Source organism: Protopterus annectens, chromosome 3.part1 (genome assembly GCF_019279795.1).
Source record: "Protopterus annectens isolate FY-2018-M chromosome 3.part1, PAN1.0, whole genome shotgun sequence".
Lineage (NCBI taxonomy): Eukaryota > Metazoa > Chordata > Ceratodontiformes > Protopteridae > Protopterus > Protopterus annectens.
The window spans coordinates 617,454,768-617,526,856 of record NC_056732.1 but is presented as its reverse complement, the minus strand read 5'-3'; positions in this window follow the sequence as shown (position 1 = coordinate 617,526,856).

Sequence of the window (72,089 nt, the reverse complement as noted above, 5' to 3'; positions counted from 1 at the left end):
ATTTTTCCCTAAGAAAAAATTCACTGTTCTGTATATTCGATGTTTTAAATTTTTGATTCATAGGGTTCGATATTAGAACACTCAAAGTTTTAAAAGTTTGGTGTTCTAATATAGACCCGGTCTAATATAGTGGTAGGACAAGTGATTGTATCCTGCTGATATTCACAAATGACATATGATTATTTACAAACTTCCAGCTAGCTAAGCTGGCAATATTTCCATCCACAAACTTGATCAGCCACAGCCCCTTAGTTTTGTCCTGAACTTCTGAGAAGTATATACCAAACAGCAAGGGACCCAACACTGACCCTTGTGAAACCCTTCTGGTGACAGGTCTGCCAATTGATGTGAAGTCACCTATTTTGATAGTGTGTGACTGGTCAATAGTGTGTGACCCTTAGTAGTCTGTAGGAGATATAATACAATGATAGGGCTTTCAATCTGTCCATATGGGACTTGTTTATACCATGTATCTTTTTGTGCAATAACTCTGGGGTTCCTCCAGCTGTTGCAGATGTGTGGTGATGTACATACAAAAGGGTGCATTGTACTCAATTATTTGTGTGATGAGGGCTGAGAACAATTGAATTATAATGTCCTTTGATGTGGATGGCCTCCCCATACTTAGGAAGTTTGATACATGCAATGGATTTGTCACCACTGTGGACATATGCTGGTGGAATTCTGATTGTTATCTACCCAAGTACCCAGATCACTTACCACTGGGTCTACTCATGAGCGTGTGCTGTCTATATAGTAATTAGCTTGGGTATTTGCTTTTAAAAATGGAATAATAATTATTTTTTTTTGTTCATTCAGTATGCCTCCATGTCTCTGGCAACAATCATTGTTGTGTGTTAATACTTTCTGCAGTATATCAATAGCCTTTTTGAATTCAATGACTGTCCACAATTTGCAGCCATCCACAAAGCTGGTCAGACAAAGGCTGTCTAAGTTTGTCTTGATTTTTGAGAACTAAATACCGAACAGGAAAGGACCTTGTACAGAACCCTGAGGTACAACCCTGGTCACTGGCCTCTTGCTAGAGGTGAATTCACATACTTCATCAGTACTTGTCCTGTCTGCAATCCATTTTTGTACCTACTTGGTGATGTAGGTGTTTATACCCACTTGAGACAGTTTCTCTACAATAACCGAGTGTGGATTTGTGTCAAATGGCTTGGCCAGGACATGGTAGGCAGGATGCAAAGTCTTTTCCTCATCCATGCCTTTGGTGACCTTCTTGAAGTGAACCAGACTTAACAGACATGATGTAGCTTTAGCAAATCAAAAATGGGTTGGCTACATAGTCTAGAGGTTACCTGTGCCCTTTTTGATTAGGATTATGATGATTATTTGGTCTGCCTCAAGGATGCAACAAGTCAGGCTTATGGGTCTTTAATTCCCTGCATCAGGTGATGGTCTTCCTTGTTCAGACAGATGATTGTTGCTGTACACCCTTCTGTCAGAACATAGGTTGTCTGTAGACTGTGTTTAAGTACGGATCCAACTGTGTCTGCTAGGTCAGGTTTTACATTATTGAAAATGTTGTTAAGGCCAATTGATGTAGTGTTTACAGCCTTAGAAAGTGCACAGATGATCTGCTTTTCTGAGACAATAAGCTGGGAATTGTTTCCATGTATACTTTGGCTGATGACCATTGGGGACAAAGGGGTGACAATTGATCCAAACTGTCAGCTAGCAGATTATCTATTTCCTCTGGTTGAGTATGGCTGTCAGTATCCACAAACAGCTCTACACTTAGCTGTGTATTCCCCTTAACATTTCAAAAATATTTCAAAAGATTTGTGACAACACCTCCAAATGCAACCTTGGGTATGCATTGCATGTCACACAGTAGTACTGTTCACATAGTCATACAATGCTACCTATGTCACATAATTACATCAGTTGCACATCATATGCCTATACTTTTTATGATTTTCATTGGAAAGCTGTGTGTGAGTCCCTTGATACCATATATGGACACATTACAAATGAGCTGGATGTGGATGTGGCTGTTGCAGAACAGTTACTGACATAAATGCTGACAGTCACAAAATCCTCCTGGGGATCACCTCAGTAATTCTTGGGAATAGCAACACAAGTGTGCATTCAATGAATTCCTTAAGGTTGCAGTTGAATCACAACTTGTTATATGTTTGTGTATATAACAGCAGTACAGCATGTGGATGAAACAAGATGTATATGTCCGTGTAAGCAGTATGATGTTATACTGATGTATGTTACAGAGTATTTAATGATGGTAGGTATACACATGCACACCTGTGCTATACTGCAAGTGTCACTGACATGGTTGAATGACAACTGCATAAACTGATGGTATACTCCACTACAAAAAACACATGCCTTACTAAGCCAACAATATACAAAGTATCATCTCATGTCAGCAGTTCTCAGGAGACATATTACTACACCTGTTATGGAAGGTATATGTAAACAAATGGCAGACAGCACAGTTGGTAATACCTATTTGTAGGGCTACCATATATCCACACCTCAACATAACACATGTGAATCACAGCAACATTGACATGTGCACTCTTCATAGAGTCATAGAACATTAGTAGGCTAACAGCCAACATCACATAAAATCCTAGCCATTATTATACCATTTAAACCAAAATCACTATATCTATATAATGGAAGAGAGTAAGAATATGTTCCTATGTGTATTTGTTTGCATTACATCCTGCCTCTGTCCACATGTGACATGTGCACCACTCCCATGACAGAATTGACAATCATACATCCAGTGATCTGGAGATGGCTTGCCAAGGCTCATGGAAGGACTATGTTTCACCATTTTATGTATGCATCTTTGAGATGATGATATCCTCCAGTTCTCTGCAGAAAGGGTGTTATGTGGCCAGAGGGAAAAGGGGGATGTTGCATTCCTGGGCTATGTTAAAAGTTCTCCTGAGTGTTAGTTGAAAAAAAACTGTTTCAAAACATCATACAATGACTATGGGGTGCCAATAACAACACACACACACACACACACACACACACACACACACACACACACACACACACACACACATGCACAGCAGTTGACTGAAGTCAGATTTGAACATTAAACCTGTGTAGGTATAGAAACTGTATTCCATATAGTGTACAGTACCACCATATATGTCTGACTTTAACAGTGTCACTGTACATTTTATAGAGGATGATAGCATCGTTGTATGCTGAGAAGATGTTAGGAGGAGTGCCTGACAAAGATGTGGAGTCACATATTGTAAAATTGTTTCAAAAATATTATTTGAATGAACACACAGTCAAGTTGACTGCTGTAAGATTAGAACTCATAACTATCTAGTTATAGAAGCTGGAGAGCACAGTACTTAATGCTAGCACTGCAGCACAAGTTTGACTTCAGTGTCAGAGTGCACTTTATAGAGGATGACATTATCAGTGTATGTTACTGATAATTGGAGGACTGTCTGACACAGCTGTGGACCCATGTGCCATTTTAAAATTGTCACCAGACTGATTGTTGAATGAACATACACACACAAACACCAGTTAACTGTTACTGAGATTAGAACTCCTTCTACAGAACACAGTACTTAACACAAGCACCATGGCACAAGTCCAACTTTCATAGTATCAAACGCCATTTTAAAGCAGATTACTTTTGCAGTGCGTGCTGAGAAGAAGATGTTAGTAGGAGTGTCTCTTATGTTATCGCCAGACAGATTGCTGAATAAGCATACACACACAAAGACCAGTTAACTGGTAGTGAGATTAGAACTCCTTCTACAGAACACTACTTAACACAAGCACCACAGTACAAGTCCAACTTTCATAGTATCAAACAACACTTTAAATAAGATTACATCTATAGTGTATGTTGAGAAGATGTTAGTAAGCATGTCTCACACGCTGCTCCAAAATAGTCTCCACAATGAGAGCTAACTGAACGCAAACACACTAGCTGACAGCAGTGAGATTAGAACTTTTACCTGACTAGTTAAACAAGCTGGACAACACAGTATGTAACACAAGCACCACAGCACAAGTCTGACTTTGTTAGCATCAAACAACACTTTAAAGCAGATTACATAGGCAGTGTGTGTTGAAATGAATATGTTAGTATGAGTGTCTTACAGGCTGCTCTAAAATGGTTTCCACTATGACAGTTAACTGAACACAGACGAACCAATTGACTGAAGTGATATTAGAGCTCCTACCTAACTAGTTACACAAGAGAACATAGTACTTAATGCAAGCACCACAGCACACATCTGACTTTCATTGTATCATGCTGGGTGGGGAGATTGGTGTGATGAGGAAGATGGTTTTTCAGAGCTATGATACAGAATCAGAATTGTCTAGACATGGTAAAGCCTTGCTGTGTCTAATTATGTCACCTGACAAGAAAGCAATTACTAGAAAATGGAAATCAAAATTTAAACCAACTAGCTAGAAGTAGTGAATATAGCAACAAAGATAAAACAACTGTAATTGTGATCTTTAGAAAGGGGTAGGAGCAAACTACATAGGAAAAATGGGAGCTGTGGGAACAATACATATAGGTGAGGAATGAAGTTTAAAAGAAGGCAGTATTTAAATGAGCTATGCAATGTTTGAAAATGATTGATATATAATGTTTTCAACTGGAAGTGTGTCAGCATGGTTTATGATGTAAAATGCTTGAAACTAGGATTGTGTCAGTGTGGACTGTTTTCATTTATATAAATGTATGATTGTCTATATCATACATGATGCTTTAATAAAGATGTTACTTGTTTAAAAAAGTCACAAATTGAATAATGTATGTAATGTTGCTTAGCTTATATGATCTATAGCAACATATGTGAAGTATAATGTTTGTAAATGTGAAGTTGCTAATACAGTTTGATTGTTTTTATATAAATGTAAAATTGCCAATGTCACAAGTGATAATTCAATAAAAGTGTCTAAAAATAGTTTAAAGCAGATTACACCTTCAGTGTGTGTTGAGAAGATGTTAGTGGAAATGTCTTACAGTCTGCTCTAAAATGGTCTCTACAATGACAGCTAACTGAATGAAAATACACTGTGAGATTAGAATTCCACCTAACTAGTTTCACAAGCAAGGGAGCACAATACTTAATGCAAGTGCCATGGGACAACTCTGTCTTTTCATGGTATCAAACAGCACTTTAAAGCAGATTACATCAGCAGTATGTGTTGAGAAGATGTTAGTAGGAGTGTCTCACACACTGCTCTAAAATGGTCCACGTAATGACAGCTAACTGAACAGAAGCACATACACCAGTTGACTGCAGTGAGGTTAAAATTCCTACCTAACTAATTACATAAGCTAAAGAACACAGTACTTTATGCAAGCACCACAGCACAAGGCTGACTTTAATATTACTGCATCATCAGTGTATGTTTGGATGAAGATGTTAGGAGGCCTGTGGGAAATAGCTGTGCACTCATGTGCAACTGTAAAATTGTTTGTTCTCCTTGAGACTTGGGTGATGACAGTAGGATATAGACTCATGCTCTTCTGACTATGCACACATATACCTGCACCCACACTTTGACTGCAGTAAGGTTAGAACCAATATCTAGCTAGTTACACAAGCTAGAGAACACAGTACTTAACACAAGTTCCATGGAACAAGTTTGACTTTTATACTGTTGCAGAACACTTTTTAACAGATGACACCATCAGTGAATCTTTGGATAAAGATGCTAGGAAGCCTGTAGGAAATGGCTGTGCACTCATGTACAACTGTAAAACTTTTTGTTCTTCATGAGACTTGGGTGATGACAGTAGGACACAGACTCATGCTCGTCTGACTATGCACACACATAGTTACACATACAGAGACACACACAATTTGGCTGTTGTGTTAATTGAACTCCTATCTATTTTTCCCATCTTCAGAACACAGTAGTTAATATTTATGCCATCACCAAAGTCTGTTTTCCCTTGTCATAGTAGTCCTTATAGAGGATGACATAATTATTATATATTGCAAGTAACATGCTGTTATGAAAGCATTATGCAAAATATGGATTTTGGATTTTCTGATTTGTTTACAATGTGCAGATATACTTTAAATGACAGATTCATAAACCAGATGCAATAAGCTGTCTTGACTGTATGTTGCAGAAGTGTGACATATATGCACTTGTTTCTCAATATGTTGTGTACATTACACACTTTCAGTGACAAACACACATATTTTGTGAACAGCATGGATGCAAGTGTTGATGTATGTTTGCTCATATTGTGATGCACTGATGCCCACAGTAACACATGTACAAGACAATCTCAATTGTCTATTGTCAGTATAAAGCTGTAACTAATGTGCCAATGCAGTTGTACTATTCATATATGTAGTGCAGTTGACATTAAGACCTATTACTGACATATCCCATTTTCAAGTGCATTATGGTAGGACACACATGAATTATCATTAAATATGTGTTCAGTCAATATAGTCCCTCCTGCAGCAGCCTGGTGGTGCTTTACAAGAAGTGTAATTTAATTATTGACTCCTCTACACCTCATGTTTGAGCCATGAATTAGGAGCCTTCCTTCTTCCTAGCTCCTGCCATGTCTGCACAGGTCATCCAGCAACAGTTAGTTTTTTCCCACCAATTCATGATATCACATTTTATAGCCAGTGCATAAACATGCACAACCATGTTTGCATGACATTAAGTGGAGAGCAACATTCCCAAACAGAGAGGAAGGCAGTTTATGAAATAGGAAGGGTAATGCAAGTATTGGCATTAATTTATGGCTTGCCTGCTGCTATACCTGTTAAATAACTTGACTTGTAAGACATGAATTGGGGGTATACATTTTATGATGACACATATTTTGTAGAGTTTTACACACTGATAAAAATAATTTGTACAATGTGGGATTCAACCCTATGTAAAACAAGGAATGCATATTCTTCCACATAGGTGTGTTTCCTCATTGTACGTGTGTGACATGACAAGGTCCTGGTTTATGCATTCTCATGTGTGATGCAGGAGTACTGTGAGACAGTATACTGGAAATGCATATACTTGTATTACTTTCAGAGTAGATTTCTGAGTTCTGGGTCAGACCACATACTACATTCTGTTTATAGCTATACTTGCATTATTTGAGTTGTGTAGATGACTATCAGTAAAGTATGAAGTCCATCCCATGGCACAAAAAAATTAATTTACAGAAATATAATTGTCAGGACACCCCCAGTTACACATAAAATTCATATAGTATCAACTGCTATACATAGTTCTTGTCATGTATAATTATCTTTATATTGTTAATTTTTATATAAATTACAGTAGAGCAGATTAATACAATTCAGAATGTGCTGCATTAGAACCTTGGCTCACCTGTGTTCTGGACATGAACTTACATCTGGTGCTACAAGGAGAGCTTGGCAGCAGGTGTATTTTTTACACTCACTACTGTCCAGAGTGCTAGTTGTCATGCAACATTGCTTAGCATGTTTGCATAGAGGAAAGCAGAACAAGTAACTATGTATCTTTTTTGTTTGCAGGTGTTGTGTATCTGCAGGTGTTGTTTATGAGCACTGAATGCTGCACAATGCCGCTTAGTGTGTTCGCACAATGGAAGGCAAAGAAGTAATAATGTATCTTTTTGTAAGTAACAATGTATCTTTTTGTCTGCCATAGTCAGCAGTGTTTGCACACAGATGAGTAAAGTCAAACAAGACCAGCAAAGCCAAAATACATTATTATTGTAAAAAATGGTTATTAATGTTTATCATTAAAAAAAAATGGGGACTTGAACAGTAGTCTGCCTATCCTATGTACTGTCTGCCTCAACATCGTTACAGGGTATGCTACACACACAGTAGATTCACAGGTGTAAATTTTGGTGTCCTTATCATACAAGCTGCTAACCACCGTGCAATAGTGCTAAGCAAGATTGTACTTCTTAAGGTAACTACCATTAAATTTTTAATATTTATACATTTCACTGTGTTTGTGCTAAGCCACATACTGTGCAAATATTAATATTAAAAAAAGAAAAAAACATTTAACATATGCTAAAGATTTGTACACAGATCTGGATTTGAACTATCATACTAATGGAACTACAAAACTCAGTGGGAGTGTGTTATCTCTCCTTGCCACAGAAAACACTTTGCAGCAGAAAAGCAAATAATGTGCATACAACCAATTCCCATTTCCTCTACAGTATTAACAGGATATATACACTTGTACATTCTCATTTGTTTGTACATGTGTAGCTTACATATTTAGTGCAATGACTGATCACACAACCAGCTATGAACATGTTTGCACCAGTGCAGCTCTGTCTTCTCTTTGTATTGTGTTCTTCTTCTCTTATCTGTGCTGCAGTTTCAGAAATGCTCTGTATAGTGCATTTTGTATTCTTCTTCTGTAACTATATGATACAAAGTACTTAGTGTAAAATGCTTATCAGCACAGGCAGAAGAGCTTGTCTGTTATAGCACAAACATGATAAAAGTGTGCTGTTTAGTTCCATTTTAAAGCTTGCTAAAGTTATTTCTACACTTCGTGAGTGCATCCTGAGTGACACACAAAATGTAGGTAAGGTAGTCTGAATTGTTGTTGTGTCTTCCTTCTCCCACCAACTAATCATTCACTGTTGCAAGCCATTAGCAGCTAACAGTGTTGTAGAGCCTACACTATGTTTGCATCTGCTACACAAAGGCAAAAGTTTATAGGTTCATAGGTTCATAGGTAGGTACTAAGCTATCGGCCCGAGGGCCTATGTAAGCCTAGCCAACAAGGTTCCCTGGCTTACACCACCCAAGAAAGTTATTTTCCTGTGCCACTGTTGAGCAGAGACACAGAAGTAATCCCCAGGGTGTAGGACAGACTACTGTCCACCTGGGACCCAAGGACTCTTATCATACATTCGGTGTTAAGTAGACTGCTGTCTATGTAGTAGTTCATGGGTACAGAGTTTTTACCAAAGGGGATGACAATGCACTTTTTGGCATTGAGCTTGAGGCCATGTCTCTGACACCAGGCATCTGTCTCAGCGAGGCCCTTCTGTAGGATTTCCACATCATTTGGGGACTTGACTAGTTGTCATCTGCAAACTTCGTTAGCCAGAGGCCTTCTGTGTTAGTCTGTACTTCAGAGAAGTAGATAATAAACAGGAGAGGTCCCAGGACTACACTCTGTCATACTCCACTTGTCACTGGTTTGAGTTCAGATTTGGAGTGTGCAACTTTTACAGTGTAGGTTCTGTCACTGAGCCAGTTGGCAACCCATCTTGTGATGTAGGGATTTATACCTAGTTTAGTGAGTTTAGCTATAATTCCAGAATGAGGGATGGTGTTGAAAGCCTTGGCGAGGTCAAGATAGGCTGTGTGAACCACCTTACCATTATCTACAGCTTTGGTGACTGCCTCAAAGAAGTCAATCAGGTTCAGGAGGCATGATCTGCCTTTCACAAACCCAAACTGGGAAGGATCCAGAGTTTGGAGGTTACCAATGTCTTTGTTTATGAGTTCCATGATGATACGTTCCATGGCCTTGCAGACCAGGCTCATCAGGCTAATAGGGCGATAGTTCCCAGGATCGGTGGTAGCTCCCCCTTTGTGGTGTGGGATAACTGTTGCTGTACGCCATTCAGTGGGCACAAAGCCTGATGCGAGTCTATGATTGAACATGGTGCTTAGATGGGGAGCCAGTTCATTCTGAAGTTCGTGTAAAATGCAGTCTGGGATGTTGTCCAGTCCCATGGATGCTGTGTTTTTGGCTTTAGAGAGTTCAGCTTTTACCTGTGTAGTTGTGATTACAGGGACTCTGCATTCTTCCTGTATAGATATGGGCCCTTTAGGGGGTGGGGGGGTAAAGTTAGCACTGAACCTATCTGCCAGGATGTTGGCAATATCAGTTGGTTCTGTAATTTTTGTGTCAGTATGATGTAACTCAGAGCAGATCTGGGTGTTGCCATTGAGATTCTTGACATAGCTATAGAATGCTTTGTGGTTGTCCTTAGAATCAGTGGTGATTTTGTTTATGGAGCTAGCTTTGGAGGATATTATAAGGGATCTCAGCTTCTTACTGAGGCTGACCAGGGAGCTCTTCCACTCATGGAATTTTACTCTATTTTGCAACAATTTCTTCCTTCTGGTGTACAGTTTGTTTATGGCAAGGGACCACCAGATTGGCTTCCTTTTTTGGAGGATAGCATCTTGGTTCTGTTTGTAATAGTACGATCCATGCACTCATGTAAATGCTTATAGAGTGCATTTGTGGAGGATTCAGCAGTCATAACTGTATTGTCCATCTGCATGGGTGTCATGAAGTTCACCACTTCTGCCTTAAGAAGCATGAAATTGGCTTTGAAGAAAATTTTTACCGTGGTTTCCTTAATGGGGGTGGGGCGGGATGTGGATATCAAGGGTGATTAGCTTATGGTCAGATCGGATCAACGAGGAGTTGACTTCAGGTGTAGAACACCGGTCACTCATGTTGGTAATGACTAGGTCTAGGATATTGTTGCCCCTGGTGGGGGTCTGGATAAATTGATCTAGGGCACTGGAGTTTATGAATTCCAGAAAGCGTTGTGTGAAGGAGTTGGTACACGAGTAGCTTTCCCAGTTAATGATGAGGTAGTTGAAATCGCCCATTATTAGGGTGTTTGGTTGAACCCTAATATTTTCCAGTACATCAAGAAAAGAGGAGTGGGAATCCTGGGGCATGGTGGGGGATCTGTAGCAAGCTACAATTTGGATTGCAGTTTTGCCCAGAGTTAGTTGCACTTGGATAACCTTGGATGCATTATGCTGAACAACCAGCCTGGAGGTGTGGATATCCTTAATGAACATGGACACACCTCCACCTTTGGTGTTCCAGTCCAGGTTACATGGCCAAAAAGTGTGGTATGAGTTATAGCCTGGTAGTACAGGGGTGCTCTCTGGAGCCTTGAACCAGGTCTCAGTCACTGCACAGATATCAATGTTCTTCATTTTAAGGAGTGCCTTGAGTGAGTGCATTTTGAGATTTAGACTTCTAGCATTGAGTAGCATTACCCTCAGTTTTTGCTTGCCTGTTCCTGTTATGGTGGTGAATTTATCATTTGAACCTTGCCTAAAAACGGCACTATAGAGGCGGCAAGAGCCTTAGCCAGTATCCGGAATACCAGGGGCAACAGTTGCAGGCCATCTCTGGCAAAGCATCGTGGTCTGTCGACCATGTCATCACAAGCAGTCAGATGCTGGATCCCCTTAGAATGACACCAGAAGCTTAGCCGGTTGTTGAAGTCAATCATTTTGTCCTTGTACTGCGGTATCATTCTGGGTGATGGCAGAATGCTACTTAGGACTAGGATCATACCTGCCTGGGCTACAAGATCGGAGAACTCTTCCATGTCTCTTTCATGTAGTCCAGGGAGGTACATCTCAGGTCATTCACACCAACATGGACAATGACAGAGTCATATTTGTACTTGTTATGGAGTGAGCTGAGTGCATGGGTTATGTGGCAGACAGGCAGCTGACAGTAACCTTCTCCTTGTTTAGCCTGGTGAGTGGGGCATCAGTGTGCCTGACTATAGAGTCACCTATGACTAGCGTGTTGGATACATTGTTTTGCCTTATTGGCTGTGGTTGAGTGGCACACTGAGTCTGTGGGCTATGTGTCATTTGGGTTGTGTTGGGGGGGTGGAAGTTGCTTGCTTTTCTGCTTTGGAGGTCTCTGTTGCTTGGGCAGATTATTATTGAGAGCCTCCGTGAATGTTTTTGTGTTTCTATGTGTGGCTTTTGGTGCTGTAGATTTAGTGAGACTATGTAACAAGTGTGTGTGGTGCAGGTGTTTACCTTCTCCTCTTGAATGTTGGTTTGGTTGGAGAGAGCTTTACCTCCAGTTTGGCTAGATAAGTGCATCTCTCACAGGTTGTAGTGTTGGGTGGTAGGAGGAGAAGGTTGTCTGTGTACATGAGGCAATTTCTACATTGCCCCAAGATGCCCAGATTCATCAGATAGACAGGAGAGAACACTGGGAGCTGACCCTTGGACATGCCTGAATAAAAAACTATTTTCCTCTAGATAAGTGAGGAAAGTGAGTACAAGAGCTGTTTTTCTCTAAGCAAGTGAGGAAAGTAAGTGCAAAAACCATTTTCCTCTAGGTAATGAGGAAGGTTGAGTGCTATAGTAATTAGTAGCTTATTTAGTGCTTACAACAAATTCTGAACAAGTGCTAAGCACGAATAAGCAAATTCAAGTGCTAAAACTAAAAATCTGTATCTGCACTAGACTAGTTACAGGAAAGAAACAACTGCAAATGTGGGCTTTTAAATCAGAAAGTTGAGAGAGATGAAAAAATTTGCCCAGATGGCCAATAACTACAATTTCTGGGCCAGAACCACTCCTTATGTGGTAGACAGATTACCTAATGCTTACCACTCCCACTGACAAGCTAGAAGGCTTCCCTCCAACACAGAAAGGCTTGGGGGGCTCAGAAGCTTACATATAGTCCTGGATACAGAATCTGTATCTGGACTACACTAGTTACAGAAAAGGTAGGAAACAGGCTTACAGTTTTTTTGTTTTGTTTTTTTTACAGAAAAGTAGCTAAAACAGCAGTAAAAACAATTCAAATGCAGTGCAAGCTAGCACACTTGAGTATGTCGCAATATTAGACCAAGCACAGTTTAAAAAATGCAATTAAATTAAAAATGACTAAAAACAAGTGCAGAAGAAGTGTATTAGGTAGAATGTGGGAAAGAGATGGGACTTGGGGGAGTGTCCCAGATCAAACCTACAGTGGGGCGAGTAACTGCAAAAGCCAAAGTTTATTTATCAGTTCTAATGAGTTTACCCCTCATTTGCTTCTTCATCATACTCAGAGGTTTGAATCTACACTATAAAAAGGTAAACATGTAACTTGAAGGTGAGGAGACTTGTATATTTGGACAAAATAGAACATTGTTATTCCTTTGAAGGTGATTTATCTGCAGCGAGGGCTTCTAATTTCATTAAGGTATGTTTGATTTAATTTCACTAAGGTATGTTTGAATTATTCAAGTATATAATATATATTTGTAACATGTTAAAAGCAATTTATATATCCAGGAGAAAATGGAACCTTTATCTGTATTCACTTCTTATACTTCACTGTTGCCATAGGCATTTTATGGCATTTACATTTCTCAGATAGGTTAGTAAATTTCATCACAAGTATTATTGTTAAAAACTGGATTTTACAATCTTCTATGTTACTGCAGAAGATGGTAATGTACATGTCACTGACACAGGTGTTATACTTCTGAGATGCCTCAAGGCCACCTCCACGGGTGTGGGGGCACAGTGAGAGGTGAATGACCATCATAAATTGATTTTCTGTAGTAAATGTGTACACATTTTGATAATTGTGTGGAAAGCATATATACCAATTTAAATGTGATATATTCCTTGGTTTGTACGAACCTTCATTTGTTTGTTGTTTTGGGGTTGGGGGAGCCTCCTACCATCTTTGCGCTACAAGAGCAAAAGTTGTGTTTCTAGTGCTTTTTTTTATAGAAATGTGTGGCCATTCTGATATTTCAGTGAGAAACATCTTACAAATTACTTAAGTGGTATTCCTTGCTTTGGACAAACCTTGGTTTTTGTGTGAGGGGAAGGTGGGACAACCACATTACATTCAGTTTTAATAACTGAAAAGTCTGTTTTCAGTGCTTAATGTTGACAAATGTGTACCTTATGTGATTATTTATGTGTTGTATCCTTCACTGTTTTATGTCACATTGAATTATGTCAGCCAAGCTTACAAATCCATGTAAAACTCCTTTCAATCACTCTGAGAATAAAGTCATAATGCAGGCATTCAGGCACCGTGGCAGATTTCTGCCTGAGAAAGGACAGGGGGTTATGGCTGCCAGAATGCAGATGTGGAACCAGTTAGTTTATGTCAGTGCAGTAGGGGGTTGCACATGAAATTATGATCAGGTGAGTTTTCGGGTCACAATATGATTTCATCAGCCCTGAGGAGAGACGCTGCAGTTGCATGAGAACAGCTGGCAACAGGGAGTGGTCCTGCTACCGGGACACCACTGACACCAAATGAAGAGTTCCTGTCCACTGTTAGAGATCCAGACAGCTCAGTGAAAACTGCACATCAAAATGTGATTGATGTTAGTGCTGATGTGTCCGGAAAGACAACTGTATTCCAGGAACAGCTTCCAGGTGAGCTTAAATATGGCAAGTCTCATATTTGCTTGTATGGTAAAATATATAATTTCAGTAAGACTTCCTGGGGAAATTATTTTCTGTAACTATTGTTATTATACAATGTAGTTGTTCACTACATATGGGCTGTGGGTGAACATGTCAGCCAAGTTTCAGTCAAAACTACTTCTTACAGGCCATATAGGCAATTGTGTATTCACTGTCCCACTGTGTTATTCCCATTGTGATGGTTAATTGCCATATTTCCCTTGCTTCATTTCCTCCATCCTTTCTACAAAGTGTAGATTCATCTTCACATGATAAGCAAATGCTTTTTTTTTGTTTCTTGATGGCCATTCTTTAGATAATATATACATGTATCTGTATGTGTATGGCTGTATTGCTGTACCATCTGTGATAGTGTGACCAGTGTTACTTTGTTATCATGCAAATTGGTTTAATCTTTACTGCAGTAGTACTTTAGTTCCTGTGTTTGTTGCTTATAATCACAGGTGATCATGACAGTAGAAGCGTAGGACTCCTACCACTTGATGTCAGAGTATCAATAGGCTCTGATGACGATGGTGGCAAAACAGAGGAACAGTTGGGGAGGCTGAGGTTGAATCCTACACTGAGATTGAGATTCAGTCATCCCATGTATTTCCATCAGAAACTGTCATATGCCTATGCATTCCCATTCCACTGAGCCCTCAGATATTGGACAGGTGGATGGTACCACACTTGATCAGGGTAGTGTGGTTACTGCAGCTTCAGTGCAGTTTGACTCTGTCCATAGCCAAAGTGTGGGTAAGGTGCCAAACAGGAGGGTTGGTAGGGCTGCTTGAAGGAGGCCTGCTGTCTACCCCCACCTGATCCTGGTGTGTCATTACATGCCACTCAACCTATGTTTAGGGCTATCATGGAGGCACAGGTACATTCCACTAGGGCCTCCGAGGACATGCTTAGGGTTGTAGATGTGGGGCAGGCTGACATGCATGACTACCTCTGCAATGTGGCCGATTCAATGGATCAGATGAATAACACAGTGGAATGGGCAGTGTCTGTGATGAAATGTCTGCTGGGAGGGGGAGGCATACATGTGGCCACAGGTCAGCAGCATCATTTGTTGTTAGACAACATGGCCATGCCCAATGCCACTCCTGTAGTGGTACTACTTCTGCTGCTCCATCAGTGGTTGAGGTGTTCATACCCAGACTTGGTAGGCCATGGGGTTGTGGTCCTGGATGTAGCTGTGAGGAGAGCTTCTCCAGCAGACATCAGTCACATTCAGATAGCACCATCACATCTGACCATGGGCATGAATGTACCAGTGCAACTCCTGGCAGAGGCAGTTCTCACAGTTAGGAGGGATGACAATGAACTGTTACCTCTACCATGCATGGCTCACACTTGCCTGACATGCCAAGATGAAGAGCTAGCACAGAACTTGGCTGTGTTTTGTAGACACTCACCCACATGTTTAACCTCAAGTGCCCTTACGAGGCACACACATAACAGGTACATTAGTCATTCATGAGGCTTGTAGCTCATTCTGTCTCATTGGCCATTTGATAATTAGCTAAATTTCCACCTGTCTGTCTTTCTTACTCATATGCACTCACTACTTTTGTGTCAGCCTTAGCCTCCTGCCCCCAACACCCCCCAAACTACACCCTGTGCAAATGATAACTGTGCCATACCCCTGTTTCTATCTTTTGGTTTCAGGGATACATATGTATTTGTTCTGATGTACAGGGAGTATAGCTGACTGAGTGCTTAGTGTATACGTGTTGATGATGCTATTTTGAAAATTGTACTGCTTTCTTACAGGTATTTGTATTGTGTATATATTTGGTGCATGATGCCTGTTAGTTGATAAAGAGTCTATTATTTGTTATTTATTATTTACATAAGTCAGTCCTGCCACATATTAATGTCATTGCTGTAAAACTCACATACTTTCTTCTAGAGTACATTTACAAGTAACAGTAACACTATGCCAGGGTCTGCCATTCATTTGTATTCTTTCACATTTATTTTCCTTTTCCAAGTTCAACACTTACTTTGATAGTCCTGCAGTTACAACTGTTTTAATTTGGGGCTGACTCTGTGTGATGCTATCTGTACACATCCACGACATGGGTAAATAAAAGTTGTGAGCATTGGCTGACATCCGTTTTGCTGTATGTATGTGCATAGGATGAAAGTTGCACCCGTTAGGTGGTCAGCATGTGTGCTATCCATTGTCTCTTAGCCAGAGTGAGGGAATATTGTGCACGCCTATGTTTACCTATACCCATAGCAGCTGGTGGTTCCTCCTCTGAGACCTCACCTGTGTGTAGCTGTGATGATCTTACCAATGGTGGTGGAATGTGTGTCCCTTCCCCTTGTTGTACTGTTGAAGCTATTTTCTCAGGATAATATTGTGTAAGATAGCACAGACAGTGACAATTTCAGCAAAGGCACTGGTATTGTACTGCAGGGCTCTCCCTGATGTATCTAGGCACCAGAACCATGACTTCAGCAGCCCAAGCACATGCTGTATGATACTTCTTGCTTGAGCATATGCTTCATTATAACATTTTTCTGTGTGTGTTTGTGTGTGTGTGTGTGTGTGTGTGTGTGTGTGTGTGTGTGTGTGTGTGTGTGTGTGTGTGTGTGTGTGTGTGTGTGTGTGTGTGTGTGCACTTCTGATGGGCATCATCAGCCATGATTCGACTGCATACCCTGCATATCCCAGTAAATGGCCTTGTGTGATATCCCCCCATGAAAAACTCTGGTAGAGCTGAGAGTTGTGCCAGATACAGGAGTCATGGTAACTGCCAGGGTTGCCAGTACACACATTCTGGATGATTGCCATAGGATTAAACTTGACCTGGCAGTTAATGGGGTGGAAAGCCTTTCTGTTTATGTAGACCCTTTCCTGTTCCCCAGATGGTGCTTTGATCTCAATGTGCATGCAGTCTATGGCACCCAAGACTTCAGGGAAGTGTACTATGGAGTAGAAATCCTGCATAGTTGTAGCTGAGTCCTTTGGAGTATGGGGAAAATATATGTAGTCACTGGCATGCAGTAGCATAGCATTCAGGAATTAATGTAGGATCCTGGATGCTGATGTTTGTGACACCCCATCATGCCCCCTGTTGGTCTCTGGAAGGTTCCTGTAGCTAAAATTCTAAGTGCTACACATACCTTGGTCTCCACAGGTATTGTTTCCCCTCGGTTTGCCCTTGATGTCAGCCGATAATGAGAGAAGTGGCAAAGTTCCTGTAGTATGTCTCTATCCACCTTTTAGCGCTCTAGTATTTCCACCTCTTGCAGACCATGAAAAGTTAAACAAGGCCTAAACACCCTTCTCCTTCTTGGCCGAGGTCTACCATGAAAAGTTAAACAAGGCCTAAACACCCTTCTCCTTCTTGGCCGAGGTCTATCAGCAGCAGCAGTATAGACCTGGGCCTGTTGCACATACACATGCAGAAGAGCAGCACCAGCCCCTAACACTCTTTCTGTGTACAGTAGTTTCTGTGGCTGTATTCCAATAGGTTTTGGAACTCAAGGCCAATTGTTTTATAGCTTGCTGAATAGCTCCTCCATCTTGGATTGGTTGATTAGCATACAATTCAGCTGCTTATGTTGTAATTAGCATACCACAATATTTACGTGCACATGGTTTTAGTGCACTATGTAGGCTTTATTGAATTCAGCCCTAAATCATAAAAACTACTTGTGATGAATAAACCTTTTATAATCTGGAATTGTGTAAAACTATTAGTACTACCTACTTCCTATAATTTTGTTTGTTGCAGTAAATGATATTTGTCTATCTCAGTCAATGGGCTTAGAAAAGACATTTTACTTTAAACTTAAGTGCATCTGTGTCTCTTAAATTGGGATGGGGGGGTCAATGGATTACATCAGGCTTTGTTATTAAATACAGAGGCCACACTGAGCATCCATATACATGACCCAGGCTGTGTCATAAGATTTGTCTGCACATAACTACAGCATTCAGATAACACAGTGTGCCTAAAGAGAACACATGGTCTACTCATGTATTCTTTATCAGTACAGTACAGTACTATACATTATAAATGGGTCATCACCCAGGCCCCTGCTTACATTTGTCAAAGGTATCAGAACTTGTCAGAGATTTGGGATGCATGGCTAGGCTTAAAAAGGCCCTTGTAGTCATTAGCCTAGTAAACACCCATGAACCTAAATATGTCATCTCTCCATTTCATTGTCATTATATGGAGTGATGGAAGTTTGGATGTACTGTTGTATCTGATAAATTAAACAGTAAAGAGATGAGTACCAGCTCTGTAACATACAAGAATTTGGCCCTAACTGCATTTCAGACAACTCGTAATCAGATAGTGGCTCATGGTCTGGAGCACTTGGAAAGGAAGGATAGTATTGACTCACCCATCTTGGGCAGTCCAGCCCATGGCAGTATCAGCAGGTATGGGAGAGAGAGACATTCTATACAGTATATTTGCCAAGGACATGTTCTGCCAAGCTGCCTTCATACAGCAGCCTTGGTGAAGTAAGTGCAGGAAAGCTCACAATCACTGGTGGAAGAGGCATGCATATCAGCCATATGGGCAAGGGAAGGAGGAGGAGCTATGACCAGAAAATGGAAAAAATGTTTAGGGCTGCCCGAACGATGGCCAAGCAGTAAATGTTATTACGGTGAGAGGGAGTGTTTTACTGTTCTAGAATTAGGCATTAAATATTTTCAAAATAAATGAGAGACAGAACTCATTTTATACCATTGCCCATTGTTTACCCATGCATACTATGCTAAGATTAGGGAATGCCATCCCCAAACATCCACAGTTACAGCAAGCCCAACAAGACATTAATGAATAAAATACAGATCTGTAACAAGGCAGTTTGTGTCCTGGCAAAACATCCATTTAATACTTTCCATATTGTCTATGAACAATTCATTACAGCTTAATAGCAACATGTAAACTGTCTTACTGTTTTTAAGGTAGTAACGAGTTTTTTATCTAACAACCTAAGAGCTTGTTGCTGCCTTTGAAAGAAAAGAACAGTTTGCCAGTTTTAAATTTGCCATTAATCACATTTCCTTAGTGACAGCTTGTAAACTGTCAAATAATTTGGTGTCTGCTACAAATTGGAACCCGGAGTAGCTATTTCTCCTGCCTTGGCCTTCTTACGGTTCTAATAATAACATATTCCTTCATTCCTCTAGCCTATTTGAATGCTTAGTGGAAGACAATTGACTGGGTTCAAAAATTCAGATAGTGCTCTGTCTTGATATGGGTTGAGAAGTACTTCAAAGGATTCTTCCTGAAGTAGTTTGTGTGGAAGAGTTAACTGTGATTAAATGGTAAAGAGTCTCTGAACCCATGGTTGGAATAGCTGGAAATTTTTTTTCACTAAAGAGTTGGAAAGCAGAAGATGCTCTCTTCAACGCTTGGCGGAGTCACTTCTGAGATATGATCATTACTTGTGATAGTCATGAAAGAAGCTGCAGCACTAGTCTGTGCCAAGTACCATCTTGTTCAGTCAGCATGATCTATGAAACAGGACCAACATGTCCTGACAATATCATTGGTATCCACGTCAATCCTAAAGCACAACACCAATCTCAGGTAAACTGTCCAAAATGAAAGTTGTGTGCTTCAGTTTCCCAAAGATTAACTCAAGTTTCATGCTGCTTTACAATGTGCTAAATCACTGCATGTTTCAACAAGTTGAAACAGGTGTGCAACTCTCTTCCCATAATGCAAACGGCAGACGGCATCCCAGCAGTCGCATGATGTATGCGAGGCAGCAGAAAAACACCAAAATGCTTTTGAATCGGTCCTTGATTAGTTCCCAGAGCTTGTTTCATGGTCTTCCCTTGCCTTTTGTCTAAACCATTTGTTTACAGATCATATGGGCCTGACATAATATGTTACTTTATTCATTTTTGGAAATTTATTGAACTGTTCAAAAACAAGCCATGGTCCATTGTCCCAAATTAGTTATTCAGGCAACCCCAAGTGGCTCAATATTTCATAACACTGAAAGACGGAAACAGGACAATTAGTGAACAGGAAGAACTGGCCTCACTGTTTAATGACAACCTTAAAATCATATATGGCAATACACCTTCTGTTTTAAAATTAAATTATTCTCTAAGTAATAACAGAGGTCTTTCTAATAAAATAAATAAACTAGCTATTAGTGAAAAGAAGACTGAAGAAGTTTTAGGGAAACTAGACTTTGCAAAAGAAGTGGGTTCTGACAATATCATAAACTGGGATTATAAACAAAGAGATCTACTCGGTGATATTTTCTCACATTCTCTGTTGCTGTAAATTTGTAATAATTAAACTAATTCTCAATAGCAAGAGACCATAAAGTAACATTAGGCACTGTAGACTATCATGTTACTGTCTAACTCTGGTAAAATCATGGACTTTATTGTCATGAACTTTCTTTTAAATGAGCTGAAAACTTGGGTATGTATGACATTCAACCCCCCCAATAGCAAAAACAGATCCATAAATTAATTTTCACTTTAATCAATTTTACTACAAAAATGTAATAATAGCCACTGAACACCATTAACTAGCAGATGTCATATACACTGATTTTTCATTGGCTTTCAACAGGCTGGACCATAAGAATTTAATATATATCAACAAAGATGAGCATTTCATGGAACTTAAGTTAGATGGGTTATATAAGGCTAACTGATATGTAGTGGCACAGTGGATAGCATTGTCACCTCACAGCAAGAGCTTCCTGGTTTGCCTCTTGACTGAGGAGCCTTCTGTGTGGAGTCGGCATATCCTCCATGTGTTCACGTGGTTTTCTTGTGGGTGCTCTAGTTTCCTCCCACATTCCAAAAACGTGCAGTAGCTGGAATGGAAACTCTAAATTGTCCATATGTGTGAGTGTGGTATGGAAAACTACAGTGACAGGGCTAGCCACCCAGTAGTGTAACATTTGGCTCTAGATGATTGTCACTGTTGAAGTGACAACCCAACCCCATGTGCAAAAATGGGAAAAAAGGGGCTGTAGATGGATGGATTTAGCTAGTTAAACAATATGACTAATGAAGGATGTTTTAGTCTGAAAGCTCACTTTCCATGTATTTTTTTTATTTTATTAATAACAATTTTTTGGTTTTAACATATGATTTGGTAGTCTGTAGATACAATTTTCAGTCATACTTTCAGTGACAGTTGTAATCCTTAAACAAGTTACATTTGTCATTGTTAAAACCATATTTCATGCAATTGTTATTCAAATTAAATGGGGTTTCAGCATAGTAGAGCTTTTCACATCATTTTAACGCTACCTGGAACATGAGATTTGAATTTCAGTTTCACCTTATTGTTTTTATTTTTTGCTTGTTTATTTGACTCACATTAATTTTTATACACATCTACCTCCTTAACTATTTTTAATCATAATACTTGTAATTTAATTTGCTAACCCCTGATCCGCAGCTTTTTATAAGATTAGGTCTGTTTAGTTTAATAGCCTGTGCTTTGGTTGACCTTTTCTATACCCCCAAACATTTCTACCTCTTTTTATTGAATCATACAATTCACCAAATTCACAGCCTATGACTGTATTCTCCACCTAAGTAACATAAGCATGTGTATTATCTATAGGACCCTGTGTTCTTGTAAAGCACAAATGCAGAATAAATGGCAAATTCTTTCTAGGCTCCTTGTAATTCTTGAATGTCTCTCTTAATGCTGCTACATTGTCTTTAAAGTTTCCAAGAAAAGTAAAAGTATTAGATACATGTAAGGCTTCTTCTTCAGCAGTGTGCAGGCATATGGCACATTGTGCATTTCAAATTTCTTGTCTATTCCACTTGCAGTGTGCAATAAAATACATTTCTAGATCCATCACTTCCACTTTTTTGCAAAGTTTTCATGTAGTGAAAGAAATCCTGGAGGCTGTAGTTGAACTATTTTCCACCATAAATGATACTTTGGGACTTACAAACACATAAACACTTGAAGGGTAATTATAGTTCCTTACTTCTGCAGGTATATTTCTTCACTCTGACACTATGTGATGGTATATGGATATTTGTCAAGACTGTCAGTAAGCAGCACAGATGCCGTGAATGTAATCATCCAGAACCAATAAGGTCATTAATCAGACTGGACTCTCTAGAAGATATGCCACATGGCATGCAGAATCTTGTAGCTGTTTCATTAACATTTAAAGCTATACCCCATATATTACACAAGCTGTAATATTGTGCTATCATTTTACAGCTGCCACTGCCTAGTGTCACACTGTTACATAGTGCAACACAGTGCCTAGTTGCATAAGGGTCATCTAGCATGAATGGCCGATGTGTATAGGCCAGATTTTGATTATTTTGCTTAGAGTACAGTAAGAGCAGTTGCCTTTCAGATGGCTTGCCCAAGTCTGCAAGACAAGATTGCAAGGCCACCAACATGCCTAGCAGCACATACCCAAATATGTATACTTCCTGTGACAAACTATCCCAAGGCAATGTCCTAAAATACACATATCATAGGCAACTGTGCCCTAGATGGCAAAGTATATTGGGGGTATGTGCTGTGTGTGGAGTAGCATACATAACTGGTTTACAAATGCATCATATATGTCATGCTGAAAGATGCAGCAGTGTATATGGCTGTAAAATGGGAGATCAAAATATGAGGGAAAAGTTAGCAGTAGGTGTAATGTGTGTTATTTCATTTCACAAATCCCACCATGAAGAGGGAGCAGATGAAGTTAGTTCTCATTATTAAACTGAAAATGCTGCCCCTGAGAAGATCTATGCTTATGATGGCAGGCAACATGAGCACAATAGGATACAAGCAATTAGCCATGACGATACTGTGCTTTCAGAAATGGGCTTCCAAGAAGAATCATATTACATGGCAACACTTCTGTACTGTACAGGTATACTGAAGACATAACCAGGCACGTATTAGGGACAGAGAGGGTCATTATCATTGCTCTTTGATAACATGTGGCTGCTTTTGTCCTGAGATGGAAGGTCATGGCCATTCTCCCATGGAGAAGAACTCATAATACTTGGAGGAAAGGTCACTAAATAGACTATACCAGGAGTGGCTATGATGCTGACATGTACAAAAAGGATACAGGTTAGTACCTGTAGCTGTGAGTATTGCTACTAGATGGGTATGCTGTGGCTGCTGGGCTGACCATAATGTGCACAGCTGTTCCACTGGCATAGACATTGTTATTTCACTATGTATTCTGTCTCAACATGGCAGCAGATGTGGTATCACATGTAGAACCAGGAACTTAGAAAATCTGATATCTTGTATTTGGTGATGTTCAGTGTATTAAAATAGCTTTGTCTTTACCATGTCTACTATTTTAGCTACAGATATTGCTGGTGTCTATGACAACAAAGAGTTGGAAGACAGAGGCCTTTGCTGGGCCCACTTTCCATTGTGCAAATACAGCATGCTGCATTCAGCAGGTCATTGAAACACAAACTTTCACAACATGTTATATGCATGATAAGTACAAGTGTGTTCATATTATTGTCTGCAGCAGCTGCTTGGTAGGCAGGGTCTCCAGAACAGCATAACTGAAGGCAGAAGCAATACCAGGTAGTACATCTACATACCAAATATCTTTATCACTGCATTCAGCAGCTGATGGTCATGGTGCAAACCATTGCTGGAAATGAACAGCCTGTGAACAGCTTGAGATTGCGCAAGATGCAACCAGTGCTGGTACACACATCACAGAAGTCTCACAAGATGTGGGCAAAGTCATACATCATGCTATAACTTAGAGGATGTGGGTAAAGTCACACATCATGCTATAACTTAGAGGATGTGGGCAAAGTCACACATCATGCTATAACTTAGCATGGGTGTGGGCAAAGTCACACATCATACTATAACTTAGCATGGGTGAGATTAACTGGAGTGGTAATAGTCCAGTAACATCTCAAGGCTTGGTTAGCTGTCTGTTAGAGTGTGTTGGGTAGAGTGCAGCTGTATTTTTCTTATGGTTAAATCATCAAAATGGGAATTAGTAAATCTTTTGACATATTCCTGTTTCATTTGTTTTATTTATTTATTTATTTTACATTTGTTGACCGGGCTAGTCTAGCTGGATACATGTCCATTTTCAGTAGAGGCCCGGAGAGATAAGCTCTAACAGTCATTACAAGTTTAAATGGAGAAAAGGTAATACAAGATTAAAATTTATAAACAGAGCTAGTTAATACACAAATACACAAATATGATAGGAGCAAAAACGAAAAGCATAATCATACAATGTTTTAAAATAAAAATACAAAAAAAGTTTTTTTTTTTTTTTGTTATTTTGGATTACAAAAGTCATTCAGTGTATATGTGATAGCATATATCTGCATAAATGTTATGTAGAGGGAGAGCTATCAGGATATAAGGAGAAGAGAAAGAACGAATCATGTAAGAAGAAAGAGAGAGGAAGAAGGAAAGTTAATCTGGGTTGGTGCAGGAACAAAGTGATTCATTGATCACTGAATGAATATTTCAGGTGTATTTACATCCAAAATTAACAGACGGTGAGATAAGGAAATTTCTCCTTTCCCCACTGGTATGTGATCTCAACGTCAGGATATTTAAAGTAGCAGGAGAATGGGGGTGCAGGAGGGCTTCCACCACCCAGACCCCCAAAACATGCTTTTATGTCTGTAGTGGTAAGGGCATTAAATATTCAGAGTCGAGGAAAGATGGCTCAATGAATCATGTTCTTGATTAAAGTTTTTTAATCATTGGGTGATATCTATGCTGATAGTGAACCAAAGCCATTAGGGTAAGATGTATGGCATTCATTAGTTCATCATTTCTCTGGTGTCTACCATGCATGATTGTAAACCCTGAGGTCATGTCTGCATGCATGGTAATAGGTAGAGTTCCTGCCATGGCTGAAATATGGCTGAAGAAAGTGAAGCAACTCTGCACAGTAACATAACCTTCCTGGACAACATTGTACAGCAGTAGGAATGCCAGAATTCTTAGCTGCCCTGATCTTTGCCCTCCTTCATTTTATTGCACTTTCAAAGCTTGGCTGACCAGAAATGTGAGTCACAAGAGGGCCATGAAAACTAATTTTTTCAACCCCCAATGATCTGTGCATATCGCTGTTATCAGTCAGGCATGCATTGTCAGGCTTAGCATGGCAAGCCTTGAGTCCTCAATAATATGCACAACATGTTATGGCATGCAGGGATACCTGTGATGCCTTAGCTGATATCTGCAAGTTTGTGTATGTGCACCAAGTGTGCACACCCATGTGTCTGCATGTGTGTTTGCAACATGCATAGAATACACACTGCTCAGTATACACAATGTTCTTAGATGTTGTAAGGGCCACCTTACACACACATCAGTTTACTGCATGCACATTAAAGGGTCTCATATCTGATAAATACTGGCTACAATACTTTGTTCATGCATTTGCTCACAGAAGAGCCACCAGACTCTGCTACCACAGCACAGGCACAGAGGGATAACTAACATGTACCGTATGTGGTAGCACCTTATGTATGAGTCATCTCATATATCCGCATATCCTGGTGGGCCACCTTCACTGGGATGGTAGGTCCTGGGTTCATCATGTTCTGCTTGTGCATTATTGTGTTATGCAGAATGTAATAAGAAAATGTATTGGCTGCAATATAGATCTGCACAGCTGTATCCAGACACCTGAGCTTCCCCTTCAGAAAGTCATATAGTCTCTCTGCTCCACTGACTGTTTTTGGATGTAAGCCTGATTAATACTTGTCCCTAGTCTAGTTGTACAAATTGTGGGTCAGGGTACTTTTCAAGGTCTGCATTGGGTAGACAGTATCACTTAGGAAATAGACATGAATTATATGCCTAGCATATACATCTTTAGCCATAGTGTACTATCTGGTCCACTCCTTGTAACGACTATCACTCTTCCATTACATGTATCCTGTGCACTGTTTGGGTCTTGTCCTGTGTGTACCTTCTACCATTTGTGCCATTTAGCAATAATATGGGTCTTGGCTCTATAGCCGCCAGTGAGATGTTCATGTTATATTTCACCCCCCCCCCCACAATATGCCTATATTCCCGGTGCAGGTCATCCATTTACTATATGGGTGCATCAAAGTGCACATCCATGATATCAGGCACAGACACTCAAGGTGGTGGCTGCTACATAGCATTTGAGCTGTCACTTCATGGAATGATACACCTTTCTGTTCATGTATGAAATCCTATAGGATCTCATCAGGGTTTCAGTGCCAGCAGGATTGCAGTATCTATTGCCTCACAGTATGGTCATGTAAAGCAGAAGGGTAGCTGTGCCGGTACCATAAACCAGCACCCTACACCCTCAGCTCTTCAGATGAAGAGCAAAAAAAAAAAGTTAACTATATCTGTATTAAGCCAATCTAGTGATCGGCTTATTACAGATACATGCCCCCCAAGCTCTTCCACTGAAAAGCAAAAAAAAAAAAAAGGGCATTCCTTCTATTGCCACCAACCAGGTGGCCAGAAGTACAACACACCCTCCTCCCTCCTGTCTAATCATTCAGGTCCCATTTCTGTGCCCTGCCCCTGACAATCCCCCCTTTATTAAAATAAATAAATAAGAATGTCTTCTTATAAACTGTAGCAAACGGTTGCTACAGTTTATACCCTGCCTGTGCAGAGTGCTATGGCACTCATATTTTAGTGACAAAAAAAGCAAAAACATTTTCTTTTAAACTGTAGCAAACCATTTGCTACAATATAGCAAGCAGTTGCTGCAGTTTACACCACACAGACTACAGCACTCAGGTTTGACCATAAATGCAATACCAGCTTTTAAAAGCCAGTATTGCATTCAACAAAGAGAGATTGGAATTGGCTGATCATGTCCTCAACCCTTTGCACCTAAGGCAGTTGCCCCACTCATCCCACCCTAGTTACACTACATGTGTAAACTGTCTGGGAGTATCAGAAATATTCCCTGGGATTCAATAAACTTCGTGCAGAAATAGCACTATTCCTGCACGGAGTGGTTCGTGTCCATATAGCACAGCAGCACACCTTGCATATTCATGAAGGCATGCTGCTGTTCAACCTACATGGACACGAACCATGAACAAGTGCAGGGGGCATGTTCAAGTAGTGCATGGACATTGAACATGCCTTCTGCTTTCAGAAAGTGCCATATGGCACTTTCTAATAGGATCTGGCATAATATTAGAGAATTACTCTAATACTATGTCAGTATTTCACTGTCCATGGACACTGAAATTAAATAAATGATCATTTCAGTGTCCACAGACACTGAAATACACACTGCATCAGGAAAACAATGCAGGGGATGTGTGACAAGTTCTGTGACACACCCCCTGCATTGTAAAAGTGCAGTATGACACCCCCGCAACCTGCTACAGTAGGAAATGTGTCCAAATGCACAAATAATAGGGTATAAATCCCTGAAAAGGGGCACATCATACATATTGCCCTCACAAACTTAGAAAGTTGATAGAAAACAGGTCATGCATTAGCATGAATTACCAAAGGATAGACATCAGAAAGCAAATGTATGCCAGTATTCCCTGACAACAGTCCATGTAGACAAAGGCACAAATAACGGAGGGAAAAAAACAATAAAATAGGGACACTTATGAAAAATTGCCATCACACACTTAGAAAGTTGATAGAAAATAGGATATGTATTAGTAGGAATCTCTGAAGGATAAAACCTGAAAGCCAAATGTTTGCCATTATTTCCTGATTGCAGTCCTCAATGACTTGTGAGAACACCACGATACTCACTTAAATAACATAATAATATAATAAGAATATTATATTTTTTATAGACAAAGGGATGTTTAAGCATAGCTAAGCGGCTCTGTATGTTCTGGCCCTCTGCTTACCATAGCTTAAACATCCCATAGGAGATAAATACAAATATACAGGTGAAATTTCCAAGCCACAATAGTGTAGTGGTTAGAGTCCTGGCTTTATATGCAGGCGTTCAAGTACCAAAACAAGCAACTTAATTTTATATGGGAAAGTACTGTTAAAATTATTTTTGTAAACTTAAATTATGTAGCAACTGGCTTTTTGTCAACCAGGGTAGTGTAGCTGGTGTACAATGTAAGTGTAAGTGCATATAACATGTGAAATCACCCATATACACACAAGTGTCCCATACAGTATAGTGACACCCCTTGCCAATGTAAGGAAAGTGCATAGTGGAATGTCATGTAAACTATATCATGTACACTTAATAAATTATATCAATCCGCTGATATATTTAAAAATTAAAAGTGAGCAATGGTTAACAATGATCAGCTATGCTTAGCAAGTGTAACCATTGCTAAGATATGAATGCTGTGCAGCAGGTAGCTCAGCTAAGTGGATTTGCGCACAGTTAAACACTGCTCAACAAATTCACCTTTAAGCAGTGTTATAACCAGTTTAGTGGATTTGCGCACTGCTTAGCAGAGCTTAACCTTTTCAAAATGGTCCAATGACAGGAAAGGGTGGGAATATCACACTATTTAAACAGTGTAGGCGGGAATACAGCCATAATCTGTTATATTTCATCTGTGCAGGTACAATGGCTGGTGTAGGAGAGAGAGTGCACTGTCAGGTGCAATGCTGGAGAATTCATGAGTCCAGGGTCATGGCTGGACTCCTAGTTAAAAACTATGAGGAGAGACTGCTGCAGGGCCAGTACCAGGGCTCCAAATACAAAGCAGAGGCCTGGGACCATCTCGTACATGACCCCACCAGTGCTACTGGCATCCCCCGGAATGGTGAGCAGGTACGGCACCACTATGCCGACCTAAAGTGTAGGAAGGGGGTGCTCTTGGACCAGTGGATCCAAGATGGATGGGGCTAGAATGCTCCAGTAGTGTGTAAGTATCACTATCAAGTAGTTTGCAGCAAATACTAGCCTGTGAATGTGATAGACAGATATGCATAATGTGTGCTTTTCTCCCCTACAGCTGCAGCAGAGAGGGCTAGTAACATGGAAGCCTATGATGACAGACTGTTGAGGCTGTGCCGACAGGTTGGGGAGTACAAATCTATTTTGCAGTATTTTGTTAAAATAGCTAAGAAGGAGTACATTGCTTACTGCTTGTAGGTATACCGTAACTGTGTGAACTGAATAAATAAAAAAGTATGACTGATGAATACTGAAGTTCAATAAAGACCTTTAAAAAACTGTTGTGTTTATTTTGGTATGTTATTGTAGACATATATAGAATGTATACAGGTTCTTCACAGCAAATATGGCTGTGACAGCATACATTAACTGAGGTGCATCTGTGAACAAGCTGTTAGGAGAAACCATAGATGGTGTAGCTGTAAAACGAGATATAAATGAAATGTGAAATATATATTTCACTAAGCTCTGAACCCTGAATAGTAATATGTCAAGTATCAAAGTGTGTTCCATGCAGCATTGCCTTGTGTTAACCTTTACTTTCCAGGTTTTAGTAATCCAAAAGAGTAATGCACAGTACAATAACTATCTGTCATACATGCATCACAGAATTACAAGTTCAGACTGTCTAACCAAGAGACTATTAGGAAGAAACCAGTGAAACATGAAACAGCAGTTCCTCAGTAGCTCAGTGTGATTAAAAACAAGCTAAGTTGTTACTTTTGCACTCCCAGACACGGTTTGAATCCAGGGAGTGGTACTAAGATGTGTGCATTTCTACACACAAGGAATCAGGAATAAATGTAAAAAAGGTCAAGTAGTGCTAACAGATATTTTCCCCACAGAGTTTTACAGGTAAGTAAATGTTGCCAGTAGCTGTATGAAGGGTATACTAATAAACTGTACAACTGTTCAATTGTCCCACCACATGCGTGCAAATGACAGCTGGGTAGGTACATACAATATGCACTCTTCCCGAATCATACCTCTCAACTGTACAGATATTCACTGAATGTCCAGATATTTGTCTCAGATTTGTGGTCCGTTTTACATAAAGTAGTGGTGTCATTGCAAATCAGTGGCGAAACATTATAGACTAAAGTTAGAAAATAATAACAGACACACAAGTGTCAGATGTCATATCCATCAGAAAAGCCATGCAAATGCAAAAACTGTTATTTTATCAACTTTCTAAATTTGTAAGAGCAATATCTAAAAATAGTCCATATTTATGAGCCATTGTCCCACTCTTATGTATGGCTATGTCCAGATGTCAACCTCTAACAGGTTGAGAGTTATGTTTCCGATACATGTCTCTCAAATGTCACGCTGTCACAGATATTGGTCTCTGCTACAAATAATCCTGGACACAGATAGGAAACCAGTTGAAGTATGCCTGTAGTACATTCACATAACAGCTGTTCAGAGTACCCCTCCTGTGCCAGATAATAACAGTAAATGTATCTATATAATCTGCATGTGCATTCCCCCAGGTAATAATATAGCCACACTAGAAAACGCCCTCCACTGGATATCTAATCACTACCCTCAAGAAACCTTACTGCTCGGTGACTTTAATATAGATTGGAATACATGTTCCTCAGAATCTCCTACCTCTCATATTAACTTACATTCTTTCAAGCAAGTTATTAATACTCCAACTAGAATAGGTAAACCTAACCAGAAAGAAAGTATACTCGATTGGGTACTCATTAATAATCACCCTAGCCAGTATACATTTGGTACCCTCCCTGATAGTGTAAGTGATCACTACCTTACATATATAATCAAACATAAAGCAGGCAATCCAAAACAACCCCTACTTCGACATGTCAGAAATAAAAAAAACTTCAACCTAACCAAATTTCAACAAGAACTTCACTCTTGTATTTGGAATATACTAAAACATCTCCCCCTAGAAGAAGGAGTCTCCTACTTCAACAAAAAATTCATTGAGATCCTTGACGTTCCTGCTCCCATCCACTCTAAGAAAACCAAGGCAAAAGCCACACCATGGCTCTCAAAAGAGACTAGGCTTAAAATTAAACTTAAAGACAATGCTTGGGCTTTATGGCGAACTACCAAACTCCCTCGGGATCAAACTGAATACAGGCAACTTAGGAACGCAACTAAAAAACTACTACTACTTGACAAAAAACAATACTACAGCAAATTACAAACTTCCAATCAACATAACCCTAAAAAGTTCTGGGCAGGGCTAAATAATCTTTTACACCCTGGCAAAATTACTACCCCTGTACCAGCCGCCCTCACCAACAAACCCCCAGAAGCAGTTTCAGACAGTTTTAATCATTTTTTTACCAAGACTATCCAAGCCCTAGCAAGTAGGCTGCCCCTCAGCCCCCACAGCCCAGATAATTCCACCCCAAAACATTTACCACTATTTAGCTTCCAACCAATTGCAACATCACTTATCTGCACCTTACTTAGAAAACTTAAACCTACCACCCTCTCAGCTGACCAACTTCCAGCTGAATACCTACAAAAGTCAGCTGATGCCATTGCCTATCCAGTCTCATTACTTATCAACCACACCTTAAAAGAAGCTAAAATTTCTAATATCTGGAAGATATCCTACATCATTCCTCTCCATAAAGAGGGTAGTTCTACTGAACTCTCTAACTACAGGCCCATAGCCATACTCTCTCCTCTAGCTAAAATAATGGAGAAATGTATTCAAAAGCAATTCATGTACCACCTAATAAACAACCATCTCCTGGCAGATACACAGCATGGCTTCAGACCCCACCATAGTACCACTACAGCCCTCTTAGTCTTCTCAAATAGCATAAACTATTATCGTAACAATAACCATATCTCTTCAGCTCTATTCCTGGACCTGTCCAAAGCTTTTGATATGGTGGATCATGAACTATTAATCCACACCCTACAAGCACTCTGTCTAGATCTAAAAGCACTACAATGTTTTTTTCCTACCTAAGTGGTAGACAACCGGCTGTAATTTGGCAAAATAAACTTTCCACTCTGTTACCTAATACCCTAGGTGTTCCACAAGGCTATATATTAGGCCCACTACTATTATCCATTTTTATCAATGATCTGCACACTGTCATACCTAAAGATAACTGCATCCAATATGCAGATGACTCTATACTTATTTGCTCTGCTACATCCTCTTCAGAGTTACAGCTAATTACCCAGACTACCTTTAACACAATAGAAAACTGGCACTCCAACCGCCGCTTGATATTAAATCCCAAAAAGACTAAAATGCTAATATTCCTACCAACACAAAGGTCCTGCCCCATAAACATTACAATTAAATCTAAGGATGGCACAATCATCTCACCTGACCCATCTACTAAACTTCTAGGGGTCACTGTTGACAACAACTTAAAATTTGACCTACACGTTAACCAATTGATCAAAACCATCAATAAAAACTAGGATCCCTGTATAGAATAAAAAACTTTCTGACTCCCCCAGCCAAGGTAGCCATTGCTCGATCTCACTTTCTCTCTACTCTCCTATACACATCCCCTCTTCTTCTAAACAACAACAAGACAATTCTAAATAAGATCACTACCTGTTATAATCACATAGCCAGATTTGCCACTGGGCTCCCCTTTAGGACACATCACTGCATCAACCTAACCCAGCTCGGTTGGCTCAAACTACCTAGTCTACTGCTCTACAACCAACTGATTTTGGCCCACAAAATCATATACAACCCTGAAAACACCCCTGCACTCAAAAACCTAGTCACCCTGTATCACAACTCATGACCACTGCATTCCTCTAACAGAGTTCTCATCCAGACTTACAAAACTAATAACCTAGCTGGTGACTCTCACCTTTCTAACTCTCTAGGTAGATCTTGGAACCATCTACCCCCTGAGATTACCTCACTTTCTTCTATAAATCATTTCAAAGCCAAGCTCAAACAATACCTGGGGTCAAAATGGACCTGCTACTGTACCAAACCTGGCTAATCCATGGACTATCCATAAGGATCACCCTTAGCAACTGCTACTTTTTCCAACCTCACTTGATGTTATCTTATGATTATTTTGTCACTACTCCTCATGATAACTCTTGACTCCTTGCTAAAAAAAAAAAAAAAATTAGTTTTGTTTTTTTGTACATTGTCTTTTTGTATATTGTCGTTTTCTTGTTTGTTATTGTTGGAGCTTTTCTCCCCAGGCCTCTGCTGAAAATGGGCATATATCCAGTCGGACTATCCCAGTTAACAAATGTAAAATAAAATAAATAAAATATGTATCCCTGACATGTTCTAGTCCCCTCTAGTCATGTACCCAGAGTTATCATAGTTTGACTTATACTATTCAAGGAAGAAAGTCTAATAGGTATGTTTGTACTACAAAAGATATGGCCATAGGTATATGTAAAGTGAAGGCAGACCCATAAGACTAGTGAGCACTACTATTGTGGAAAATAGAAGCATAAACAGCTGTTAATGTATTTTTTGTCCCCCCCCCCATCCGCATCAATAATTATTACTCATATACTAAGGGTATGTTGTGCTCCAACCCAGTGTTGGAACTTGTGTTATATTATTGTTAATATGTTTGATTGCTTGCATGTTAACATATCTTGTTCAAATGCCATTGTTGGTGGCCTGTTGCTGTCAATGTTACTGGCATGCTGTTACGATGCATACTGTTGTTCCATTTATGCATGTGTTCTGTTTGCTATGCAACTGTTTCAAATCTGTTTTATGGGGTTAATTGGAACACCCATGCATGCTGTTATAACTAATCTTGAAATGTTTTGTTCATGACCAACCAACATATTTTGTAAAAACCTCAACACCATAGCAGGTTTGGGAAGGCAGATCCCAGTGGATCTGCCTGGCCCACCTCATCTGGCCATGGCTCTGAGCCCCAGTACATCTGGGACCCAACCCAGATCTCCCTCATCTGCTGGTCCTGCACCACCTTTGGGTGGAACTGCCACTGGGGATGGGGCCCACCCCCCCCAGGAGTGGGCACAGATAGGAGGCCATCACCCACAGTCAGGTCCGAGGTTTGGTGTACAGCACCCTTCAATATGAATTTGAAAAACAGCTGTGCTAGAATGAGGGCCACCTGGCGCACCTCAAGGGGTAGGCCTCCCCTCCTTTCCAGCCCCCACGACAGTCACCTTTGGGGCTGTGTAGGTGCAGTAGTAACTGCCCATGGGTGGGGATCTCAGACCCACTGTGACCATATTGGGGGCCCATGGGCTTTGGATTCCCAACCACCCTCCCCATCAAATGTGTTTACCCCCCTCATGTGTCATATACAGCCCCTGTCTGCTGTCTTGTCTGTCTTGTCTGTCTCTCTACCCAAACTACCTCCCCAGATGTACCTACAATCCTTCCCCAACATTCCACTCTCATCTTAAAAAAAAGGGCATCTGTCCCAAAAAAAAGTATCGCCCCATACATAGCTGTCCATTTCGCTCACATGTCCACTGGACATATGTAATCTGGTCCAATTGGCTTGACAATACATTTCTGTTGTTCTCACCCCTTTTTCTGGGGTTTGAGTGTCCAAATACACCTCCAAATTCTGTATAAATGTACAGCTGTTGCTGTATAAGAAATGGACAGCTATGGACCTTCTCTACACCCGTCCTGCACATCCCTATTTTTCATATTGTTTTCCCTCTGTGTGCCTGTTTTTCATCACTTTCCTGTCACTCCTTTTTCTTTTCTTTTCTTGTAAAGAAACTAGTGCAGGTGTAAGTGTGAGTAAGCAGGTTTGCGCGATGCTAAGTGAAGCCACACAAATTAAGCATCTGTACATTTAACCATACGTTGGCATCGCTTAGCATCATGTCAACCCGCTTACAACTGCTTTAATCACTATGTTTCCATCAGCCACTGTTTTGCCTAGCAACAAGATAATTAGCACTGCCAAGTCTAAAACCCAGAGCCCTGTACACCATAGTCAGAACAATGTACTACTACAAAATTTGAGTTGTAAGGATTGCTGAAGCTTTTTCAAATATATCATGCAGTAAAGTCATTCAACAGTAGGGAAAAGATTCTGTAGAATCAGTCAGGTTTTGTATATATACATATACACAAGTATATATATATATATATATATATATATATATATATATATATATATACATATAAATAGAGATATACATATAAACTATATGCATATACATATATATATATATATATATATTTATGTATATCAATAGAAAATATATACATTCACACACACACACACACACACACACACACACACATATATATATATATATATATATATATATATATATATATATATATATATATATATATATATATACCCCTTAGTACAACAAGTCTGGACCAAGCCTGACAAAGTGGGGGAGAAAGCCATGAACATAGAAATATATCTGAAATACTGTAGTAGATAAGCTGACAGAGTTGCTGCAGTAACACCCTCCTGTCTGTCCTAATACATATTGACTGAAATCTGAAATATCTGAAATGCTGTAGTAGATAAGCTGACAGAGTTGCTGCAGTAACATCCTCCTGTCTGTCCTAATACATATTGACTGAAATAGTACAAGTCCAACACTCAATTACTTCTCACTAGTTAGTGACTTAAATCCTCACATCATCCCACTGATATGTCAGAAATACACAACACTTATGGGGCCAGGCAACAATACATCTACAAATATCTGGACATAACATCACATTAGGGAAACTACACTCAGCTGCTAAGCATGTAACCAAGCACCGTCCAAACTACAGTCAGACTGACACAACACTAGTGCAAATCCACTACGGGGAATTACATATGTATTTGCAAATATATCAGGCACTATAAGGATGTAATAGCACTGAAAAGCAGACATCAGTGTGAAAGTGCATACCTGCAACCAATTTTACCACAGTCACTGTGACATATTGATAAGCCAAATGAACAGAACAGGATAAGGACTGTGTGAACAAAAACATCTCAACATGTTTGCCATTCACACACTACCCCTACATATACTGGCCCAATTTACAGTGTAGTATGATGCCTGACCATGGTATGGGACATGTCTCATTCTGCCCCTACAAACATATACAGCCAATAGACCACCAGAAACTGGAGCAGCATGCACAGGCAGATAGAAAAGGAGCCATAACACATACATCTACCCCCCTACACAGGCCAAATAACAGTGACACACTACACTGCTACACAGTCCTGACAGTCTGTCAACACTCACCAGAAATACACAGACCTCTCAACTTTTCAGAGTCCCACAGAATGCTCAGGCTTTGTCCTCGTATATACGGCCTCTTACAAATAACATGTCTGGCATTCTTATACATCAATGGAATCGTATCAGGAATGAAGGCACTAAATAATGATATACCCTACCTAGCAACCTCTTACTGCATGACATCTGGACAAAGCATACTTGGGGGACAGAGGCCCAAAAACAGGGGCATATGTGAAATATTGCTGTTATAAACTGAGACAGTTGCTGATGTAACAGGGTTTGTAGTAACATATCTTTTCTGAGGGATATAAAGTCAGAAACACAAATGGATGATACTATTTTCTGACTGGAATCCCCACAGTATGCTACTGATTTTCCAAAGACAAAAAGTGTCTGAGGAACACACAAAACATGAGAGTCCAAAATCTGGCCATTCTGCGGATAGCATTACAGTTGAGAGTTATGTCAACCACATAACACTGTCAGACGTAAAATCACACAGAAAAGCTATGTCTACACAAACCCTGTTAAACTAGCATTAATTCAACTGTATAACAGCAATACTTACATTCTGTGCTTATGTCTGGAACATTCTCTCCCAGTTTGTTGGCCTGTCTCCACAGTTTTCATTGTAACAAGTATTTCCAACTACCCTCACTGATACTGTTGTTCACACACCTCCATGAAGTCCTCCTCACAGGCAAGGAAAATGGGCAATTCCCACATGAAGAGAGAGAGACAGACAGATAGACAAACAAACTAACCACAAATTGGAATCATACCAACGATACTTGGAAAAAAAAAGGTATGTCAAACAAGTAATCATATAATGGAATGCAGTAGGGGTATGTAATAATGGTAAATAGGAGGTTCAGCAAATATGTCTCAACAAGACTTGCTGTACTGATATATTGCTGATCAAAACCTATGGTCATAGCATCTGGGTCTGTCTGCAGTGACATAGATCACAGCTCAGGCCCTTGAGTCACCCCAGGAAAGGATGGATCACATATGACTACTACTGGAGTGTCTGTTGAACAATACTGACTGTGACACTGCTAGCCAGCTACTGGGATGTCTTAGATATCCATATGTTAATTGTGAATACAACTATGATATACATGTTTATCTCAGAAATGTGAGAGACCTATACAGGGTATTTGCATAATGAAATACTGTTGCAGATGTGTGCGTTGAACTGCATATGATATACTGAGCTCATACCATTCAGCTGTCCAGTGTTATGCATACTAACCATATGTGTGCCTCATGTTTGTAGTCATTTACTCATAGAGTTGTGTCATGTCTGGTAAATCATTGGCAACCTGTGAAGATGGGCATTACAATATCTCCTTCTATTTATTTTGGCTGTTCCCATTAGGGGTTGCCACAGCGGATCATCTGTCTCCATTTCTTCCTGTCCACTGCATCTTGTTCTGTGGCACCAACCACCTGCATGTCCTCTATCACCACATCCATACACCTTATCTTAGGCCTTCCTCTTTTCCTCTTACATAGCAGCTTCATCCTTACCATCCTTTTCCCAATATACTCAGCACCCATCCTCAGCACATGTCCAAACCAACATAATCCCACTACTCTCTGGTTTTGTCTTCAAACCGTCCAACCTGGGTTGACCCTCTAACATACATATTCCTAATTCTGTCCACCCTCATCACACCCAGTGCAAATCATAACATCTTTAGCTCTGCCATGTCCACCTCTGAATCCAGCCTTTTTGTCAATGCCACTGTCTCCAACCCATGTAACATAGCTGGTCTCACTACCATCTTGTAGCCCTTCCCTCTGACTCTTAATGGTACTTGTCTGACACAAATCATTTCTGACACTCTTCTCCACCCTCCCCATCCTGTCTGTGCTCTCTTCTTTACCTCTCCCCACACTTGTCATTACTCTGAACTGTTGATCTCAAGTATTTAAACTCATACACCTTTGCAAACTCTACTCCCTGCATCCTCACCATTCTTCTATCCTCCCTCCCATTCACACACATATATTCCATTTTAGTCCTGCTGATCATCATTCCTCTCCTCTCTAGAGCATATCTTCACCTCTCCAGGGTCTGCTCAACCTGTTCCCTACTCTCATTACAGATAACAATGTCATCTGCAAACATTACAGTCAACTGGGATTCCTGTCTGAGCTTGTCTGTCAACTTGTCTATCACCACTGCAAATAAGAAAGGGCTCAGAGCTGATCCCTGGTGTAATCTCACCTCCACCTTAAATGCACCTATCACTCCCACCGCATAACTAACTTCTGTCATACTACCCTTGTATTTATCATGTCGCACTCTTACAGATTTCTCCTCCACTCCTGACTTCCTCATACAATACAACTACTCCTCTCTAGGCACCCTGTCATATGCTTTCTGTAAGTCCACAAAGACACAATGCAACTCCTTCCTACCTTCTGCATACTTCTCCATCAACACTCTCAGAGCAAACATTGCATCTATACTGCTCTCTCCTGGCATGAAACCATACTGCTGATCATTAATCCTCACTTCCCTTCTTAAGCTAGCTTCCAATACTTTTTCCCATAACTTCATGCTGTGACTGATCAGTTTTATCCCTCTGTAGTTACTACAGCTCTGCACATCACCCTTATTCTTATAATCAGTACCCAGACACTTTTTCTCCACTCCTCACGCATCTTCTCACTTTCCAAAATTACATTAAACAATCTGGTTAAAAAGACCACTGCCATTTCTCCTAAACACCTCAATCCTTCCACAGGTATGTCATCTGGACCAACAGCTTTTCAATTCTTAATTCTCCTCATAGCTATCCTTACTTCCTCCATGCTAATACATTGGACTTCCTGATTCACCATACCCACATCATCCAACCTTTACTCTCTCTCATTCTCTTCATTCCACAGCCCCTCAAAGTACTCTTTCCATCTGCTCAACACACTCTCTTCGCTTCTGAGTATATTTCCCTCATTATGCTTTATCACCATTATCTGCTGCATATCCTTCCTATCCAATCAGTACAGGCCCTATTCTCCATCCTTAGTGTCCAACCTCTCCTACAACCCTTCATATGCCTCATCCTTAGCCTTCACCACTTCTTTCTTCACCATGCACCTCATCTCCTTATACTTCTGTCTACTTTCTACATCTCAATGACAATCCCACTTCTTCTTTGTCAACCTCTTTCTCTGTATACTCCCCTGTACTTCTTAATTCCACCACCAGGTCTCCTTGTCCTTCTTCCTCTGTCCAGATGTCACACCAAGCATCTTTCTAGTCATCTCCCATACTTGCTCTACTGTAGTTACCAAAATATTCGATAACTCTGCACTGCCACCCACTGCCTGTCCTAGCTCGTCCCTGAATGCATCCTCACAATCACCCTTTTTCAGTTTGGACCATTTGATTCTGGGTGCTACCCTCACACTCCTCCTCCTCTTCTTGATCACCAACGTCATCCCACAGACCAACACTCCATGCTGCCTAACTACACTTTCCCCTGTCACCACTTTACAGTCTCCAATCTTCTTCAAACAAGCCCTCCTGTATAGGAGATAATCCACCTGTGTGCATCTTCCTCCACTCTTGTATGTCACCCTATGTTCCTCTGTCTTGTTAAAATATATATTCACCACAGCCATGTCCATCTTTTTTGCAAACTCCACCACCATCTCACCTTCTGCATTCCTTTACTTAACACCATATCTACCCATCACTTCTGCATCCCCTCTGTTCCATTCACCAACATGCCCATTGAAATCTGCTCCAATCAACACTATCTCACCCTTGGGTACTGTCATCACAACTTCATCCAACTCACTCCAATAGTTTTCTGTCTCATCCATCACACATACAACTAGCAGAGCATATGCACTAACAACAGTCATCATTACACCATCAATTTCAAGCTTCATAAACATCACTCTATGCAACACTCTTTTCACCTCCAAGAACACTCTTGGCATACTGTTCCTTTAGGATAACCCCTACACCATTTCTCCTCCCACTAACAGCATGATAGAACTATTTAGACCTGACTCTGATACACCTAGCCTTACCCCCTTTCCATCTGGTCTCTTGCACATACAATATATCAACCTTCCTTCTGTCCATCATGTCAGCTAGCTCTGTCCCCTTAGCATACTGCCAAAAGTAAAAGTTCCTACCCTCACTATCATTCTACCTGCCATATGAGTGTCAGACATCCTCCAGGGTATGTCTGTGAATGCAAAGGCAACTGTTCTATCAAATGGCTTAAGTGTGTTACAGCAATATTAAGAAAATGTCACTAATTTTAGCCCATGTATCTGTGGCACCCTCCAGATGTCCTGCTCTAACAGGTTGACAAGAATGACTGAGCAGCAAGAGTGTAAATACAGTGTGCCATACTGACATAGAACAGAAATGTATATCAGGTATTACATGTGCACATGTATGCATGAGTAGGTGTACCTGGCTGCCTCATAACAACAGACATGGGATGCAATATGTCAGGTAAATAAGCTGTACATGTAGTACACGTGTAATCTCAGTTTCTGTGTTTCCAACAGAGTTAGATTTCTACAGCTAATGGTTGTTGCATTGCCCTGACACAGACATGGGTACTAGAATAAGCATGATTATCAGGTTGAAATTGGAAAGGTGTCCAGCTGTGTTATGATCCTGTGTCCATGTCTACTACAAACAGCTATATGACCAGTGACATAGCTGTATGGACTCAGCAATACCTTACTAGTAAAACCTGTCTCTGTCAAAGTAGAGTAATCCCCTTTGCTGGAAAGCTGCAATACACAAACCACATAATTGGTCACTATATTGGCTGTACAGGGCAAAGTAGGAGCAGGCACTCAATTGGAAGCAAGTCAACCTTTGTCTGAATGAGTATATAAGGTCACAGGTAGATTACTGTAAGTCTTCACATATGTCTGCAATTTCAGAGGCAACAACCCAACCCACCCTGTAATGGTGGTCAATCACACCACATAAGCATACCATAGCTATAGCCAACCTGCTGCAGACAGGTTTAGGGCAAACATCACCCCCACCCACCGGCACACCATCAATATAGGTGGATATGCACAGCACCCACACCCCTCCCCTCATCATCAGGGAGCAGGTGCATACTACCTAATCAAAGTCAACAAAAGCAAGTCTTCATGGGACCTGACAACATTCCTGTCTGCATCCTACATGAACTCAGGCATATGCTTCCAGCTCCATTACACATTGTATGCAACCAAAGCCTGAGCACCACTGACATCCCATCTGCAAGGAAGATGGCCACTGTCATCCCTCTACACAAACGTGAATGATGAATGGTAGTTTATGCAATGTACTGGCCCTCATTAGAGGGGACATGACACATCAGGACCAGGAGTGCAATGCAGGTTCATACTGAGCTGATAGATGACAGGGGTATGATGTGGTTTTAAGTGGTAGCTAGTGATAGGCAATATTGATGTGCTGGCTCTGTAAATAACTCTGGACAATGTCTGAGGTCCTTTGATGTGTTTCCCTGTTTATGTCTTCCAGGTTGCATGCAGCTTCAGCCAGCATACACTGCAGAGGAGAATGTAGCTATCGCTGATGCAATAATACAGCACCATGCGATGCTCTTTGGCCAGAGCTGACAAGATCTGCAGGAGTAGACTGCCCTGTGGGACAACCTTGTCCACAGAGTGAGCACCTTGGGCCACCATGGCTGCACATATGATCAGGTCAAGCATCTGGCAACTGACCTGATACTTTGTGCCTGGCAAAGGGCTGCTGCAGTGGCCAGGGACAGTACTGTTAGAGGTGGGGGTCCAGCCACACAGGCCCCACTTACGGCACCAGAGGAGCTCCTTGCCAACCTTGTGGTAGCCCCCACACAATGGCCAACTCATGAAACACCAGTTGTGGAGGTGAGTGGCACCCCGGCAACAAGCGAGGAGAGTCCAGGTAAGGCCACAGTGCACATCAATTTAATCATGTTGCAGTCACACTGTCTTCTATAGAGTATCTAGATGCATATGTCAGTTCAAACTGCATTTGTCGGTGGGGTTTATTAATGCACACAAGTGCACATCTATGGTGAGGGACAGCAAACTGTATACTATCATAGCTTGTACTGTACCTGTGCAAAAATGTAGCATTCATCTTGTACCAATGCCATCTGTGAGTCTGCTGACAACACCTCTTCCCCACAACTACATAGGTCCCTCTGGTCTGCACGTAGGACAGCAGCCTAAAGCCGGTGAGTATGGGATTTTCCTATTGTGGCTCACCAGTACCCTAGGCATGTTAAGGTTATGCATGTGACCATGCACACAACTGTTACTCTCAGCCATTTTGCAATATCTGCATGTTCACCTGTGGTGGGGTTAACTGCATTGCACGACAGTGGTCATCACAGGGGCCTATTTGCAGGAGTTGTCACATATCTGTAGCATACCTCACAAACTGTCATTGCAAGAAATCTGGACAAAGACTGACAAAATGGGGGGATGATGGCCCAAAACTAGGGACATATTTTATAAATTAGTGTTATACAGTGCATATAAATGGTGTACACACAGCTGTTAGAATGCCACGTTTTTGTGATATACAAAATTGCAAGCATAATAAAACATTTCTGAACCCTTCCAACCATTCATTTTACCTATAACCTGTACAATTCCATTGTAAAACAAACAAATCTGTTAGGGAAACAATTGTGACACATAAAAAACTTACAAGAAGCTAGATGCATATGTGTGCCCAGGCTGAAGCTAATACTGTGTTGAAGCAGCTTTCAATTTTATTACAGCATTACGTCTTCTTGGGTACACACCTGCCATCAATTACAGAGACTCTTTGTTTAACAGCAAACAACAGTCAGCTGTCCTACCAGGATTATCCTAAATGTCCTCAGTTGCCTGCTACAGCAACAGCCATAGTTCACATACAGTTTACGAAGGAGCAAGAGGATCTCATTTGTGAAAGGTATCAGCCCAGAGAAGGGTACACACACATTTCCACAGCATTACATATACCATGGAACACAGTGAAAACAGTCATCAAATGCTGGTAGAAATATGGGGCAACAGTGACATTGTAAGGAACCGGACATCCCTCCAAATGTGTGTGAAAAAACAAGACCCAAACTGGTCAGGGAGGCTGCCAGAAGACCTACAGCAAAACTACAGGAGTTGCAGGAATCACTGGCAAGCACCAGTTGTGTACTACATGTGACAACAATCTCCTGTATTCTCCACATGTCTGACCTATGGGGTAGGTTTGGAAGATGGAAGCCTTCTCACACACTGAACAACATCCAGGTCTGGCAAATTTCTCAAGAAAAATACATCAGGTCCCCCCATAGCATGTGGGTAAATGTGCTATGGTGTAATGAGACCAGGATTGCACTATTTGGCCACAATACCAAAAGGTTTGTTTGGCACAAGAACAACACTGTGCATCACCAAAAGAACACCATTCTCCTAGTGAAGCATGGTGATGGCAGTGTCCTGCTTTGGGGTTGTTGTTCATAAACTGAAAGTGGGCCTTTAGCCAAGGTGGTGGGGATTAGGAACAGTTCAAAATACCAGTCCCTTTTGGCCCAAAATCTTCACGTGTCTGCTAGAAAGTTGTAGATGGAGAGGAATTACACCTTTCCACACAACAATGGCCGATACCATACATCAAACGCCATAGAAGAATGTCTTCACCAGAAGACAATCAACATTTTGGAATGGCCCAGCCACAGTCCACACGTACATCCAATAGAGAATCTGTGGGGTTGCCCTGAAAAGGCCTGTGCAGAAGTGATTACCCCCAATCTGACAGAGTTGGAGGGCTTCTGCAAGGGAGAGTGTACAAATATTGCTAAGTCGAGATGTGCCATGCTGATAAACACCTTCCCAAGAGGGCTGACTCCTATTATGAAATAATCAAAAGGTGCTTTAACAATTAGTTTAAGGGTGTGCACAGTCATGCAACCAGCCTATTGTACACATTTCAACTTCTATGTGTTACCCCTAACCAATGTGTTTGTTCTTCAATTGGATTGCACAGGTTATAGGTCACATTAAATGTGGGAAATGTTATCACATGATTTCTGTGGTCTCATGTTATATATCAGACAAACCTGCCATGGTAACAGGGGTGTCTACACTTATAACAGACAGATACCTGGTTCAAGGCTCTAGAGAGCATCCCTGCATTACCAGGCTATAATTCATACCACACCTTTCAGCCACCTAACCTGGACCAAAACACTAAAGGCAGGGCCATGTCCATATTCATTAAGGATATCCACACCTTCAGGCTAGTTGCTCAACATAATGCATCCAAAATTATCCAAGTGCAACTAACACTGGGCAAGACTGCAATCCAGGTTCTAGCTTGTTACAGATCCCCCACCATGTCCCAGGATTCCCGCTCTTCATTTCTTAAGATACTGGAAAATATTAAGGTACAACCCAATACCTTAATTATGGGCGATTTCAACTACCCCACCATCAACTGGGAAAACTACTCATGTACCAACTCATTTGCTCAACGTTTTCTGGAATTTATAAATTCCAGCACCTTGGATCAGCTTGTCCATACCCCCACCAGGGGCAGCAATATCCTGGACCTGGTCATTACCAATATGGGTAACCGGTGTTCCACGCCAGAGGTCAACTCCTCGCCAGACAGATCCGACCACAAGCTAATCACCCTAAACATCCATAGTCCACTCCCACCGTACATTAAGGAAACCACCATCAAAAACTACTCCAAAACCAACTTCATGCTTCTTAAGACAAAAGTGGAAAACTTCATGACACCCATGCAGATGGATAATAGAGGTATGACTGCTGAATCTTACACAAATGCACTGTACAAGCACATAAATGAGTGCATGGATCGTGCTATCCCCAACAGAACCAATACGCTATCCTCTAAAAAAAGGAAGCCAATCTGGTGGTCCCCTGCCATAAACAAACTTTACAACAGGAGGAAGATGCTGTTGCAAAAAAGAGTAAAATCCCAAGATTGGAGGAACTCCCTGGTCAGCCTCAGCAAGAAGCTGAGATCCCTCATAAAATCCTCCAAAGCCAGTTATGAAAATAAAATTTCCACTGATTACAAAGACAACAACAAAGCATTATACAGTTATGTCAAGAATCTCAATGGCAACACTTAGATTTGCTCTGAGCTACAGCACAATGGCACTAAATATACAGAACCAACCAATATTGCCAACATCCTGGCAGATAGGTTCAGTGCTAACCTTACCTGCCTTTCACCCTACAAAGGGCCCATCTTAATACTGGAAGAATGCAAAGCCCCTGTAATCATGGATGAACAAGTAAAGACTGCACTCTCCAAAGCCAAGAACACAGCATCCATGGGACCAGACAACATCCCAGGCTGCATACTGCACGAACTACAGAACGAACTGGCACCCCACCTAAATACCATGTTCAATTATAGTGTCACCTCAGGCTATGTGCCTACTGAATGGTGCACAGTGATGGTTATCCCACTCCACAAAGGGGGTGTCATCACAGACCCCAGAAACTACCACCTCATTAGCCTGACGACCCTGTTCTGCAAGGCCATGGAACATATAATCTTGGAGCTTATAAACAAAGACATGGGAAACCTCCAAACCCTGGACCCCACTCAGTTTGGGTTTGTAAAAGGTAGATCATATCTACTAAACCTGATTGACTTCTTTGAAGCAGTCGCTAGATCCATAGATGAGGGCAAGGTAGTGCACACAGCCTATCTTGACCTTGCCAAGGCTTTCAATACCATGCCACACCCTGGAATTACAGATAAACTCACTAAACTGGGCATAAATCCATATGTCACAAGATGGGTGGCCAACTGGCTCACTGACAGAACCCACACAGTAAAAGTAGCCGATTCCAAGTCTGACTTCAGACCAGTGATGAGTGGAATACCACAGGTTTTGGTCCGGGGTCCTCTCCTGTTAGGCATCTACTTCTCTGAAGTGCAGGCCAACACAGAAGGTCTTTGGCTAACAAAGTTCACAGATGACTGCAAACTGGGAGCCATAATAGAATCACCAAATGATGTAGACATTCTACAAAAGGACCTCACAGAGACAGATGCTTTGTGTCAAAGTCATGGCCTCAAGCTCAATGCCAAGAAGTGCGTTGTCATCCCCTATGGGAAAAACTCGGTACCCATGAACAACCACACAGGCAGTAGCTCACTAATCACTGAAAGTGTGATGAGAGACCTCGGGACACAGGTGGACAGTAGTCTCTCCTTTGATAACCACATCTTCACAGTAGTCAGGAAATCCTTCTACATGGCACACCTCATCACAAAAGGGTTCTCCTTTAGAAAAAAGGAGGTCATTGTTGCTCTCTGCTTATCCCTCATCAGACCCATTATAGAGTACAATGCCCCGTTTGGCATGTATCTCACAAGGCACCTACAACAATTGGAAAGGCCACAGAAATACCTCACTAAGAGGATTACCGGCCTCAAACAGATGCCATACGCAGACCATCTAAAAAACTCCATCTCTACACCATCACATATCGCCTATTCAGAGGTGAACTCTGCCTAACATACAAAGCTATGTCAAACCCAGAGCTGTTGGACATGCTACACTTAAAGAAATTTCAATCTCTCTGAACCACATGCTTCAGGGACCTAAACCTTGTCATCACAATAAACAGAACATGCTGGAAGGATAGATTCCTGTCCCAGAGACTTCCCATAGTCTGGAACAAACTACCTATTCATGTCAAGCAAAGCTCCTCATTGGCCTTCTTTAAGAAAAATCTTGACAACTGGATGGGAAATAGAAAATTCACCCAGGGGATCACTTCTGCGGCACTGCTTGACAGGGGCACAGGAAAATAATTTTCTTGGGTGACGAAAGCCAGAGAACCTTTTTGGCTAGGTTTATATAGGACCCAGGGCCAATAGCCTAGTACCTACCTATGAACCTATGAACCTATAATATCCACTGTAAGCTTAGAAGGTTGTTAGTGTAAATGGTTCTGTTGTAACATACATGTACTGCAGGTTTTGAAGTGGATACTCAAAATATGTCATTAAATAGTGACACCAGTCCTCATATCATCCCAGTAATGTGTCAGACAAATACAGGTTTTATGACGAACAGATCAGAAATATGAGCCACACATGTAGACATTCAGTGACACTCTGCAGATTTGAGAGGTATGTTCTGTAGGAGTTGCTACTGTGCTATACAGGTGAACAGCAATTATGTGTACATGGTTGCAGTGTATGCTACTTGATGGCCCATCACCTACTATCACTACTCACATATCACAGAGGTGTATATAAGTAGTAACATTAAGTGAAACGAGCTGCACTGCATGATGTTGAGGGCCTGTAAGGGTGTGTATGTAGTGGTCTGACTGTGTTGTGAATGTCACCAGTTGGATATTGTGAGGTCTGTGTAATCCCTGTTTGGCACCTCACCTGTGTGTGTGTGTGTGTGTGTGTGTGTGTGTGTGTGTGTGTGTGTGTGTGTGTGTGTGTGTGTGTGTGTGTGTGTGTGTGTGTGTGTGTGTGCATGTGTTACAGCAAATGGTATAGTTCAGGTATTAATTTACATATGTTGTCTTTCCCCCACAGGTGGTCATGGTAGTTGCTGTCCCACCCACTCAGAATCTGATGGCAGTGTCTTTGCAGACTCTGGCAATGATGATGGTCATATTCAGGCACAGGTGGTGTTGTCAGGGGCTAAATCTGTGCCATTGGTTGGCATCCCACAGTTATCCACAATGTCTCCACACACAGTCACAATGCCCACATATGTCCCATCCCCAACAGCCATAGATGATGGACAGTTGGCAGGTGGTGACATGGAATAGGCTATTGTGGTGACTATGGCAGGTGTAAGTGTAGACATTGGCCATAGCCAGAGTGCAGCCGAGGTCCCACACAGGCAGATGGACAAGGGTGCTCACAGGAGGACTGCTGCTTGTCATACTACTGTCACAAGTGCCAAAGCAGGTGTCACTAGATGCATGTTTCGGGCTGTCATGGACGCACAGGCACATAGTGAATGTGACACCAGACAAATACTCATGGTGCTGGATGCAACTCTTCCTGATTTATGTGCGACATATGTGACTTTGTGAAGGCCACATGCCAAAATACTGAGGTCATGAATAGACAGTGGGGTGAGACCTTGACAATCCTTGACCATGGCATGTCTGTGCTAGAGCGTGTGGTGGGAGATGGGCATCAGCCACATGGATGTAGGTCAGCACTAACATCAGCTGAGAGTCTACTGGGCCATGCACCTTCACACTTCCTTAGTGGCAGTGAAACCAGCACTACTGAAGGAGGTTTGTTGTCCACAGTACAACAGAGCAGGGCCTGAGCACATGGTCCTGGATCGTCCTGTCATGGATACAGATCCAGCAGACAGCAGTAATGATCAGGAAGCAGTACTGCATCTGGCCTTGGGCGTGGTGGTGTCGGTGAGCCCCCTGGAATAGCCATTTCATGTGTCTGTGGCCAGAGACAGTGAACTGGACACCCTGCCATGCACGTTCCACAGTTGTCCAACATACCCCTGTGTAAAGCAGCCAGATGGTGTGACTGTGTGCATACATGCACATACATCTATATCACAGGCAGGTCACCTCCAGACACACGCAGCACCTCTGCACAGTCCATCTATAGGATACCCTTCCTAACACACACATGGATGTCAACTGTATGGCCCAGCCTAGGCCTCTGGCAAACCCACACCACACCCTGTGCATATGATGATACCTGTGCCACATCCCTGTCATCCATACCATTGATGCAGAGACTGGCTAATATGGGTCTGATGCACAGGGTGAATATAGAACAGTGTAGTTATGTAATACTATGTAAGGTGCTGTCTGTTTCCATTTGTTATGAGTACACATAAAGGTGTATATACCTTATTAGTCACTAAAAGAATCACAGGCCTAAAGCAGATGCCCCTCGCCGACCCCCCTAAAAAACTCTCTATATATGTGTATATATCTCTAAGCACCAGAGTATCTCTCTCTCACACACACATACAAGGCCATGTCAAAGAGGACATGCTACACTTACAATCCCAAAATCCCAATCCCCAGCTACATGGAGCTCAGGGAAACCTTGCACAATAAACAAAACATGCTGGAGGGATGGGTTCTTGACCCAGAGACCCCCCACTCTGGAATAGATTGCCATACATATCAAGCAGAGGTGCCTCTTTGGACCCTCTTCAAGAGGAACCTTGACAATTGGATGGGAGAAAGACACCCAGGGATCCGTCAGTCGCCCTGCTAGACACGAGTCCAGGAAAATAAAATAATGTGGGAAATGTGGGAAAATAGCTGTTATAGCTGGTGTATAGGGGCTTGTAGGGTAGATAGCCTAGTACCAACCTATGATGCATTATTGCTGTTAGTACCACTGAATGAATGTAGTCTGACATGCTGTATTCTGTTTGTGTTCCAGGTGTCTGTGTGTCTGCAGGCTGTGGCCCTGCAGACATTACCAACATGCAGTATGGCAGAGTGGAAATACACCAACCATTTCAAAGCCAAGGTACAGCTTTATATGTACGTTTACCAGGTGTGCATGCATGCAAGAGTGTGTGATGGATACTGTTGTCAGACAGTGTGAGCTGGCTTAAATACCACTTGTCATAGACAGGTAGCCTTCAGACATGTCACCTCAGTGTTGTGTAGTACCACAGGCTCATACATATGGAACAAGTTACTGGAGTACTGTCAGTAGGTCCCTCACAAGCTTAGCCATTCGAATGACTGCAACAGATTCACATGTCAGCACCTGTTGCCCCTGCCATTTCTTTCCCATACAGTCTACCCTGAGGCAGTTGATGAGGGCATGCATGGTACTGTGTATGACAGGTTTGTGGTATGTATTCCTGAGTTCACAGGGTGGAACAGGGAGACAAAATGGTATATTCTTTGCATACGCATAGTAAAGACTGACACAGGGGATATGTATACAGTAACACAAACACAGTTGGCAGTGGACAGATTCGTAAACCTACATATCCACTTTAATGTACTATAGTGATACATATACATGACATGCCCCACAGAGATTATATGTGTGAGACATAACCCACTACCTCCTTCAACACATAATGATGTGAATGCCTTCATGGATTGTGAGATAACCTAACAGAAATAGCAACTGGAATCATCTATTGCTCCTACAAGCCTGGACAAGTGCTAGGGTAACAGATGTTGTGTCAGCATGATGTTTTAGTCAGGTATGATATCTGATGCTGGAATGTGTGTCAGTACACTAACCATGACCTATCTGGCAACAATATCACATACATGGCCATTGTTAGGGGGCACAGACCACGTATCAGTTGCAAACATCCAAATATTCCATAGACATCTGTACAGATGACTGGAATGGCCTGTACACTGGTTTAACATGCTGCATGTGAGGCAGATGCCATTAACATGCTATATAAAGTAAGCCATGGGGAGGTGGTAAACAGGCGTGGATGGTACACAAATCAAAATGATATAACCCACACAGGATATGATTCTCACCCTCACAGTTGCTATTATTGAGATTAGAACCCCTACCTATCTTGTTGCACAGTTATCAGACATTCCAAAATGGATTCATGTAAGTAAGGCATCTGCAAGGTCCCAAAATACCAACATAAACCAAAAAATGACCAGCAGATAGTGGATGCCATAAAAATATATATTCATACTCTTTAAGTCAAAACATCAGTATACAAAAATACAAACCGGTTTTCCCATAACCTGTACCTTGATCAAATAGATATTTGGAAAAGATATTTGGAAGACTGCTGAATGGTATGGACATCAGATGAGGAACATCTGATGGAGTTTCTGGATTACCTAAATGAGAACAAATGAGGAATTGAATTTACAGTGAACTACCATAAAAATAATATTACCTTTTTGGATGTTATGGTTAGCAGGGCTCCAGATAACACTCTGAGTACAGAAGTCTACCGTAAATGCCTTGAATCTAACTACCTTCTCCATGCCTTCAGCTTTCATCCCCCATATATGTAGAAATATTCCTAAACTACAATATATGAGGGTGAAATGAATATGCTCACAGGACGATACCTATATGCACTATAGGGATGACTTAACTAAGAGATTCAGAGAGGCTATAAACCAGGACACATTATGCAGGCCAGGAATGCTGTCAACAGTATGGATAGGACAGCACTTTTACAATATCATGATAAACAAGGTAGTACTGAATATCCTAGGCCAGTGACTACTTATGGAAGAAATGTTGAGGCACTTATTGAAAGTGTACAATCTAACTGGAACATCCTTAAGACAAATCATAGGCTCTCGGAATTATTGGGAGCTAATTGCCTATTTTCCTTTAGGAATGGCAGAAACCTTGCGTCCCTCTTAATCATTATAAACAAGGAAGATATCAACCTAAGGAGAAACTGCAGGGTGCCATCCAGGGACAAATTGCCATAGAATGTTATCCATGTGGTCATTGTACACACTGCAGTAGATTATTAAAAACCAACAGTTTCACTACTAAAAATACAAGTAGAGTTTATGACATTTCCTTCTTCATGAACTGTAGTTAAGATTGGGTTATATATTTGGCCACCTGTCAATGCTCAGCTTTTTATGTGGGCCAGACATCTAGAGCACTTAAATACAGAATTTCAGAACACATCAGTGAAATTAAAAACAAGAAACATACAAATGCTCTATATAAACACACTGAAGTTCATCAAACAGCTTCTTTCCACTTTATAATTACTGATAAAATTTTGGGTATTAAACACAATAAATCTGGATGGCATGAGTTGTTGAATGCCAAAGAGAGAAAATGGATCATTAAACTGGGAGGGCTTTTTGCCCAGGATTAAATGAACACATGTAATTGGTTTATTGGCTAGTGACACAGTATATAAATGTGTGTTTTTTCATTGTACCTGTACACTGTTGAAGGCTTAGTGAATTTAAAGCAGGAACCAGTTTGTATTTTTGTATGCTGAAGTTTTGACTTAAAGAATATTAATATATATTTTTATGGCATCCATTATCTGCTGGTCATTTTTTTGGTTTACACAGTTATCAGACATGCCATGAAGCTTATATGAATGCACCTTGTCCCAAGGTACTTGTAAGGTGAATGACATGAGCAGGCCTTGTAAAGTAGGATGATGGGAAATGTACAAGGTGACACACACACACACACACACACACACACACACACACACACACACACACACACACACACACACACACACACACACACACACACACACACTTACTTGCCAGTATTGGGATTAGAACCCCTGCCTATCTTTGTACTATAGTGTTACACAGTTATCACATGTGCTACAGAACTTACTGGGCTGACAACTGGCTAAAAGTGCTGATAAGGGGAATGACAGCAGCAGGATTGATAAAATGGGGCACTGGGTGGGAAACATATCAAAATACTTCTTACAAACATACACACACATTTGCCAGCTCTGAGATTACAACCCCTAACTATCTAGTTATTTGTACTATAGTGTTACACAGTTACCAGACCAACTACAGAGCTTACTGGCCTGACAATTGGCCAAAGGTGCTGATAAGGGGAATGACATCAGCAGGACTGATAAAGTGGGGCACTGGAAAGTGTTGTGGTTGCGAATGGCCTAAAACTATTTCACCTACAAACAAACACATACTCCCTCACACACACTTGCCAGTATTGAGATTAGAACCCCTCCCTATCTAGTTATTTGCATTATAATGCTACACAGTTATCGCATGCTGCAGAGCTTATAGGGGTGATAAGTGTCCAATGGTACTTCTAAGGTGAATGACAGCAGCAGCTCTTGTGAAGTAGGGCAATGTGAAGTGTACTGAGTGTGAACAGTCTTCTAATACTTAGACCTAAAGATGCACACACAGACACAGGCAGGTGATGTGATATTATAACCACCACCTCAGTACTATTACACAATGGGGCTCACCTTTTATGCTGGCACATGCAACTGTTTACAACTGGTATGCCACTGTCCACAGCGGGACATCACGGTATGCCATTCAGGGTATCTGGTGTGTGACTCACTCTGTGCCCCCCTGTATCTCTCTCTCTATATCATTGTCTGTCTCTCACTTCCCTACATCTATGTGTGTGAATGCTTGACATACGTTATCTGTTGCCCATATATATGTCAGTGTATCTCACGCAACAGATACAGATATATCACATATGGGCCACCTACAGCTAGCTGAGGGTAATCCTGTCTGATGTGTGGGGATAGTTAAGGTGTACATAGCTGTCTGTATGCACAGGCATATATACACAATACAGTTATATAGTCCGATGTGGGTTCCAACATGTCCTGTGATTCTCTAAGTGTAGGAGCATGCCCAGTGTGACCTTCTATAGTTAGAGTGGGACTCCATTGCAGAGGTATGTGTACTTAGCCCAGGATTTTATGTGCTACAGCCATACCTCTCAGGAGTACACAGGACTTTCCTCAGGGTACTGGGTTTGTTTAGCAGACATTTTATGACATATCTATAGTCTGACACTGCAATGTATTGTGTCATTACCAAGTGCCAGACATTCTCAGATCAGCACATGTATGATGCATAGACCAATATTATGAGGGCAGCTATGCACATTCTTGCCCAACAAAGCCATTTGTGAGGTGTGGCTATAGCCAGTTGAGGGATGACGCACTGTGTAAACAGTCCAGCAACTTGGTGATATACTGGCTGGGGATCTCCTGCTTGTGTGGTATCTTTCTAACCTGAGATGTCATATCCTTGTGTGGCCATACCTCTCACCTGTACATTTTTGGCAGGTTGTCCAGGTGTTTGGCTAGAGGTTTCATCCTGTCTACACAAACTTGTGTTTTTATGGAAGGATAGATACATATAATCGAAGAGTGATGTTACAAAATAATGACAGACATTACAGTTTCAGACTATATAACCTTCAGACAATTTCTGCTACTGCAAACCTCTCACCCTACCAACTTTCCCAATATGTAATGGTGATATTTACATCACATGGCTATCATTGTGCCTTTGTTCCACTTTTGTTTCTGTCCTTGTCCAGACATCTTGCTTTCAGAGGTTGGGAGTTATGGGTGTGGGTACAGAGTGCATTCTACTGTGCAGGCATGTCCATTATATGCAAAAGCAAACATAAGAAAAAAGGATTATTGAAAATAACCTCTGGCAATAGTACCAAAAAGCACTTATGTTCACTAAAGCCTTAGCCCCTCAGCTACACATCCTTCAAGATGTCCATTATATGTGTAGTATATTCCACATAGCACTGTGACTTCCAGGTATGTCAGTGGCAGAGCAGTGGGTGTCAATGACATGCATAACAGTTGGCATTGCAGTTATCTGCACATGGCCCTGTCAAAGATGGCACTGTATCTAGGGCACGACAAGACAACTCCCAGGAAAACGTGCTGGCCAGATCCTGACAGTATTAACCACACATACACATAGCTGATTGACCCCTGCATATTGTGGACAGGCAACATGTTTTCATGTGCAATGGTACAGCCCTGCCAATGTGTGATATGCTGCTATTTCCCTGCAAACATACATGTTACTACATTTCTGTCGGTGTAAGTGGGAGGATGGCATAATGGTTAAGGTGTTTACCTTATAGATGCAAGGTGCAGGGTTTGATTCTCACATGGGGTAATTGGCTAAGCTTGAAATGGCTCACAAGGGCAGTTAGCCTAGTTCTAAGCTATGAACCTATATGTGGGGGCACAGCTGTCAACTTTACACATTTGCACAGACTGTGCTATTTGTTTTGCATTCTGGTTCTATTTACCATACTATTGTGCCCTGTCTTGGGGACTAGAAGCAAATCAGTAAAGAGCACAGATCAGATTGTAATGGCATACATTTGAGTTTCAGACTTCTTAGTCTTCATAGCCTTACTGCAACTGCGAGTCCAACTGTGCTATCACTGTATGAGTCTGTAGGGGGGTAATTCAACATTGTCACCATTTGTGTGCCTTTACCAGACATTTCTCTCTGGTTTAGTACAGCTGACTTGCTATGTGGGTGTGAGGGGTGGATATGGGACCCCCACACTGACATCCATGCCTGTGACATATGACCCCCCCCAGTTAGTTGTCCCCACACATATACTGCAGTGGGATTTGACACCTTGAGTACTACTGCATAATGTGTGGAGGCCAGCTTTGGGCAGACATTTCCTGGTGTCCCACATAGCTGTCAGTTGTCTGCTGCTATCCCATTAGGCCACTCCATTCCCTTGCATGCATGCAGCATTACCATAGATATGTCAGCAAAACATACTAATCCATTAATTTATTGTTAAGAAGATGACTTACCTTGTGCCTGCGGCAGTTGTGAGGATGGTGCTTGAGGGTCCCCTATGTTGGATGCCCACAGTACACTGCCTATACATGATCGGTTACAGGTAATGTGATGTGTGTGTCATACATTTTACTGTGTGTGCGAGTCAGAGAGAGATGTCAGTCCCTGAGATCCCTACAGTGTCAGTGTGTGTGTGTGTGTGTGTGTGTGTGTGTGTGTGTGTGTGTGTGTGTGTGCTATGCATTGCCTCTTTGCCGAGGCCTGAGCATACTGGACATGCCTCCATCTGCCTATGGGAGCAGGCTCAGGGACCTCCTCCTGTGAGTCCCTCTGTGCCTGTGGGGATCTTAGCAATGGTGGTGAGCTGTGTGGCCCTTCCCCATGCTGTCTCTGTTGCAGCTGTTTCTGCAAGATCATATTGTGTATCATGGCATATACTATGAACATGTGTGCACATGGGGCTGGAGAGTACTGCAAGGCTCCACCAGATATGTCAAGGCAAAGGAACCGTGACTTGACCATCCCAAACACACTCTATAATGATCCTGGTTTGTGCATGTGCATGTGTATGTATGGCATTCTTTTGTGGGTGTGCGTGCATTTCTGATGGGTGTCATCATCCACAACTCCAGTGCATAGCCAGCATCCCCCACCAGATGGCCATACAGGATGCCCTCACTGGCAGATGTCTGGTACAGCTGTGATGAATGCCAGATGTAGGAGTCATGATAGCTTCCAGGGCTGCCAGCACACATATTCATGATAATGCCCTGGGCATTGCACATGACCGGCAACTGATGGAAAGAAGCCCTTGTGTTTTATGTAGACCCTGCTCTGTTCACCGTGTGGTGCTTTGATGTGGATGTGTGTGCATTCTATCGCACCCAGTACCTCTGGATAGTCTGCTACATGGTGGAAGAGCTGCATATTGCTGGTCCTCTCCTCACGGGTGTTAGGAAAGTAAATATGCTCACTGACATGTGGTAGTATGGCATCCAGGAACTGGTGGAGTACCCTGGATGCAGATGTCTGTGAGACCCCCATTATGTCCCCATTAGATCTTTGGAAAGTGCCTCTCACTAGAATTTTTATGGCTACCCATACCTTGGTATCCACTGGGATGGGTTCCCCTCTGTTGGCTCTAGGTCTGAGTTGAGGCTGGCACAGCTCAGTGATTTTCTGAAGTATGTCTCTGTCCACCCTGTAGCACTGTACTATCTCTAGATCATGTTGCCCATGGTAAGTTACCCTGGGTCTGAACACACTTCTCCTCCTCGGTCTGTGGTGGTTGTCAGCATTATCCTCCTCACCACCCTCAGCCGCTAGCACATACTGATGGAGCAAAGCAATGGCAGCCCCTAACATTTTTCCAGTTAAAATCCCCCCGCATGTGTATAATAATGGTGCAGTTTGTGGGAAAAGCAAATTGTAAGGTGTTTACATAGTTTATACTGTTGTGCTGCAGATGCTGCCTGTATGATTGGCTGACTATGATGCATTCCACCTGCTAGCTATGTAATTTGTTCTTGATTGCTTTTATTATGCTATTTTCCTTTTTTTCCCTTCCCATTTCTGCCCCTTCAAAGCTCTGAGGCACGCCGTGAATTCCTGGTGGTGCCCAAATGTAAACATTCCTGCTATTTCCTTTTTTTTTTTTTTTTTAGACCAGGTGTGTGCCAAGCAGACCCCTTTAGCTAATGTAAACATGAAGAAATAGCCCTCCCTGGACACAAACACGCTCTTCATTTCATGGAATAAGTCAATACAGCCTCAGACACAACCCCCTTGCTTAACTGTGTTTAGCTAAGCTTATCTGAGCACCATAGGGCTCCAATGTGCTTACACCATGTATAACATATCCCCTTTTCATGTCTGTTGCTCCTCCAGCTTACACAATCGTGTTATAGCACCTACACGGTTAGGTGCACTTTGGCACTTAGAATATTTTTGTGATTAAGTAAATTTCTCCTTATTTGCATACCCCACTGTCTTAGTCCATAGTTACTGCACTACCACAGAGCCTTTTGCCTTAACAACCAATGTTCCCTGGCATTGTTTTGATTCTGCATGCCATAGACTATAATGGCAAAATGCAGATTTCACTTAAAATTGAGTTTTCACATTTTTTTTTTATTTTCAGCACAGTTCCATTTGTGCGCCACTGCCCTATGCTTAAACGACTGAGATCAGCCAAAAATAAACTTTAATTTTTATAAAAGTGAAGCACTTTTCCATGCCAATGGCCATATATTTGGCCATTTGCATGCCTAAATATTATAATACATGCTTTTATTTGAGCTGTCATGCATTTTAATTTTTCATTGTCATTCCGTTTTAATTTTTTGCAGAAACGTACTCGGCTAGTAGCCGAATACATTTCTGCAACTAACACTATTCTTGCACAGATGCCTGCCTGCTTCCTGAATTGCTAATTCACCTCATTTGCATGGTTTTCACAAGCAAATCAGGTAATTGTCATTATGCTGTGGTGTCCATGCAGGAATAGTGTAGGCAGGCTCGTGAATATCAAAACAGTAGTTTACTGGATCGCTCCATGGCAGTATTCCATGCAGGAGCAGCTACACTATTCCTGCACAGAAAAATGAGTTTATTGAATCCCGGAGATTATGTACTCTGTCAAGTATATTAACCAATCAGAAGTCTGAGACTTGATGCTGAGTCCCAGAACTTTGAAATATTTTCATAGATATTCACTGTTATACTTGATTTTTTGAAATGGGAAAGCCACACTACAGCTTCCTGTTGCCCCCATACCCCTGCTAAGCACACACACACACACATGTAGTTGTTAGGCATGTGGTACACGATACCATGGAAAGGTCTAGTCCAATTTCCCAAATGCCCCAGAGTAGTGTCTGGTTAATTGACTTACTCAGAGCCATACAGTAAGGCAAATGAAAGCTAAGGGAATCAAACCCTGAAATACAGTGAGCAGCTCATTAACAGCTCATAGCCTTAATCCTCTGTACTAACTGGCAGACTAAGAGCTAGGGTTACCAGAGATGAGATGACAGGACCTGTCACACCCACAGTAAGAATTATACCCCTAGACCAAAAAGCTACTCCGTGTTAGATGCTGCGTACTCTTAGAAACTTACAGTATCAGCAGTAATCTGATAAATCCTTATTTTGTCCATGCTGATGTTACCATGTCTTCATGGAAATTCAGTTATCTGTGCTGTCCTGTGTAGATCAGCTTTGCTGCTGTAGATACACACACACACACACATATATATATATATATATATATATATATATATATATATATATATGTATACAGAGAGAGAGAGAGTATTCTGCCCAGTGTTATACACAACATTTCAGCTGAAGAGTTCTAGCATCCTTAAATTAAGTTATAACTCTCCCTTCACAAGTAGAAGATTATGCAAAATATAATATCCATCTGCTTCTCCTGGCTAGAAGACCAGAAAAGCAAAACACATCCATCTTTCACTAATGCTATTAACATACAAGATACAATCTTAACAAGACTCTCGCAAAAGAAAGATGTTTGTTTTCTTCTGACATTATTCAAATAAAAGCAAGCTTCTCCTCCCATTGTTTTCTAATGATTTACATAGTTAATGAAGGTTTATAAAGCAGCACTAAGACTTCTTGTCAGTCACATTTCTTTTAACTTTTCCCTTTGTATGTGCTTTCTGTATTTCTTTTTCACTAATATCTATTTTTTATTTTGCACTGCAGTGGTGGTGCTGCGGTAGCGTTGTCGCCTCACAGTAAGACATTGTCTTGTTCGATTCTCAGCTAGAGCGTCTTCTGTGTGGAGACATGCGTGAATGGGTGTACCTTCATTTAAGGTTGTGCATCAGGGCCGGCAACTCAGCACGTAAAAATCTACTGCCAATCATTAGCGGACCGGAGTTCCACTGTGGCGACCCCTAACCGGGAAAAGCCGAAAGACACAACAACAACAATCTAATTTTTCTTTCATAACTTCCCATCCATGTCACCCTACAAAACAGCAATTTTTTTTGGAAAATTAATTTACTTAATTTTTATTCCCTTTACTTGACTTCTGATTTTGATTTTTTTTTTGTGTTTAAAATCTCAAGCCATCTTAAACCAACACCTTACCTTCTTTCAAAGTTCTAAACATATGAGATGATGACAAGAGAAGAACCGTGATCTTTTGAATCCATCTTATTGCTCCAACTGTCCCTCTACAGCTGTACTTTCATCCTTGCTATCAGTTCCAAGTGTCCCACAAATTTATCTAGCAGTGCAGTTACATGGTCTTCCACCTTTTCAGTGAAATAGTATTTCCTTAAATCAGTCTTCTATCTTACCACAACATGTCATTCACCCCTCACCATCTCTCTTTCCGAGCTTCATACCTTTCACTTCCAGCCAACAATGTGTTCTGTTGCTATGTCATATCACATCTGTCATACTCACTTCTCTCATCCATTGTGTTCATGAAAAGCACTCAAGAGTATTTCTTCATGATTTATTCCTTTCACCATTTTATTATATTCCTTTGTATACTCTGCAGGTTATAGTTGCACTTCTCTGTATGAGCACCAGAACTGGATATGAAATTCCATCTGTAGCCTTACAAGTGCTTTATATAGTGTCAGATTCCAGTAACATCTCTTAAGCAGTCTCGTAGTTTTACATGCAGCTTAAAATCTATGACATGTTTAAATGCATTTTTTTTGTTTAATACTCTCTTCAGAGCCTTGTTTTGACACTTAGTATTATATATCCTCAACTATCAAGGTATTCTTTACAAAAAATAATATTTAGGATCCTGTGTGGTGCACAGACAGTTGGAAAATATTACTCTTGTTCCTCAGAAAAGGTTCTTACAAGAAACACTCCAGTGATCAAATATGTTATAATGGAGACATTTCAAGACTAACTTGACTAGTATTGTATATCTAATACAAATATTGGTTGTCCTGCATAAAAAACACTGCAACTAACTTATTGAATGCATTTGTTTTTGTTTTGTTTTTTGGCATTTTTTAAATGTTTCCCTCATCCAGTCATCCAATCAGTTTGACTTTTTGTCTCCATTCCTACTTCCCATTCCTCTACTCTGGGGCCTGAGCCACTTATCAAAATCCAGTCTTCTGGATCAATGGCCTTTATCCTTCTGTGCCACTGAACCAGGCAGAAATAAAGCCTCATAACAGAAGACTATTAAATCAGTATATAAAATGGGCATATGAATTGAAGCAGTCTGACTGGGAGCAGTAAAATAATCAGTAAGTGCATAAATTATATTATCCAACAGAAATGGAAACTTTTTGATGTAAATTAAAACACCATAAAATTAAATCACTCTCTCCAGCTCCATGGTTTAGAGAGATAAAGCTCTGGCTTTGCCCCAGACAAACCAAGCTTCACCAATGGCTTGAGAGCTAGAGAAGTTCCCACCTGACTGAGAATAGTGCCATGGCTGTTGCAGATGAAGGACCATAACTCTGCCTGCACTAGCAGGAGGTATTACCATTACTGGGCAAATGCATGTGTGGGAAACACACATATGTTCCTTAAAGTAAGCATGTAGTGAAGTCACAGCAGTTGCAGGGACATTAGGGCTCAGTTAAGGGAAATGCAAATTCTCACCATGGGTGACAGCATTTTGCCTATGAGCCATTGCAACACATTTTTTCTCCTCACCATTTATTAAGAATTAAACATTGAAAGCAGTAAGCCAGAAAACATAGAAAAACACATTTTAAAGTGTACCCCACACTTATATTGCACAATACAACACACTGCAATGAAATATACTGCAGTATTAAATTTTAAAACTAAAGTCGCTCAATCATCAATGCAGCAACCAGCTGTAACTATTCCAATGACAACATCACTCCTAGACTTTCAAATCTTGCCTCAAGGGAAATGAAAGAGCAGTAGGGTTGTCACCCCTGGAGGAATTAATGTGCCTATCTGGGAGTACAGGGGAAAGGCTAGATGATCAAGTGTGAGGATCAGGAAAAACTTGAAATAAATCCAAATGACAAATATGTAGAACAAGATACAGATGCCATCTGGGACAACTTGCTTACTGAACTAATCAAACATTTGCATATAAAATGTGAAATATTTCCACTTAATAAAAACTGAAAACATTTTCTCAATGTTGTTATTTTCAAAAATATGAGCATCATTACAAATATATATTTTTTAAAAACAAACTTTTTTTTCCAAGCTCATAATCTGTCATTGAACTGAAAATCTAGCTGGATGAAAACAAAATGTTCATTGCACATATTGAAATCATAAACTTGTAAATATCTTACTTCTGTCCTTCTCAAATAAAATCACTGGAGACATAAATCATGTTGTGGCAAAGCAATTTATTTCAGAATAGGATGGCATCTTACTGTAGATTACAAAATGCCAATCTAATATGACAAACTAAGGGGCTAGCTAAATATATAAGCAAAGTATAAAACCAGCAGTTCCTCAGTTTAGGTGGTGCTTTCAGAACATTTTCCAGTCACAGCTCACATTCAATTAGCTGACAGAAAGGTCATGCATAATCTGTTTCTTTCTTTATCTAAATTACAGCTCAGATTGTTACATTTCTAGAAGGTTCTCCATTTCTGAACATGTTCACATGATCTCATTGCCCTAGCAATCAGAAATCTTCACCTGACAGTATTCAATTCACATAAAAACAAGGTCAAAAACACAATGGCACTATGTCTATTTTTGCAATATTCCTTGCTTTATTCTAGTCATGCAGTGTTTGACAACATCCTTTTGTTTACACTGTATTGTAACCTTTTATTTCTGTCGCTTGCTTAGAAGTAATGTCTGAAATAATTCTGCTTGGACAAATCTATTCTGACACTTGCTCTTAGTATTCCATCAAACAGTTTCCCAATTAATTCATTATCTTAATTTATGAATCAGCGTATCATATTTACTCAGGAAAGAGGAGATCAGAGTCAGAGCTGTGTTAGATAACTATCTGATCAGCCACATCCTCAGACAAGCACTGAAAAGTAAGTTTCCTTAAACAAAATCTGTAACATCCTGTTATTATCCTTCATTTTCCATATTTTATGATTTACTACTTGTCTTCTCAGGTAATCTTATAGCTCATTTTCACAAGTCAAATTACATATGCAATTTCTCTGTTCAAGCTAATGTTTGAATAGTGCCTGTTATAATGCTGTACCACAAGCTCTTATTTACACAATACTGTGTATATTGTGAAAATTGTCTAGTAATCTAAACACATTATACTGAACTTTGAAATAACTGTTTCCTACTGATAGAATTCTACCAAAATCTCACTGTGCTTCCAACTCCTGATGCACTTATTTTTTAAGAGCAGAAAGCCATCAAAGCTGCTGTAATGAATTAATCATTCCTTAGATCGATATCACTATAAAATAAAACTATAACCACTAAAAGTGTTTTACGCTTCTTAAATAATCCCCCTGATGTACAGACATAAAAAATGTTATTTGTGTCACATAGTTTTGCCTGAGGTATCGCATTTAATTCTATAAGTAGCCACACTACTTCTTGTTAACATGTTTTTTTAATGTATTTATATTATTTTTAAGTCAATTTCTTTGACTGTAGCTGGATTAACCTCTCTTCCTTTTTCCTAATTAGTCCTGCTTATTCATATTTCCCTTAAAAGGATTGGTACATTACTTATAACATATTACTAAACTCCTGCAGAAAAATCTGAATATAAAATATGCTTTCATAATTTAACCCCAACTAGTTTCTTGCATTTTTTCAAAAAACTCACTTTTTGTTAAAATTCACACAGCTTCATATTTGTAAAAGACTTGAGATATAGTTATTATATACTATATACCATTGGTTTGAACAACTGCCATTTTTTTTTTGTTGGTGACTACCCTCTACATGAATTGAGGTTTCCTTACCAATATTGATATTTTTTTGTAAAACACAAGTTAATTTATTTTCACAAACTATGGAATAACCATGAAACTATAGTTTCTTGACATATTAACCTTAAAATAAAATACCTCTACTTACAAACTACAAAATACACAATCATTTATGTGTCAGATTAATAGTTACTAGTTAGCCAGACATGAACCTTGAATCTTCTGATTTAACGTAACCTGAATCTTTTACTTGCAAACACAAAAAAAATTGCAATAATAAACATTTCAGCTTTATAACAACTTAACTATGGTTTATCTGCTTAAATTTTAACTCTAGCCAATGAATAAAAAATAACAGAAATTCCTCCTTATTATAACCCTCTGTTTTTCTCAGTAACTGCTGATTTGTCTGATATAAAACTTAACTTTGGCTAGAATTTGGAACAGTGGTAACTTCATAACCCTTTGTCTGCATCATATGTCAGACTAACCTTCAGTTTGTATTTTGTTCCACTCAGAAGTCAGTGAAGCTTTTTATTTACCATGCATATAGCTATCTTTCACATTTTTGGAGATACGGTTGCCTCATCTTTTATCCTTCTACCTTGTGAAAGTACATTAAAAATAGTTATGCCTATTATTCCTATACATATGTGACTGAACTTGCTCTTCTTGCAAAACTGATTAATTAAATTTATTGTTGTTTCCAGTCTACCCAGGATTTCTGTTTTATGACAATAGAATAAACAGGGATTAATTCAAAACAGCTTTTGCAAAAGAACATTTCTTTTAATTTGAAAATTCACAACTGCATATTTTCCCCTTAGCTAAAGTACCATCTTAAAAAATGGTCTGTGACTATTTCACTCAGCCTATTCAATGTTAATGTGTGGTGTACCTAAATTTACAAATTAATAATCCCTTCATGTGGTTTTATGTTAGATGTTCTATATATTCCATGTAGAATATCCCACTAAAATCTCAGTCTATAAATATGTAATCCATAAGCTAATTATTTCCTTTTTTAAAATGATCAGTATGTAAAAATTATGTTCTGCAAACAGCTCATTATACTGCCAATTTTGTCTCAGTGCATATGCAATCAATACATTCCAATACAGACTTTATAAAATCCATTGTCCCTTTGGAAAGCAATAAAAATAACACTCTTTTTTTCTTTTCTTTGCATTTCCAGGACAGAGAAAACATTTTGATTTGCTGTTAATAATCAGAAATGCTTATTTTTTATAGTACTGCAAATGCATAATGTTCCCAAGAAATCATATCCAGAATAGGTTCATAGGTATATACTAAGCTAACAACCACCAGGGCCTTTATAAGCCTAGACATGCAATCCAAACCAATTCTGCCTCAATGTATCATGGGTGTTTATTAAGAGGGGTATGTTAGCTAGGAATTTCCAGAGGTTATTTGGGGGAAAAGGGTATGTTAGTTTGGGCATTACTGTCCACCTCTGTCCATACTTGGGGTGAATTTCTGATTTCACATCCATTAGTCAAGCTTCAGTTGACTCTACTTTACAAGGATAGGGAGCCTGTTCCAGAGGATAGGGATCCTCTGACACACATATCTGTCTCACCAACGTCTTAATGATGTCACAACCAAAATTTAAATCCTTGGATCTATTGATTCTGATGCTGTTCATTTTGTAGACGTGTAAAAGGTCCATCAGTGCTTGATCCAAGGATGCCTTGAATGCCAAGCATAGAATGTCTCTCAGTAACCTGTAGGAGATGGAGTATAGACATAGGGCTTTAAGGTGATCCATATAAGACATGTGCTTATACCCTGGATTCTCCTGGTATGGAACCTTTGTGGGTATTCCAATTGTTGCATATGTCTGGTCAGTTACATACCAAAGTGGGCATTATACTCAATGATGGGTCTGATAAGGGCTGAATAACGTGTAATTATGACTTCCTTGGACCTGGATGTCATGCCCTTATTTATAAGTTGGATGACATAGAATGATTCTTTTACTACCTTGGCCACATGTTGGTCAACGGCCATATTGCTGTCTACATATGTTCCAGGTCCCTGACTACCAGATCAGCTCTTAGGTGTGTCTTATCGATGGCGTAATTAGCCTGGGTGGTAGTTTTCCCAAAAAGCACTATAATGCATTTCTTGGTATTGAGTTTTAATCTATGACTTTGGCACCAGTCATTTGTCTGTGATAGACCCTCTTGTAAAATGTTTGTGTTATGCAGGGAATCTATGATGACTCCCAGTTTGCAGTTATCTGTGAACTTTTTCACCCAAAAGCCTTTGACATTAGCCTTTAGCTCTGAGACGTAGATGCCAGATAGGAGCATTCCCAGCACTGAACCCTGAGGTACCCCTGGTGGCTGGTTTCCTACTGGTGGTAGCCTCACCAATCCTGACTTTCTAGGTCCTGTATATAAGCCAGCTGGCAATCCATTGAGTTATGTAGGGAGTTATGCTTAGTTTGGAGAGTTTGTCAACTATACCATAGTGGGGTTTTGTAATGAACGCCTTAGCCAGGTCGAAGTAGGTGGTATACATCATATTCATGTCACCTATTGGTTTGGTGACTTTCGCAAAGAAGTCTACCAGGTATAGAAGGCATGATGAACTTCCCTTGGCACAGTCATTTTGGGTTGGGTCCATTGTCTGAACATTGTCTATATCTTTGATGATCATTTCCATGATAATGCATCCCATGGCTTTGCATATTAGACTAGTCAGAATAGTAGGTCTGCACTTTCTGCGGTCAGTTAATGGTCCACCCTTGTGAAGTGGGATAACAGTTACAGTCCTTCATTCTCATAGAAGAAAGCCTGTTTTTAAGTTATAATTGAAAAGTGACTCAAGTGGTCTTGTTAGGTCATGTTTCAAGCAGTTTAAGAGGCATCCCAGGATATTGTCAGAGTCCAGTGAGGCTGTGTTTTCAGCCTTAGTGAGTGCTACTAGGACCTGCTTCCTGTTAATAGTTGGGGAGGCTATGATAGTAGGTATTTCATGGGGGTGGCAAAGGGAGTGGGGGGGGAGTTTGAGCTAAATTTGTCAGGCAGCAAATTTGCTATGTTGCTCCGCTCACTGAAGGTGGGACCATTGACCACTAGCTCATCTCACTGATGTGTGCTGCCTTTGAGGTTTCAGACATAGCTGTAAAATGTCTTGTGGTTGTCTTTAGTCTGTGAGTCTATCTTGACCTCACAATTGGCTTTGTTGGACTTAATTAGTCCTCTTGGTTTCCTGTTTAGTTTAATGAAAGACCTCCTATCGTTTGGGAGTTTCTCTTCCGGATTTTAGTCATGACATTTTTCCTTTTGTTTTATACCCCATTAAGGTTAGAATTCCACCAATGTGGTTTGTTTTTAGAGTTTGATTTGAACTTACTTCTAGCAGGTACAGCAGCCTCTATACAACCATTTACATGGTTGTACAGGGTCTCTGTGAACAATTCCACATAGGTTGCCATGAACTCAGGATTGAGAGATGCACTGAATTTTGACAAACTATGACTTAACTGTTACAGGGTTTGCTGGGGTTATCAAGTTGATTTGTATTTTGAAGGAGAATGCTTTGTTGTCCGACCTCACAATTGAGGACAAGACACTCACTCTCCCACACTGGTGAGTAAAGTCCAGCATGTTTGAAACTCTGATAGGTGTATGTATTATCTGGTCAAGGGTATTTGTGTTAATCAAGTCCAGGAATCATTGTGCCTATGAGTATAAGGCAGTGCATGTTTCCCAGTCTATAGTGCGGTAGTTGAAGTCTCCCATAAGTAGGGTATTTGGTTTGATAGTGAGTGACTCCAGGTCTAAGTACAAGCTATGGATCCTAGGGACATAGAGGACGAGCTATAGCTTGCTAGGATATGTTGTGGGACTTCATCTATGGTGATTTGCCTAGATAAATTCCAGGGCATTGTCCTATTTTACCAATCTATCTGAATCCTTGTTACATCATATAAATGATTCTAACAATTATGTAACCACACAATCTTATAATTAAATCCCATGTTTGAATACCATAAAAACACATACATTAAGTCATTACATAATTATGCATATAAAATTATTTCATGAAATCATCAGCATTAAGAGGTGTTGTATAAAATAAACCAAAAAGTGTTTGCATTAAGCTGTAAACTTTAAACTGACACACTAGGAAACAAATCATCAGTCACAGTGCAAACATTCAAACAGTTTTATGACTGTGTGTGTCTCAGAATCTGGGGCACATGTATGCATGTGCAGGTTTTCATGTCTAATTATCCTTATACAAATCTGCAAATGCCTTTCACAGAAAGTAATATGGAAAATATTCATTCTGTCAGTGAAATACATCAATTAACTTCAAAATGGCATGCAAACATGCATAAAAAGTAAAACAGTTTTTACATCTTGTACTTACAAATCTGAAAGTCTAAAATAGTACTTTTATGCTGTAAGCAATGTCTCACAGTTTGAAAATATTACTGTTTATTCTAAGCCACTTCAGTAACATACAGGGATGAAGCTGCAACTACAGCTCGGCTGACCTAGGTTCAATTAGCAACTCAGGTTACTAACAGAACATCAGTGAGGGATGGGCATGCCCATCCAAGGAGGAAGGGCATTGGGGGATGATGCTCTCTAAGGAGAGGTTTGGTTCATAAGGGAAGTTGTCCTTAGACATATTCAGTGAGCACTAGGAACAGGGAAAGGAAAAGTGGGTAAGGCATATTAAAAAAAAAAACAGGACAGAAACACAAATGACTGAGCCCCCTGGATGCCCTTTGGATCCATGACTGGCCCTAGCAAATACTGAAATAGTCCAGGGGTAGGAGGACAGCTGGTAGACTAGTATGGACTTGGGTCACTGGGGGCCAGGCCTGTACAATGAGGTCCAAAGGGACAAATTACCTTTTATCCTGGAGTACCTTATATATATATAACATAATTTATATCACATGTAATGTCAGCATTAACAGTGAACTTGTATACCATTACTTGCCAATCCCCCTGATTTTTCTGGTTGCATTAAGGAAAACTGACACACAACAATTTGAACATCTAAAAAGTCCGCGTATTTGGAAAATGGAAGTCTAAGTAACCAAATTTTGCTTTCTGACATAAAGAACCAATTTGTTCTGTCACATTAGTTTCAGTAGACTTATTTTTCACATTAAAATGTAAAATCTAAACTGTATAAATATGCAACTTTTTTTTTTCACCAGAAGTATTGCTAGAAACTATTAAGCTATCAGATTAGAATGCAAAGCTCACCTGGAAAGTAGTCATCACAGTAATATACCTAGAATTTAGTATGTTAAAATAACAATGTCATTAAATATCACTACAGACTGCTTAAGAACTTATCAAAATATTTTGATAATTTATCACATTTACTTTTTTATAAAAGCAAAAATAAGAAAGAAGATATATTATTCAGAGTCTCTCTGTCATTCTATCTCTCTCTCTCTCTGTAAACAGACATTAGAGATATTTCTCTCTTTTTGCTGAGCAAACAGTTAATTCCTAGGATTCAGGAAGCCCTACACGGAGTGTCAGAATAGTGCAGGAGCTGCTGTATGCCAAGCGATCCAGGATCAAGCTCCCAGGATGTGTATGAGCGCTCCTACACTATTCCTGCAATGGACACCACTGCTATATGCTAATTACCTCATTTGCTAGTGAAAACCATGCAAATGAGGTGAATTAGCAATCCGCGATGCAGGCAGCTGTCCGTGGCTGAACAGTGTACAAAGCAGAAATGTATTCATCTAGTAGCTGAATACATTTCTGCAAATTAAAAAATGGAGGCATGACAGCTCAAAAGAAAGCATGTATTATAGTTAGTAGGCATGCCAATGGCCAACTATATGTCCATTGGCATGAAAAATGATTTACTTTTTATAAAATAAAACTTTTATTTTTTTTTTTTGCCGATCTCGGCTGTTAAAGCATAGGGCAGCGGCGCACAAACGGGATTGTGCCAAAAATAAAAAAAAATGTGAAAAAGCAATTTTCAGGGAAATCTGCATTTTTCCATTATAGTGAATGGCATGCAGAATGAAAACAATACCAGGAACAGTGGTTGTTAAGCGGAAAGGCTTAGTGTGAGTGCAGTAACTATGGAGTAAGGCAGTGGGGTATGCAAATGAGAGGAATCTTACTGAATCACAAATTTCTTCTAAGTGTCAGACTGCACCTAACCGTGTAGGTGCTCTAATACGGCTGTATAAGCATGAGAAGTAAATTATATCAAAAGGGGGCGTGTCATGCTTGCTGTAAGCACATTGGAGCACTATTGCCCGTGTTTGCGCTTATCTAAGCACAGCTAGGCAAGGAGGTGTGTCTGAGGCTGTAATGTCTTACACCATGAAATGAAGAGCAGGTCCGCATCCAGGGAGGAACATTTCTGCTAAAATGTGTTTACCTTAGCTAAATGGATGTGCGCGGCACGCACTGGGACTTAAATAAACAAAAAAAACACACAGGAAATGATAGCACTGTGCATATGTAAGGAAGGGGATATCTCCGTGGGTGTATAGCCTTGGTTACCTTGCATAAATGAGTGTGCATGGCGCGCACCAGGATTTAGACCAGAAAAATAAAAAAATACAGGAAATGGCAAGTGGAACAGGAAAAAAAGGGAAATAGCAAAATAGAGGCACGCAAATACAAGTAATAGAGCTGGCAGATGGAATGTGTCATACTCAGCCAATCACACAGGCAGCATCTGTAGCACACCACTATAAACTATGCAAACACCTTTTAGTCTGGCTTTTCCCACAAACTCTACACCACCGGTGTACACAGACAGGGAAATTTTACCTGACAAAACTAACAAAATGTTAGGGGCTGCTGTCGCTCTCATACATCAGTATGTGCAAGAGGATGAGGGTAGTAAAGAGGACAATGCTGACAACCACCCCAGACCTATGAGGAGGAGGAGAAGAGTGTTTAGGCCCAGGGTAACCTACTAGGGGCTACATGATCTGAAGATAGTAGAGCACTGCAGGGTGGACAGGGACATACTGCAGCAAACTGTGGAGATGTGCTGGACTCGCCTCACATCCAGAACAGAGGGGAACCCATCCCAGTGGATATCAAGGTATGCGTAGCTCTATGAATACTAGCAACAGGAATTTTCCCAAGAGCAACTGGGGATATCATGGGGGTCTCACAGGCATCTGCATCCAGGATACTCCACCAGTTTCTGGATGCCATGTGACCACATGCTGAGGAGCACATTAAATTCCCCAGCACCCATGAGGAGCTGACTGGCAATATGTGTCTCTTCCACTGTATAGCAGACAACCTGGAGGTACTGGGTGCCATAGACTGCATGCACATCCACATCGAAGCACCACCTGGTGACCGAGGTAGAGTCTACATAAACTGCAAGGAGTTCCACTCCATCAACTGCCAGGTTGTGTGTGATGCCCAGGGCAATATTAAAAATGTGTGTGCTGGCTGCCCTGGAAACTGTCACGACTCCCACATCTGGCATTCCTCACAGCTGTATCAGTGATTTGCCAGAGGGGACATCCTGTATGGTCATTTAGTGGGGGATGTTGGCTATGCACTGGAGCCGTGAATTATGACACCCAGCAGAAATGCACACATACCCACACAAAAACACCATAATGAGGCACATGCACAAACCAGGATCATTATAAAGCATGTTTTTGGGATGCTCAAGTCACAGTTCCACTGCCTTGGCATATTCAGTGGAGCCTTGCAGTACTCTCCAGCCACATGTGCATACATGGTCGTAGTTTGTGCCATGCTACACAGTATGATCCTGTGGAAACAGTTGCAGCAGGAACAAAATGGGGAAGGGCCACACAGGCCCCCACCATTGCCAAGGCCTCCACAGGCACAGAGTGACTCAGAGGAGAAACACCCTAAGCCTCCCTCTGTAGGCAGATGGAGGCATGCCCAGTATGCCCTGGCCTTGGCAAAGAGGCAACGCATAGCACATACACTGACACCATTGAGCCCCAGGGACTGATATCTCTCTCTCTCTCTCTGACTCACACATACAGTAAAATGGATGCTAAACATCACACCACCTATACCTGACCATGTATAGACAGTGTATTGTGTGCATCTGACATAGTCATCCCTCAAGCACCACTCTCACAACAGCTACAGGCACAAGATAAGCCAGTCTCTTTTACAAATTAAAATAATGGGGAGGACTTTTCTGATAGCATATATATGGTATTGATCAAGCATGTAAAGGAATGGGGTGGCTAACTGGGATAGCAGCAGACAACTGAAAGCTCTGTGGGACAGCAGGATGTGTATCCCCAGTACTGCCCTACCCACACCATGCAGTACAACCCTAGTCGACAAATACCACTGCAGTATATGTGGTGAGCCAAATAACTGGGGGGGGTCATAGGTCACATGCATGGAGGTCAAAGTGGGGGTCCCATACCCACCACCAACCCCACACAGCAAATCAGCTGTTGACAACCATACATAAATGCCTTGCAAAAGCCCCCACATGGAGACACCCATGAAATACCCACCCACAGACTTTTACACAGTGATATCACAACAGGTGTGGCAGTGGCAGTATGGTTTTGAAAGGTAAG